Source organism: Lutjanus erythropterus, chromosome 10, assembly GCF_056507025.1.
Source record: "Lutjanus erythropterus isolate fLutEry1 chromosome 10, fLutEry1.hap2, whole genome shotgun sequence".
NCBI lineage: Eukaryota > Metazoa > Chordata > Actinopteri > Lutjaniformes > Lutjanidae > Lutjanus > Lutjanus erythropterus.
The window spans coordinates 15562937-15635025 of record NC_139326.1 but is presented as its reverse complement, the minus strand read 5'-3'; the positions used below and the strand labels follow the sequence as shown (position 1 = coordinate 15635025).

The 72089-nt window shown below is 39.4% G+C and overlaps 1 protein-coding gene across 1 annotated transcript; it reads right to left on the bottom strand.

Moving 5' to 3' along the window:
• Positions 1 to 20437: 20437 nt before the first annotated feature.
• Positions 20438 to 57682, bottom strand: cabp7a (calcium binding protein 7a). The gene is made up of 5 exons (XM_084728383.1): positions 56754 to 57682; positions 29847 to 29990; positions 28887 to 28999; positions 25981 to 26131; positions 20438 to 23579 (listed from the first exon to the last, which is right to left on the bottom strand). Exons 1-5 carry the CDS (start codon positions 56860 to 56862, stop codon positions 23449 to 23451), a joined length of 648 nt encoding a protein of 215 aa, XP_084584509.1. The 5' UTR covers positions 56863 to 57682; the 3' UTR covers positions 20438 to 23448.
• Between the last annotated feature and the right edge of the window lie 14407 nt (positions 57683 to 72089).

Genomic DNA, 72089 nt, shown 5'->3' with positions numbered 1-72089 from the left:
CTCACGCTCTTTTAGCAGCCTTTTGAAAATATGCTCCCTGCAACTTCTGATCAAGTTTTTTCTTCTTCATGTGTCCTCCACAATACAGCGGCGTGGCTAAACTCCGGCGAGTCTGTCATCACCTTAATTATGATTGGGTGCAGCTCAGAGGTAATCACAGAATGAGACTGACGAGGCTGTCCTAAGCAGCGGCGGCGGGAAGCAATATCCCAGACATCACAGCGACATGCTCATCCCTTATTTCAGTAATCCCTCACGGTGGAGAACTCGCCGGCCCTGCCAAGACGCCTGGAACCGTTTCCATCCTCTTAATCCCAGGTGGTTAAACAATGAGCTTTAACCCTCACAAACTATTGTCTTCATACATAAACTGTGAGGACAAGTCATTAATACACACTGAGGTTATTGTTTAAAGGGTTAGATCACTCAAGTCACAAAAAGCTTTTTCTCACTTAACAAATAAGGCTAGAAACATTTTTCTTGTCAACAAATCCAATAGGCCAAAACGAATAATTAATTCACTCTACAAACAAGCATTGCCTATTCAGCCAAAGCCTGAATTAACTGATATATTTGTATCTGTGTGTATATCTGTGTGACCACTGCTGTATGCAAAAACTTGTAAAAAAACTCATTAGGGAGCCACACTGTTGCACTGGGTGGCTCGTTCCTTCATTATAATGATGAACACAGGCACTGTAGTTAAGTCAGTACCACATACATGGCCATGCTGCTGTAAATACTCACTAGTGTATCAAATCCCTCAAAAGGCACTACTTACTCCTGTTTAAGTAATGTTTGCTAGCTTTGTTTTTAAATGATTTGTGTCTACAGTTGCAACTGTAGGGCTTGTGGATGAGTCAGAAAGCATTCAGAGACACACATTTTTGGTGATTTTTATGGTATTTGTTGAAACTTACAAAATACAAAATGTCACCAGATTAAAGACGTTCGCACACCATCAGCAATGTGTGCAGACTGTTGAAGCTTGATGTACACATCATGTGTATTTGTTTTTGATCTCTGAAAAAAATAACCAATATTGCTCAGCAAAGTCCTGTCATTGATGTAAAAGCTTGAACTGGCTGCATACAGATTGGAATTAATTGCAAAAAAAAGTGTCTGGTGTCTGACAGCCAACCCTTTTGTGGCATCAAGCCATGCAGAATTTTGGTTACACAAAGTTTTAAGATGTTTATACCACTAGAACTACTGTATTTACTGCCCAGATAACAGTCCATATAAACCAGTGTGCAGCAAGGTTGTTCATTGCTGTGAGCACTACAATTAATAACCTATTCATCTTTATTGTATTAATGTAGAAATACTGGAGACAGCCTGGGGAAGTAAAACAATCTGCTTGGATTGCCATTTCTTTGTTCTTTCTTTAAGGTTTATTGAATTCATTCTTGTTTTGTTTTTGTATCCAGTAGGATTTAGTATTGCCAGAATAACGCAAACCCCCAGAATATTTGTTCCTTTTGCTGTTTAATGGAGGTTTATCTCACTTTGTACAATATTTATGCATGTCTGCAGTATGTTTAAGATTAGGTAAAGATTCCCATATAGCAAAATTGGTCTGGTCCACCAGCCCACTTTCACTCTGCTCAAATACAGTGATGAATTTCAGACCACAGGTGGTGCAGATCTGCCACATAGCCACCTTTCCTCTATCCCCTCTTCTCCTCTCCTCTCACCCCCCTCTCTTCTTATCTCCCCCTGTCAGAACTGCATGTGTAGTAATGTGTAGACAAATCTATTAGTAAACACTAGGTCCAAATACATGTAAATGATATAAGTGAATAAAATAAAGATGAACCTTTTGCCAAAAAACAGACAAAGTCAGAAGAAAGACCCGCAACTTGTCTGGTTGAACACTACAGCCAGAACAGGTCATACAGGGCCATATGTGGCTACCAGATCTGGACCACCTGTGGCCCACAATTATCCCCGCCAGGTGACGTGATCATGAAATAAGTGTACTCTAGTTTATTGCTGTAAGTGGGCTAAGTAAAGATAGAAATAGATCAAGATTACAGAAAATAAAAACAATCAGAAAGTTGGCCCTGGATGTAAAACATAAGGAGCAGAATCATAGACATAAGTTCTAGGATAGTGGGCTACCCCTACACATCCCTTTAGTATTAATGTGTCATTTACCATGTTTTAATTGCGCAAACTAACTAGAGGTGAGCAAAAGGTTTCTTGTAATTTGGATGAACCTGACCTTTAACTGAATCTGCTAAGCTGATAGAAATACTCATTAAACCAGTAACACATCCACCACTTGGCCCACCTCTGCAGGCCCCACTCTTCCCCTGTAACCAGTTTCCATTAGCAACTGCAGGAAAACACTTCCAGGAGCATACTGCGAGCCTCAGTCGCGCAGGCCTGCAGGGAGTGTCAAACAGCGAGCCTGTTACTAAATTCTCCAGGACTCTGTTCAATCTCTCTCACTCATTTCCTCAGATATGGCTGGAGGAACAGGGCCTGGCATCTGCAAAAGGAATGGCGATATGATATTTGATGGGAACACATGTATAGCTCGATTATTTGACGCTGTTCCTATGACCCAACTGCTTCTCACTTGAATCCGAATGAGAAGAACTGCCTTTTAAGGGTACAGAATACATATTGGCCAATTACTGACTCTAAATGATATTGGGCCATGAAATTCAAATCTCATTCATAAGCCACTTACTGTATATTGTCTCCACCTTCACAGCCAGCAGGCTCCGCAGCAAATGTGACATCACACTGGCAGGCAGGGAATATTGAAAGTCAGACTGAAATTGGTAGCTGGATATTTTCAATTTGGGTCTGATTACCTGGGTGAGGGGGAATGGCAGCACAATTCACTTCTCCCGGTGGTTTAAATGGCCACTCACCATACAGTACCGATGAATATTTTATCAGGAGCGACAGTATTAAATCTGCAGAGCTTGGCGACACAGGAGAATGTATGCCTTCAGAGCAAATCACATAAAAGCTGTTATATTCAGTTTATGGGTGTTTTTTTTTTTTTTTTTGCTATAATTTCAGAGTGTTTTGAACAGAGCCATTTGCATGTTAGCTGAATTTGCTCTTCACATGAAAGGGAGGTTTGGTTCACCCTGGGAGCTGGAATTCTAATGTTTTCAAAAAGCTCAGGCTGGGTTCACTATACTTTCTGCTAGGCCTATATACTGGAAAAGAAAAAGCACAGTACACCCCTCCTCTATTGTACACCTGTTGTTTTCTGTCCTTACTTATACCTTAAACCTTGACTGAATCCTTTAGCTATGTTTTCAGAAACTGGAGACAAAATTTTAATGGTCCCTGAATTTGACAAAGTTCTGGATTTTTGCAGGCATTTGTAATCTGGTGACATGCGCAAAAAAGACTTTATATAAATCGCAGAAATATAAATGATACAAAATATGATCTCCATTAACATCTGTCAAACATACATATGAAAGCCTCAATACTAACTGATGTGAACAAACCAGGTTGAGCTCAAAGGTCCATTTACTTTGTCACACATGCTGTACTAAATGTCAGGAATGAAGCCCAAGCGCCAATAAATTTGTCTTGACAAAGTGGTGGCACTTTGTATAAATACATGGTACATTTATTAAAATGAACATGGGAGACAAACAGCAAAATAAATGGTCTGCACATTTTGTCGGTCAAATGCATTGACATCCGGATTTCCATTTAAAAGCTGTTTATTAGTCTGGTTAAGTCAATTTTATTTATGGCCTGAAATCACAAATGTGCCTTTGGGCTTTACGATCAATACGGCATCCTCTATTTGTAGAGCTGAGGTTCTGAAGTATCGCCCAAAGAACAGTGGCGACCCTCTTAAAGATTCTGTGCAACCCTGTTGATCACTTTTTAATAACTGCATTTTCAATAATACATCAACTGCCTACTGTATCAAACTGCACCCCCCTAACAAGAGTCAGTCACAATACACAGTCATCAAAACTGACGGTAATATCCCTCCTTCTGGGTAGACAGACATACAATACTGTAGATGTCATATCTATAGGATAAGAAGAATAAGAATGCATAAGAATACAATGGAGAAGGTGAATTGCAAACATACATGGAGACTGTGCATCAGGGAAAATTCTTCTGCCCATCTAGATCCTGTCAAAACAGATAAGACGAGATCTCCATGAATCTTTTCTGTTATGAAGACAAAGCTAAGACCACTGTCAATTAAGGGCTGTGGCTGTATGAATGAATATTTACCTGTTAAGAGTAGTGTGGCTCCTTTGAGTGGCACTTGTCGTGCGAGGGGAGAGCAAGTGACAGACTGACAGTGACCCTGGTGCTCATAGCAGAGCAGAAACTTATCAGTAAATTGTCAGTTTGGCAGTAAATGTACAGTTCAGGGCTAACCTTCCACAACTGCTGGAAAGGTTAAGGGGGCAACGTTACCTTTCCAAGGTTTGATCGTACCCCTTTCAGAAGCTTCATAATTCAGCCTTGAACTGCAGTGTCTTTTTGGAAAAGTGGTAAAATAAACTCATGATGTTAAATCCAACACCTAATGTGTTCTGTAGTTTGTTATCCATTTTTTCATATTGAAAACAGTTGTTGTTAGGCATCCACTGGCAGACCCAGTCTGTAGTCCAATCAGATGCTGTGTTCCTGACTTATTGTATATGGCAGCGCTGATCCATAGATGTACAAATAGATGCATTTGCTGATCTAAGACACAATGAGATTGGATCTTCAAAATAAAAATTGTGGTGATGACAGTAATGAGCTGCAGTAGGCATCACGTCACCGTGGTATTACAGTAATGTGATTCTCATCACACCCCTACTGTCAATATAGTCACTTCAGTTTTCTTCACAGTGGGGTCAATTTCATATGGTCTTTCAAAGTCTGACCTGTCATGAGACATGCAGCTCTGTTGATCAATATGTATTGTTACTCTGCTTTAGCTGAGACCCATTACATTATTATTGATTTTAATATATGTACCAAGGACTCCCTGGAAAGCAGCATTGATGTTCAGTGGATTATCTGCATGAAATACAGCAAATTGAGTGAAAACACCAATATAGTACATATTGATGAGGACTTTTTGATTTACACCCTATAGAGCTTGGTTTTGCTCAAGGTTTCTGCCTGTTAAAAGGAGTTTTTCCTCGCTACTGTTGGCTTAGTGCTTGCTCTTGGTGGGAACCGTTGGATCTCTAAGAGAAAAAAGAATTAAAAGTTCCCTAAGATAACTTCTGCTGTGATTTGGCACTACACACATAAAATTAGCTTGACTTTTCTCTGCGTATTGGACCCAATCAAGCTGCCAGTTTCAATTACGCTGTCAATCTATGTCAAAGGAGTTGGTTGTCCAAGTGTATGGATATAAATTACAAAATAAACATGCTCTGGTAGGGTTGCACAGCCTTTTCAAGAAGAGCTCCCACGACTTAAAAACCATTTTAAGGCAAAAAAGAAACATCTTACTCCGGTCTGGCTACAGCTGTCTCCTCCTCTGCACAGAAAAATCTAGCCAGGACTCTTGCCAGCAAACATAGTCTCTCCATCCAGCATTAGAAGTTATAAATCCCCCCTCTATTGTAGATTAAATTTAACTACACCATAAAAGCCATCCATCTGCCTGTCAGATCCCTTGGCCTTGGTGATTTCTACAAGTACTGTAACAATTAATGTGTGGGGAAACAAGGCTTATCTGAGACGCAGCTAAATCAAAGAGTAGTGGTCAAGGACACTGAATAGAGCAGATGATCTGTTAGATACTCCCTTAGCTGGCGTGGCTATGACCCTTAAGTCATTAAGGACATTTACAACAATGTGTTCACCAAAATGAAAAGCTGCAGGAGGTAAGTTCATGAAGTGCAGAAGAGAAAAGCATCGCATCCACTGTTTGTCCAAATGAAATTCTGGTATTGGCCACTGGCAACAAAACTGATGGATGACAAGTAAGACACTGCCTAAAAATCTGCAACCAAGCATTTCATCCAAAGAAACCTGGGCTTGTGTCCCTTTTGGCTTCAACAGTCATAAAATCCCAATCTCGCCACATTTGTAAACACAAACATGCTGTGGTGACTTTACTCACATTACATTACATGATCTAGACACTGCTCTAAATTGTTGCCTACAGTAATCTTATGCTTTCATTCAGTTTCACAACTATGACATTGCCCATATTGCAGCTTTAAAGTCATTTGTTGCCTCTATTGCCAAGAGATTTAATTCGAGACATGTCAGTTACTCAAGGTTAGTGATACAACAAGCGCTTTGACCCGCAGTGAGTAAAGTTCAGCTTATAAACGAACATATGACAAAAACATGGTACTTGAGCAGGTGAGTGTTACAGTTTATCCATTTGCAGTATCTCATGATCAAAGGGTCTGTCATCGAGTGAGCAGGTGGGGGTTAACCATTTCTCTCAAGGACACTTTGGCTTGACACTTGATGGATCTGCGGTAACCTTGGCTGCTGCAGGGGCTGAGCACATGAAACGTCTTTCTTTCATCACCATGAGAAATATCATTATGGTTCAGACAGGCACTCAGAAAGAAACTGAAGCCTCTTGTTGAGGAGCTTGACTGTAGAGATGTGTTTTTTTTGTGCAGTGTCTTCATGTAGTTTTCCTCTGTTTTAGACAGCAGACCAAGCAGAAAAATGCAACAGTGTAACAAAACAAAATAAGAATATATTTTATAGCAAGACTATGGTAAATTATTAGCTAACATTAGCCAATTTAATGCAATAGTCAGAATTTTTTGAATTGGGGTTGTATGAGTTGCCTGCAGCAGATGGCGGCCAACACTCCCACAGTTTGGGCTTGTATCAGAAGTTCTGGTGTAGGAATGAACTACTGTAGAAGGGATCAGCAGCAAAACATATTTTAACCACTTAAAAAAACTAAATAAGTTTAGGTGTATGCTTTATTTAGAATATTTTCATTGCTTTATCTTGTCATCAAACAGCCATTTCCAACAGGAAACCAAATAAGGACCTATAAAGTCACTGCTCACAATCACTGCACATGCTCCTCTGACAGACATGTAGACAATGGCGTGGGAGACCAGCAGCAGTCCAAGGTATGGCAACTGTTGGCTTGGTTGCTGAACATTCTTGTGGGGTTTGATGGCGAAGCCCAGCTGTGTTATATGTTGAATGTCCATCACTGTGTGAGCTTCCACCTCCTGCCTGGATGTAGCAAGAATCAAACAGTCAGTGATATAGGTCAGGATTCACAAAACTCTCTCTGTGATGTTCGGCCACACTGACTGCTTGTACCTGTGCATGACGCCTGAACTGCTGCTGCGTACACAGAGAGAGACTGAGGTAAGGAGGGAGCGGGAAAGAGAAAATACAAAGAATGCACCCAACATTTTCATGTCTGTGACATTCTATACATATAAACATTTTACATAAAAAATCCTTGAGTGTGGCTGCAGCCGCGCGTGACACGTGACGTATGAGTGGCCCTCACACAGGCTGTGTGGCCACACTAACCTCTCTGTATTGGTGCCGAAATAAAAACCAGTAGGTTCTGCCATTCATAACACACACTTGAGCAAGGACTCTGGCAAGACCCTGAGTGGTGCCAGCTCTACTGCCACACATTTGGAGGGGCCAGACAGTATCTGAACAGGAGGCAGCACTGATAGCTTTGCGCCTCCACTGCGAAGTGCAGATACTTACTGTGGCATAGCAGAAAGGGGAAATGAAAGTATGTGTCGGTCGGATCTATGGACTTCATCCAGTCACCTGGTTGGATGCATTTCAGAAGTTGGCGAACCTTTTGGTGGAGTGCAGCTATTTCTTCCTCCTAAGCTGCCCCCTCTCTCTTTCAGTGGTCCTGGCAGTGCAGCTAACAATAGCATGGTAAAGTCTGTGGGCATGCTGCTGGCAATGCTGCTGGGATGTTGGGGCTGGAGGAGAGGACTGGGTTGCAATCAATCATGGCTTGAATGTCAAGCCCGAGGAGCAAAATAGTTGAAGTAAGAAACACTTACTTACACACTTACTTAAACACTTACACAAGTACTTGTCTTTCAGGGAGGACCCTCCCAGTCAGAGATCCTTGTGTCCAAAGTGGGTGACATGGTGAACACCTGAAATATGCTTTTGCCTACTGTAAATAAAGATTAAATAAATAAATAATAAAAAAAAATAAATAAACATGGTAGATTTTTCATTGCTTTGCTAATAACCTAAAAATACTTAAAAACCAAGAAAAACATCAAAAGATCTCTAAGATTGTCATTTGTAGCGTTATATGACAGAAGGAGCAAATGAAGGTCAAGGTCAGAGTTATGATCACTTACTGATAAGGCATCACATAATCTAGTTTCTAAATGTCAGTATTTGTGGCATCCGCCGTTAATCTATGAAATTTAAACGTATTTAAGAGGTCAAAAATCATTTTTGATTTCATTTTGTGAATCTAAGTTCTCAAACCTCACATGCACGTTGCATATTCTCTATGAAGTTGGAAGTCTTCAATTAAATCTCCTGCCATTTGTGGCTTTTGATTAATGCTTTCTTTGTTCTCAAAAGAAAAATTTGACGATAAGACTATATGACTATGAAAGCTCATTTGGGCCCTTCTATTAAAAAGCAGAGCAGCAGAGTTCCACTTCGAAGCTGGTTTGAAGCAGTTGCGGGCCCGCCAGCCGTTTCATTCAGGCAGGACTCTGATATTTTGTTTGAGGTGCGTTCTGACAAAAGCATTTAAGCCTTTGGTCTGTGAGATTACAGGAAGATAAGAAGAGTTACGCTAATTGATCGGTGGAATGTGAACATGTGGTGTGTGCAAATGCACAAAAGTTATAATTAATTCTGGGATAATAATTAATTCAGGAAAAATGACTCATTACCCACAACTCTCCAATACGTACTCTCATGTGAACTCTATTTTATGCGAGATCTGGTGTGTTTGTGTTTTTGTCGAGGGCAGCAACAGCAGAAGTGAAAGCCGCTGAGCTTCTGAGAATTCTCCACAGGCGCTTATGGGAAAACATGTTTTAGCTGTGATAGTTAGCCGGATGATCGAGCTGCCTCCAAGCTGACAAACGGTTGAGGGAAAACATGGCTGTGAGTGATGCCAAGCCTTTGAATAAAAAAAGACCTAATAACTACTCTCCAGCCCGACAATTCTTCATGTGAAGCCCAGCACATCAAAGAGATAAAAAGCTGAAAGTATTTGACAATCAAATATAGAGATAAAAAATGTATAAAAGGAAGAGGGCACAACTTCCATCTCATATAGCTGCATTTATCTCCACATTTTTCATGAAATATTTATTGTGTAGTGTTAAACTGTATAGATTCCAAAGTTATAGTTTGTTTATTTTAGTCTGAAATTAGGCCAAATGTATTCTGACCATAAAAAATGTCAGTTAAAAATGATATATTGATATGTGCTGCCTATTAACCTCTTTAAAGCCTCCACTTAATGTACCCTAACTCATCTCATGCATATTCTTAATGCTCTGCTTCGTATTTCCTACCCACGGGCCACTGGTAGACTCCTGGGGAGAGAGCAGCTTCAATTCAATTAAAACTGGAAGTTCGGTGACTCCTGATCCAATCAGGCTCTTGGCTCCTGTCCATGACCATGACGTGAATGATAATGCCACTGAAGACAATCGCAGAGACAGACAGAAACATGACACACTGGAATCTGGCAGGCAGGCAGGACGATGATGGAAAGTTATAGCACTGACATGAATTAAACAGTGAGAGCAAGAATATGTCTATAAGTCATTGCAACGTGATTGCCGGATGGCTACAGACTGCAATGATGACGTTTCAGTTTGAATGCTAGAGGGAAAGGTTGGGGAGGAAAAGAGTTTCCCCCAGTGCTGCACTGTGTGCCGCACTGCTCCACCAGGCTGATGGGGAAAAGAAATGCAACATTACCTGACAGCAATGAGAAAATAGCACAGATATGATGGACATTTCAGCATTTGTGAATAGTGTGAAATGTAGACAGAAAACCCCCCTACAAAAACGCACAACAGTAACAGGAAATGACAACAAGTGCAGATCAATAATCTCTGTGTAATCGGTAAATACCTTGTGTGATTGCCTGTCAGGTTGCTGTTGTTGTTGAGTGGTTGCTGTTGGGTTTCAGTTAGGTCTAGCGTGGAGGACAGCCCTAGAATTATCCAGGGTTGTGGTTTAAATGAGTACTTCAGGGGTGCCTGCTGGCTCAGTTGTCTACTTAGCATGGATTATTTTTAGGTTCAAAGACTTGAGTTAGGTGTGCTGATGTGTGTCTGTTACTGTGAAGAGAAAATGTCCTTACAATAACACTACATGCTCACCTGAAGTAATCTAGTATGAGTGTTAGGCTAATAGGCCTCACAGTTTGTCTACACATTTCATTTCTTTTTTTAGATATTTCATCTTACACCCCTCTGACTTAACAAACACACTTAGTATTTTATCACTACAGCTGTCCACACAGGCTACAAAATGATTTGAATTTCACTTGCACTTTAGACAGCCATGAGCTGGTGTTGCAAACAGTCTATTTTCTCCTCAGCATCTTGATAAACTATTGCTGCATTTTATACTCCAGCCCAGAGACAAAATCATCTCACTCTTTTCAGCTGTATAGAAGGGGTGGTGTTGACTTATTGTTTGAGAGACGGGGATTTTAAGGATATATGTATACAAGTGAGGTTGAGCAATAACCAATGTGCATTTTTCAATCTGTGGAGGAAACATACAGAACACACAGAGCCTTGTATGTGTAGTGACTGTAATCCTTCAGTACCTTATGTTCCCACCTTCCTGCAGCACCGCTGCCTGACACCTCTGCAGCACAGAGCCACTGAGCCTCAGAAACTGCAGTAGTGGGATATTATCCATCCCTGCAGAGGGACCTGACTGGGTTGATGGCCACAGGCAGGCAGAGGGGTCACGTCTCGAAATGTTCACATCCAGGCTCCCTTCTTCTGAGGCATTACAATCTGCTCATGAAATTGACTAACCATGGCCCTTTGCTTGCTGTGACTTTAAGCTTTCAATTAAAACGTTCGTAAAGGTGAAATGATTAGGCTTTTAGCTGACAGATGGATCTGATTAGTTACAAGCACCTTTCAACCTTTTGTGTAAATGGAAAGTTACACTACTTTATCAACAAGCACTGAGCTTACAACCATTTTTGCCATAAAACACAACTTTGTTTATTTCCAGCTACATAAACTCTTTTTGTGTAGTTTTAATACATATTTCCAATTTGTTAAAGCCTTTACATAAGGTACATCACAGGTGTTTTCACTTATTTAGGCTGATTAGACGTCTTCTCAGGACTGTGTGGGTGTGAACAGGCTGTTCTTGATTGACATTCTCCTTCACTCCCCTGTTAATTTGTAGCACCTGTTAGACTGGGGCAGCTTTCACTTTTATTGCTCTTTTGAAGTTCACACACAATACTTGGAAAAGCCATTTGTGAGGTCTTAATTTTCCCTTGTCAGAACGGTTTTCCCCAATATTTTTTTGTTTCTGTACTGAATGGCCTCCAAAAAGCCTGATTTCCAAATTCCATTACAACCACTGAAGCTAAAAACTGCTACCTAGGCAGTACAAAGTCAGCCAAAAGTTTCACAACTGAAGCCAAAATACAGTACAAACTGGACATAAACATGACTGTGGCACATCTATAGAGGCATACACAAAATACTGCCCTTTAGTATTACTATACAGTATTTTTAGTTCATAAATTAAATACTTTGAACCAACAGAAGTGACTAAGAGAAAACAGCTTTGGCAGTCTGACCATAGATGTAACATATAAACCGAGATAAGGCATTTCCGCTTATAGCCTTGCTTCCAGTTTTCCCCAGTGGTCACTCATGTATAGTCTGACTCACCGGATGTATTCTGGGGGTATAAGCCTGGCATTGGATGCTTGTTTCAGCAGCAATAGCTATCTGTGTTTACAAAGTCCCTGAGAAATAACAACAATATCCAAGCACACAACCTACATGCTGAAAATGGCAAAGTAACACCTGGGTTGCTAATGGTACAAACTTAAACAAGCTAGCAGCCGTGACCTTTTGCTGCCTTTCTCCATCGCTGAGCACGCCAGAGCACGCCGGACAACTACTCATGGTATTGCAGCAAAAAAAAAATCCCCAGTGGCCCAAAAAGCATTTTCCCCATAAGTCACCATTATAACAGTGATGTCTTTTAAACCATTGGCAGAACACCTCAAACTGTTAACAAGGTCAATTACAACTCTTTCTTTTATGACTTTTTTGATCTACAGAGGTTTTATATCTGTAAAACTTTCCTATAGCCAAGATAAAATTTGTCATCACCACAGTGTAAAGTCCATGGGCCAAGCAGGAACTCGCGAGTGGGGGAAAGGTAGGAAACATTCAGTGGACCACATATCAAGGAAGTAAACCTGGAAACTATAAAACTTTTTTGAAGGTTGGGCCAGGCAAGGAGCTCTTATTGGACTGAATGGGAAACATCTTTGCAGCAAATGTACCACCAAAACAAACTACCCATGACTCTATTTTGGACGAGCATCATCGCTGCATCCTGGGTGTTGTACTGCCCAGTAACTTAATTTAGATTGGTTTAACCCTCATCCTACCAACACATTTAACACTACTGACTGGTGTCCCTGGGGACTACTATAGAAAAAAGACAGTCAGCTTATTTCTTGTCAAAACTGTATTTATGTCATGAAAAATATGGAAACAGACAGAGCACATGAGGAAATCTGTGTTCTGCGTCTCTCTCTTTTGAAATGGCTGTCATGACTGAGTGCCCCTACCCCCCTGATAGCGTGCACTGATTAATTAATTAATACCCATGGAAAACATGAGCCCCATCACTAATATAGTGCTATATATGAAAACTGCACTGGTGGAATTGAGTGCTTTTGCTGGGGTCCCCCAGGCATTTTTAAAAAGCACTAATTAAAACAGAAACATAAAACAATTACATGAAGTCATTAGCAACAAATTGGCTGAAAAAGTCATGAAAAATTAAAATGATAGAATAAAGCACCTGTGAGGGGGGAAAAGTATACCTCTGGGGTTTGCGGGCACCCCAGTTGGAAGGATTAAGGTTTAAGGAATCCAGAGCATTTTTCCCTATCCCAGTTTATCCAGATCTTTCCCTTAATCTTAGGCAATCACAGGAAATGTGCATTTCTACCATTAGACAGTATAAGCAACCAACACATGTATTTTAAGAAGAGTATTGCATTATTATTAAATATCATTCAGCAACTTAAATAGAAATTAATGTGATAATTAGACTTCATATGTCCTCCTCTTGACCTCCCAATAACCGCACTGCTCGGGGAGGTAAAACCACTACAAAACTCCATGCTGTCTGACACAGCAGCCCTGCAAAGGCAGAGAATGTGTACAGAAGTTTTTTGTGTTTTGTTGAATTTTTTAAACACTCATTACTTATGTAGTAGTGGCCTCCGTGTGTCCCCCACGTACCGAACTTAAACTTGACCAAATGCAGGTCTAAACTAACTGTTCTGTGGGTGTGCAAACTCATTTAATTATTTTGTATTTTTCTTAAACAAACAAAAAAAAAATTTGCCAGATAGGACATTTTCAGATCCAGTTGCAAACCCTTCACTAAAGCTCATTACAGCTGAAAAACAAAAATACCAAAGCTCTCCCTCCTGTCAAAAAACACACATAAAACAAATAATAATAATAAAAAAAAAAACCCTAATAAATAATGAAAAGAGAAAATAAATGTTGAAACTTCTGGCAGCTGCAGCCGGCCTGACAGCAGTACCGAGCGCTCCATCTGCTCCCATCAAGTCCAGCACTGATGGCATCAAATGGGTCCCCAGATCCTCACTCACATAAGCAAACTGGCCTTGACCCAGGGGTCGGCTTGAATGACATCTCTTCCTGGCAGGAAATATAACATTGTTTGATTTCCTGGAAGTCTGATGATTACTCTTCATCTCCGGAGCTGTGAATGTGCTGGACGCTGCACAGGGTGGGAGGAGGGTGGCAGCCTGAGCTGGACAGACATGTTCCAGTGATTGGTGATTTCTAAGTGGAAAGTGGCTGGAGATGAGCTGCTTTCACGTTTGGCAGTGTGGAAGCCTACTGGAGCTTGTTTGTTAGCATGCTGGTTATTGATTTGCTAAAAAGGTGGATGTTCTTGTGTTTCTTGGGAGGACAGTCTCCTTTTGTTTCTCTGTGTGGAGCTGTCCTAAAAATTCCCAAATTAAGAAAATCCTACAGTTTGAGGCCTGTTTATTTGGTTGTCACTTTGACGGAGTCAGTTGAGGGTTATTCTTGTATAAAGTTATGTTTTGGGCTCAGGGTTAAGATCTACATTCTTCTTTGTAGACTTGTAGGATAATATTTAGTCATAGAGTAGAGTTAATTTTATCAGACATAGGATTAGGTGTTTAAAGAAGCTTGGATTCATAGGTTTATTTCAGTACAAAGATGCATTTCACCTGGGCATAGCACAAATGTTACAGTGGTGTGTTTGAAGGTGTATTCCAGAGATGGGGACTCTGCAACTTGGCTTGGATTTGAGATTTGAGGCTCGTGAACAATAGTTCTTTTGGTGCATTAACATTAAGAATATTATGAGCTCACTCTCATTACCCCCTTTATTTTATTATTGTAATGTGTAACCTCACAGATCTGATGTGCAGCCACAGATTACTGTAAACTGCAGCAAAAACATTTGGCAAGCACACCTGCAGCTGCTGTGCCCTTTGTATCGACTGTCCAAACTTAAAGATGGCTAGCAACAGACTGTGCGTCGGGAAGTGTGTCTGTGTATGTGTGTGTTCAGCACAGCATCTGAATTTTCTTTGTTACTTCCCTCCAGCCTCCTCTTTTCCCTCTTTCCTCTGTACATTCATGAAGCAGATTCATAAAGCCCCAGCATTAGTCTGAATTTTTCACTCAAATTCAAACATTGTGAAGTCTCACAGATGTGCATTCCCTTCAATTTGTGCTGCCCTGGGAGAATTTGCATTTAGTCTTGCTTATCCAGAGACTGTGCAATCGTGCTGCCTTGAAAGTTTGCCCTGTGTGCTTTCTGAGCAGTAGGCAGTGGTTTGTGCAGAGGTATAAAAATCTTCTGGTTGACCCTGACTAAAGATATTTAGTTTTGACCAAGCATTTGGACATCTGAAAATTTTTTGTCAGGATTTGTTGGCTGATCAACAAAGAATGTTCAGCCCATAGGGCAAAAACTGTGCCTTTGCTGAAGTCCAACTTTTTACAGCATTGTGTCAAACCACTGCAGCATTTTGTGTTCAAACTCACAGAGGACGTTTTGGGCAGAACTGTCTCATCTCCCTCCCTTTCTAACTTTTGGATAATAAGAACAGTTTCATGGCTGAGAGACAAAGTTTGGTGGCTTCAGTACAGAGATCTGAATCCATTTGTTGCCCATAATAGCTTAGATCAATGCAATTGATCGCCCTGAACTCCCCTAAATGGTTTTGTGTTCTGCACATTTGTTTACTATTAATTACCATGGGTGATATAATGACTTGAAAAAGCTTGTTTAAACCATTCTAAAACTCTGCCCTCATTGAAATTTTGAGATTGAAAGAATAAATCATTAATAAGCTCAGATCCCTGTTTTCATCTATGAAGGCTAAACAGACTCATCAGTAATGGATGAGAAATGTCTCCATTTTTCTGCCGCTGCTGTGAGAACCAGTCCTTTTAATCACTCACTCTCCATGGGAAATCATCGCGTGGCCTGATGTGACTGCTAATGTCCCCATTGAAAACAATGTGATGTGATGCTGCAATACGCGCCGATACAAATTACAGTACTGCTGTTTTGGAAAGCTTCCTGCATGTATAGATCACAAACTAGCAATCTGTATGCAAGTCTGGGCAGCCCAAATTGATGGTGACTGGCAAACACTACAGACGGTCTCTTGGCGATGAACTTAGTCGGATAGTGCAAATGTGTTCAGCACCTTATTGGAAAATGATAATCATACATTGTGCTCAGATGCCCAGGAGAGTGGGGACGATTGAATGAACTGTCTGAAACAAGACGGTGCAGCGTTTAATTGGTTTCATGAGATCAAGCTCTATTTTGGACCATAACTTAGTACACATTGGATCGCACTTTTATTTTACAGTGATAAGACAGTAAACCATACTTTGTATCAACATGTTCTTTATTAGACAGTAGTTATACCCTAATTAGTATAGACACCATACCCCCAACAGTACACCAATAAGACATGCAAGCTACATTATGTATCACATTACACAAAAACTACAAATTTGTTCTTCACTTGACAGTAGTAGACCCTTTATTAGACTTTATAAGAGGGTAATTTGGGTCATATCACAACAGACCCGCCTTGCAAACCAAAGTGTATTATTTCCCACTGTTTCCCACTGCACACAAACACACATTATGCACCTGACTGGCAAACAATCAAGCAATTAGCAACATAACATTCAGCGTATTCCTGCTTGAATATTGTTGCCCCTCCATGTGAACATTTGCTTATCCATCCTAATATGCTTTTTATGGATTTGGAGATCCCCAGAACAAACTTTTATATGCTCTCTAATTCGCTCCCTTCCATAAATAAATTTGATTACCCGTAGTACTGCACCATATCGGCTTAGCTCTAGTGCTTATTTAGGTATGGTAGAGAGAAAAACATGCTCAATTGCCCATTTTGTTTGTGCAGCTGTGATGAGATTAACAAAACTTCCTCTAAGGGTTCACATAGCTCTTAGGTATTATCTTGACTGTTTTTGCAACATGTTCTCATGTCCTTTCTCTGCCACCCATTGGGATCACGCCATCTCTGCATTTCAAGTCGTATTAAGAACCGTGTCCAACCTCAGCTTGTTCTTTTGAAGCAGCATCAAGATATTTTTTTCTTTTAAATGAAAAGCCTTTAAGCTTTGCCAAGGAGGGAGATCGTCCCTGGGTGCTCAGAGGCACTGGTGATATGTAGAACTTCACTGAAAGCCCTTTACGGACTGATGCAATAGAGCTCTTTCTGAACCCTGCAGTTGAGTAATAAAGTTACCGTGAGTCACTGATCCCACAGAGGAATCTGGGATAAATCTGGCTTCTCTACTGAAAAAAAACCCACAAGACTTTTGACTTTAGCACTCCACCATCACCACGTAGAAACGGACAAGTGCCTCTTCTCCTTCTTCTTCCATTATGATTTATGCACTGTAAATCATTTTAAGATGGTTCAACTTAAAAAAAAAAATGCAAATTCTCTTGCTGCCTTAAAAATGTGAATTGACTGAACATAAGTTGAATAATCAAAGTCGTTTAATGAGTTTTTGAAAAAGCAAATCCAATTGAATTAAGTTAATTGAATGTGTGAAGACATTAAAATTCAATCAGTTGAAGATGTTTGATTAAATCAGCTGTCAACCATCTGTGGGCTTGGGAATTGCAGAATTAGCATTCTTTTCATTTTCTGAAAAGGCATAACCATGATTTATCTTAACAATTAATGTGATAAACCAGTTAATACATCTTAAGATAAACACAGCAAGTTCCCACATGTCTGTTTTCTTTAAACGACAAAGCAGAGGGGTCTGACGAGAGATTTAAATCCCAGATAACTGCATGCTGGGAACTATGCTAATATGCTGATCATGTCTTTCAAAACTTAATTTATTGAGTTGCGTGAACTCACAGCAGTACATTCATTTTACTCAGGTTTTATGTCAGAACAACTAATTTTTATAAGTTTTGGTGCTCTATAAATAACTAGAAATTGATTTAACTTGAGTGTTTTAAAACATAATGTTTTTGCTAATTTGATGAGAAAAAGATTAGTTGATTCCACTGAATTTCCGTCTGATGATTTACAGCGTGTGTTCAAGCAGAATTTAATTTTCTGATCTCCATTGATCATCAGGTCACCGTAATGGTTTGCTGGTCATTGCTCGCTGAGCTGTTTTTTTTTTTTTTTGTCTTCCTGTTTTGTGTCTCCAAGGTTTTTTACACAGCACACAAAAAAGATGAATGTCATGCCAGTTATTTCCTTTTGATTACCAGTGTTCACCTTGAGGCATTCAGCAACTGATTAATGTCGAGACAAAAGAAATGAAATATTTTTCCTATTTCCTCTCCCTCTGGGAATGACAAAACCGTTACTCATTCTGGCAAGGGCTTGTGCTGCCATTTGGAACCTCGTAGAGCATATCAAGCTGGAAAAATTGGGTAAAGAGCACAGAATAATCATTATTAGTTCTCTGTTCTCCAACAGCGACGTCCTTACAATGGATCCATGCATGACAAAGCTGCTATACAAGTGTCTCTCCTGCTGTTTCAGTTTTCTTTACAACAAAGAATTATTTACTCTTTTTTTTCTGAAAGGCACCTCTTGAGTAGATCAACTCTAGAATATTTACTTCTGTACACTTTTCCTTGAGGGACAGGAAACCTATAGTTCAATACATGTGTGATGTGTACATCTCAGCATGCTTCAGAGGTTCTTTTTTTAGCTCTTTCTATTTGAGGCATCAATAACCTGCAACATCAATCATCATACTGCTGTCTGATTCCACGGGAACGTTACAGTTGCTGACTTTCTCAATGTGAATGTGAGTCCCTTTTTTAATTTAATATGCAGAACTGGCACTTGAGAGATCTGAATGTCTTGTGTGGCAAAGACATCAGAATGCAAATATGCAGAAGCTTTGTAATATAGAAGATTGGAATAGATCATGTAGAAATGACCTGAGATGAAAATTTTCATTTAGGAGCACAATTTGAGATTCAATAAGTTTTTGGAAATTAGTTGTACCTAACTTAACCTGACTGAGCCACATCTACTGATTAGTCGAAGCGTGTTAGGCCCATAAAAATCCAAGGTGACTCTGCCGTTTCAAACCCTTTCAAATGGCTTCCTTCCAGAAAGTTGGTGGAAAGAAAAATCACTTTTCTCATGTGATATGTTTATGATGGAGTTTCATGCAGTTTGTTTCAGAGACTTTGCAGAACGGCATGCATAGCCAAAAAACACCCCAGCAATCATCAGTGTATATGAGTATAATACCATAGACAATAAGGGATCATTATAAATTGAATAGTTTTTACAGATCATTCATACTTTATGTAGGGTTACTACTCTTCACAATTTTCTCAAAAAAAGAGAAAACCATGAGGGAGTTGGGTTTGCCTTTTTGAGAGCCTATACAGCAAATAGCGCCTTTTTTAGTTTTAAGTTGAACATGTACTTGAATTGGCTCTTTCTCCACTCAACATATTGAGTTTCTCTCACCTTGGCAGCATCCAGGACCCTGGCCTGGGCACCTCTCTAGCTACCCGTCCACTGCTGGACCCTCCGGTTTCCAAGCCAGGTCCCCGCAGACTGAGCTACTGCTGCCCCTATGCCATCTTTTAATGAGGTGATATCCATGCAAATTGTTCCACTGCACTTTTACTGCAAATGGACATTTGTGTTTTAATGGACAAATGGACATGTTAACTCATTAGTAAAAGGCTCATTATTTTTTACTGGTGTGACCATCAATGATTCAGTGGTGGAATATACCAGTAACACCCACTTGAATGCTTGTATCAAGTGTTGTATCTACTCAAAATTATGTAATAAGCATCACTCCATTGCACAAAATGTTCAAACCTCTATCAATGATTCCACAATTACATCAAAGGGAGCATTCACCACTTATTGGCTGGTTTGCACTCAGTTTTTGGGACACAAACTGTCTGCCTCCTGGCAATGTGAGACACTCCTAATCTCCTTTCACCACCTACTTGCATTTTCTGCAGCTCAAAGACAGAACATGGTGCTACAGGCAAGAGACCAGCATCACAAGATGCAAGCTAGAAAGGCTGAAATGCTTCCCTCTTCTTTGGTTGAAAAAGCAAATGCACATGCAATGTTTCTTTCTGATTATTTGTACGCTGATGTATGGCTGCCTAACAAGATTTTTCTCTTGGATTTCAGCTAATGGCCATTACAGTCTACTGTAGCTCAAGGGAATGGCACAACTGTAGGAAATACCTTGAATGGTTAATGCACTTTTTGCACTGATATTGATGACAAAAGTCTGTCTACATAACTATGGTAGACAGTTTTATTCAGTAGATCTAAAGCAGCATTTTTGTACTGCTGCAAAATGTCTCTCAGTCTCCGTTACACTGCCAGAAAAAAACAGTCTGACCATCGCTAGTGGACATAAGAGAGATGAGAGGTGATTTTGTTGGGATAAATGTGACAGATGGGGTCCAAAACACTGAGCTAAGCCAAAGGGCATCTTAAAATGGAATAAAGCAATCCATGGATTCAGCGAATCCATCACTTTCTATGGATTTCAATCTGAAATGTCAGGATGTCAATCAATACAGCGAAACTGACCCTCAACATTTCATAGAGACATCTCGAGCCCCCTGATTGAGGATTTGACAAATCGAAAATGACTTCATGGACACATAACATGGTCATTTTATGGTTTTATTCATGTGAAATACCATTCCACAGACATAGAAGAAGAACATCAGGTGGAGTCAATGAACAGATATCACATGGTCAATAAACATTTTTGCAAGATCCAAAGACAAGTATCAAAGTACAGTACAATGGAAATAGAACATTCAGTAGACTATCAACATGTTCATACAGTTTTTTCATCTGTAAAAAGAAAATAAATATTGTTTTGTATATTTTGCTCTGGTGATAAATTATAAACCCATGATTGGTGTATTTTTATGTATATGCACAATGCCAAAGTGTCTCAAAGAATAAGGCAACAAATCAAATTATTATTATAAGTTTATTCCCCATGAAAATGCTCCCTCAGTCATGATATAATAGAAAACTAATGAGACAGTATCATTTGTCAGTCAGTTAATATTCTAGTCCATCACATTCTTATCACAAAAATAGATACATCTATGGTAAAGTAATTCTTTATGCACATCTATGGTAAATTCTTTATGCCTCAACTATATCTGGAAATGGATGAACAATCATGGCGGTGAGTTGCTGTTGTGCGCTGCAGCACATCTTAAAGTGCAAAATGGAAACAAAGGTATTTGTTAATAAATGGGTTTTTTTTCTCTTTTTTTTTCTGCGTGTGTTCCCCACAGAGTTGACACTTCTGACAAATTGCCCGGGTGCATCAGATAATCGTTATCCTGCCTGGCTCTGGGCGATAGGATAGTCTAATTTTGTTGCCTCTGTGAGGTACTGGCTCTTGTGTGAGATCCAAGTTTGGGGAGCAGCCAATAGCGATCCTAAAAGGGGATATTCATAAGATGTGAATTATTTAGATTTTTATATTGCAGTGTCTTATTTATGGGAGGGTGTAGAAGGGCTTTTTCCTAATCTTTTGACTTTCCAAACACGTCTCGGCCCTGTCAAAAAAATCAATTTTACTTTTAAATTTTACAGTACACTAATAAGATATAACAAGCCATACTTTGTATCAAAGAAGACAAAAACTAGAAATACGTTCCTTATTAGACAGTATTAGACCCTTATTAGGGGATAATTAGGAACACATTACAACAGAACTGCACTGTAAACTAAAGTGAAATGAGTCCCTAATTACACTCTAATAAAGTCTCATAATGATGTCTAAGAACATCTCTATTAACATATATATGTGGATATAACATATCTTTTTGTGTAATTTGATATAAATTATGGGTTGTAAAGTCTTATTAGTGTAGTATTAAATAAAGTGTGACCACCTTTTTTTCCTAGTTTCACATGAGATTGAATATCTGATGTCTGGTTCTGGTTTCTCTTTCTAATTCAAATATTAATTTCATTGTTATCTGGCCCAGTCCTGTTGTCACAGATCCTTCCAAAGCTTTGGTTGAAGTTGGTTTATATTTACAATACACATTGACAGTGACAGACTGTACCCAGATGCATGCACGACAATCTAAACTACATCCAGTCAGATTCATGTGGTGCTTCACAGATATTAATGTTTTATTGCAACAGTTTACACCATTTGGCCCACTCAAACATCAATGGACTGGGCAGCTTCTGAATTCCAAGTTTCCACTCATCTGTCTGATCTTTGTATCTCACTGAATAAAGAGGGTTTTCCCCCGTTTGAACATCAGAGCCGGTGTCTCTGAAGTATTGCCAAACCCTTAATTTGAAAAGTGCTATAGAAAATTTTCTCTGACCTCAACAGTTAGTAGGTCCATCGGTGCTAACATTTCTGAAGTTTCATATCTGTTCATTATTTTACACACATTTATTGCTCCGTAGCAACGCGTCCCGACAGAAAAGAACTAAATAAGAAAAGAGAGAACGAAAATCACTCTTGCACTTTTGTATCAGCGCTACCAAACGGATCAGTTTTGATGCATATTCTTCATGTGGTTGAGCGGCACACATCTTGAAGTTGTTTGCCCTTCGGTGGCAGTGAGAGATGATCATCAGGCGCCTGGCGTGGCAAAAGGTCCATAGCTTAGCAATCCCGAAACTAATTTTCACGAGCATGTACTAAAGCAGCCCTTCTTTTTCATGCAGCTGTATGCTTTACTTTTTGTTGTGATTGCTGATACCCCGCATCACGCACAGTTGCTCACAGTTGTCATTAAGTAATCAAAAACAGCTCTGTTACACAGTCATAATGATTAATACATTGATAAGAACTTTTACAAATGTGTCAAGACAACTGTTTAAATCCATGCATTTCATGCATAGATGATGGTCATCCTCTGAGGCCTGCAAAGCCCCGTCGTGGAGACAGAGAGAGTCAAGTGTTTACTGCATGTCCAGCCAGTTACCTGTCCATCCAGACCTCAGCACCTTCCTCCCGAGAGCTGTTAACCTGCTTCACCCTGTTCAGACTGAAGCCTTGCAGCCTGTGAATGAATGAAACTATCCACACAATCACATACACCTTCCTGAAAGAGCCTTTTATCTCTTCCTTACCAAGCTATTGTTATTCCCAAGTGGTTTTTTTGAACAATGTTGCACCACATACAAAATCTCCACGACGCTGTGCACTCCAGACCTCACACATAACACAGCCCCAGGAATACATTTTCTGTTCCAACAATATTTCACAGACTTCTTTCTACTCTAAACTGCATGGTGCACTGGACAAATACAAAACTGGACAGTCACTACACTTCTCTCTATAGCTGCCACCATACTGAATGCAACACTGCTTGAATAGCTAATGAATACTAAATGTTGTATTATGAAGAGTGATATGTATAGTCAGCTGTGCACAGCAAACACACCACTGTCTCTTTGTATATGAGGTCCTTGAAGCTGGTCTTTGACTCCAAGAATTTGTGCACATGAAGTGTCCATGGTGACTCATATATTCTGCAGTCATACTGCATGTTAGCCAGTTTTACAGCTGTGTGATTGTCTGTATTTGTTTTTTTTTTTTTTTAGCTCAATCTCCTCAGTCTTTTATCTGTAAGGCAGCCTTTAGGTGGTGGTCAAGGCTGAAAATGCTGCAGCTCCTATTTCATGCCGCTCCGCAGCACCTGATTGGCCGCGATGAGCATGACGCTGATGATGAAAGCAATGGCGAAGGCGCATATCAGGCTCTTGCGCACACACGTTTGCTTGACTTGCTGCGTCGGGCTGGAACCTGGACGAGAGGGGAAGAGAGAAAAAAATGACCCACAGCTTCATTAAATCAGGTGTTATTTATTGCTTGAGAGATATCTGATAGTAATTTCCGAATGAAAGAGCTCATCACAAAACCTTACAATTACATGAACACAATTATAAGGGATGAACAGCGCCAAGAAGATTTGTTTTCACACCTGTACGCTGTGTAGCTGCATCTAGATTGAAATGTTGATTGGAGTTTTTTGGAACAACAAACAAATGGATTGGCACCTGACTGGCATATTAAAGGATGCTCATCAAAAACACCAACACTCCATGAAAAGGTGTAGTGTACCGGCAGAATCATCTGAAGTAAGAACAAAACAGAATATTCAAATAGAAATAATATCTGTTGTACCTTATTTTTTGTCCAAACAGAGGATATTTCAAACTGATTACAGCTGATCTTGCTTTTGATTTATCTTTATTTCCTAAAGAGGTCATTGCTGTTCTTGGAGAAAAACACTATATCCCAACAAACGTTTTTCTATCAGAAAAGAAAAGACTGTAAACAGTGGCAGTCTCCGGCTGTCTGAAGGGCAGGGGCAAAAAAAAAAAAAAAATATATATATATATATATATATATATATATATATATATATATATACTGTAATTGGCACCAGAGAGGACACTTTACTATGCTTTGTCCACTGGGAGGAGGGTACTTGACATGTTTTGTCCACTGGGAGGGCAAACTACAGGGCACCTTATCACATCATCTTGGGTACTGAGCCAGTCTTCAGGGCTTTTATCATGTTTCATCTACTACAGGGGCATCCAAGGCAGCGCTTTTGCTGTGGTGTTGTGAGTCCACCAGTGATTGTAATCTTTGTAAATCATGTGTAACGGCGCCAACAATTATTACACCTACACACTGGATAAATGGCCCACTGTAAATGAACTATTAAAAGAAAAATTCCATCCTTTCAGGGAACAGTTTGCGGTCTTCACTAAATCCCGGTTATTTTGTAATAAAGAGGTGTAATTTACTTTTTCACTGTGGACATTTTCCCTAAACGTGCTTCTACTTCAGTTGGGGAATTCCTGCATTTCTGACAATGACTTTCAAATGAGCTCCAGAGGACAGGGCTTCTCCATGCAGAGTCTGCGTAGGCGGATGGAGCTTTAGCAACTGTGTAGTAATTTTTTTTTTTTTTTCTTCAGGTGAGGAGAAACTGAGAGGGGAGAGGGAACAATGCCATTAGCTGTGCACAGTTGTTCAAATTACAAAACAGCTCCCTAAGAGGGCACAGCATTTCATACACCGCTGATAACTGGCTGGAGTACATTATGATCTATTGAGGCTGCTCATGGGAGAAATTGGTATCCTGCTGTTTCAAAAACACAGTTCTCCCCGTATGATTGCTGGTTTTTAGCCTAAAATGGTGAGAATAGAAAGAAGCTCTGACTGTGGGAAATTTGAAAGAGTGAATCTGTATTGTGTTAATTGAAAATATGTTATTACTAATTGTCACTGGAGTGTGGTAAAAGACTACAAATGATGTTCTTTTCACTATGATTAGACACACTCTACTCAGTACAGTGCAACTGAGGAATGTTGATCAGGTTTGCTCCACCCCTCACAATTTAAAAGCGATCATGACTTCCATAAATAATATGCGAAGATATATGGTGGCTTGTAATGGCCATATAATCTTTCAAACACACCAACTACAGTATATCAACTCATGTAGTTTTAAGGAGATCCGTCTTGTAGGACAAATGCTGCTTCCATCTTAAAGGGCAATTTCATCCAGATCACAAAATCTCACTTACCTCCAGTGGTATCTAGCCATGCAAATCATTTTGGGTCTTTTTTTTGCTAATAATGAAAGTAAAGCAAATGTATTTGTATTGCTCAAAGGTTAGATAAAATTACATTTAGGAAAACCGGTCTGGTGCAATTAAGATCTGGCATACGTGTTGCTGGTTCTCACAAGGTCATATACTGGATGTCATTTTGGCAACTGACATATATGTCTTTTTGGCAAATGACGTATTCTGTCATTATGGTATTAATGATATGTGTTGAAAGAGGCCGAAGAGAAACATGTCTCCCTCTAGATAATGTAGGAAAAAGCTGTTCACAGCCAGACCTCTAGAGAACTAGGACATTATTTAGAGAGAGAAATGTTACTGCTGTCTTTTTTAATTTGACCACTCCAAATAAAATTACATTCAGAAATCTCATAGTTGAAAACACTGATGAATAAAACTGGAAATAACCCACTATCACTGTTGTAAGTGACCCTTTAATATGTAACGTGCACTTTAACAACATGGACATGAAAGCATTTCGTTTTGGCCAGTTAATGATCCTCTACAAAGTACATGATGAACAGCAGACGTCTGTTGAAGTATAGGAGGTTCTTCCTTACTGTCTATATCCACCTGGCAGTCCTCAGGGTTCTCTATGTGGTTCTCCTCAGTCATTATGATGTTCTCGATGTCTTTCATTGAAAGGTGATCGCAGAACGTGTCGTACAGAAGCCTCTTCAGCTCTTCAACTGTTAACTTCTGCATGTCACACTGGAGATACACACACATAACTGAACATTAATGTGGACACAATCTGGTGGACATGATACCACAAACACACACGCAGGCCTACAGTAAATGCAACGTCACACATGCATAAGAGTATGTGCGCGCACAGATGACACACAGGGAAAACATGAACAATAACAGCAGAAATAACAGCATACGAACAAATACATTGAAATGTTTTTATGCGGTCTAAATTTAAGCTTCTGACTGAAGTTGGCATCCAATCAAAATAAAGACACCGACCCAGCTGAATTTCCTATTGGACAATTTAGCAGTGTGGTCAGTTGCCTACTGGACAATTGAGTTCAAACTAATTTTTGAGTCAAAGTCACAGTCTGGTGGAAAATGTGATTTTGTTTGAATTTTGTTAGTTCACCTGCAGTGTTGAGGTTAAAAATGATAATATTCGATTACCTTTAATAGATGACTAATATGGTGGAAAAACCAAAAGTAATCTCAGATCTGACCAACTGTAACTGAAATACTCTAGCTAAAATGAAACCTATTTGTTTTGGTGTGTTTTGAAAAATAGGCCTCCTAATGAGTTATGCAGTGATGGAAGAAGTATTGAGATCATTTACAGTGCCAAGCAATACCACACTATTAAAATATTCATGACAAGTTAAGGCTCATTTATGTCCCCTTTCTGTGAGGGAGGAGGGTGTAATAACGTAGCCTACCTCTTAAGACAGAGGCAAAAGCACTGCAGCAAAAAAATCCCTGTGGCCCAAAAAGGATTTTCCCCATAAGCCACCATTATAATAGACATCAATGAAACTGTTGACAGGACACGTCGAACTGCAAACAAGGTCATTTGTGACTCTTTCTTTTGTGAATTTGAATCTATTGAGGTTTTATATTTGTAAAGATTTCCTAGAACTGAGAAAAGAGATTTAAAATCTGTGACGTCATCACAATATGAGCCGAGTGGGACCTTGCAGGCGGGGGTAAGGGGGGAAACACTCCTGCACTAATGCACTGTATAACCATGAAGCTAATGCAGAAGCTAGAAAATTATTTTGGAGTCTGCACCAGGCAAGCAACTCTCAGTGGTCTGAATAGGCATCATCATTGTGTACTGTATCAAATACATCGCTTCAACATTTAGTTCTGTAGTAGCGTCTCACTTGAACGACTGGCTACACTGATACACCACCCCCATGATGACCTTCATTTTATCCTTATCTATTTCAGAAAACATGCACAAATAAATGCAAAACGAGTTCAGACAGAAAACTGTTCATCATATTATTATTTATAAACACTTGGTGAGCATATCCAGCTACTTGTAAGCCGTCTTCTAGTAAATCATACTGTGTAACCTATAGGCAATAAAAATAGCTTTGAGATAGATGCTAAGTGTTGCTGCCCTCTAGTGGTCAGGAGTATTAATAACTCTGTTTAGTGGTAATGGATGCTATTATAGATAAAAATTTGGAGATTTTCACTAAAATAGTATAAAATAACTACTCTAAAATAATATAGCTATGTGTGCATTAATAATATAATTAAAGCAGATATTTCAAAATAACACAAAAATAACTGACTGAGTATAACTGAGCCTTAGTAGTCTTACATTCAAAATCTTTCCTGAATAAAAATACATAAGTATTATCAACAAAATGTACTGATATCAAAGGTAAAAGTACACATGATAGAGTCTGGGTCCTGGCAGTGTCATACTATTCTAATGTTTATTATATAATTGGATTATGCATTAGTGTGTGGGCAGCATTTCACTCGTGTAGTTCGCAGGTGGAGCTAATTTTAACTCCTTTACATATTGTTGGGGAGTCATTCTAAATCAATCCAGTGTATTTTATAAGCTGATCACGTGTTTTGTATGTAAAATTGTATTTCTTTAAGCAACTATAACTCTCAGATAAATTCAGAGGAGTAAAAAATATAATGTATAAAGTAGGAGAAAATATTTTCAGCTTGATTACAATGCACCACTGGCATTATAGAAAATGTGAGTTAAATGAAATAAGGATCTGTGAATGACTAAGACCAATTTTTTCCAAACCAGGATGTGCACTTGTTTGGATAGCTCTTCTTTGTTACTCATTTTCAGCTCCACCAGAGACGAGCTCACCACTGTGACCGGAGGCTCTGTGCAATCAATCCAGCAGCACATGCTTGATACTATTAATGTTATGTGAAGCTTTGCAGCCTTTGCAAGAGTCCCTTGGGTTTCTTGACTCTCCCAGCAGGTGTCTTTGCTTATGATCCTTTTTTTTGCGTATACTGACTGCACCAAGAATTCCCATAAATCCCCGCTCTCTCACTCGACTTGACAGCCACTTCAGCACTGTTATCACCTACCAAGTACAACAAAGGCGGCTTTGACATGAGCTCCATCCCATTAATTCCATCCCACTGTCAAAGTGAGCAGCTGATTATCTAATGAGGTGTCTGTAAATAAATTAATATCTATTTTACATAAAAATTGACTTTAATGTTCTAAGTAATAAGGCTGTCGCCACACACAAAGGGGTGGAGATATCAACTCCAAGTCTTGATGAAGGACACAGTTCTTAGGGGAATCCAAACCTCTCCGAGATTAAAATCCTCCCATTAACGACCCGGTGGAAGTGGCAATTAAAAATGGTTTTCCTTTAAAGTCGTACAGCGGCAGAGTCTAAATGTTTCTGCGCTCAGAGGTTTGCTACAGCTGGAACTCTGCTGTCTATCCTCTCTCTAATAGGCAGGAAATGAGTGACTTAATAATGAGCACCTTCCAAAAAACGGAGTCAAAGTCAGTGCCGTTGAACTTATCTGGCAACCCAGCTGCCGTCAGCTTCGGGCCCAGAAGAGTGACAAACTCTTCAAAGTCCACCTGCCCATCGCCTGCGGAAAAAAAGAACAATTTGTGTTTATTGTATTTACAATCTAGTACAATCCAGTGTTACGGGCAAATAGAGAAAAATCTGCTTCTGTGCTTTATTAAAGGAGCAATCTGGAATAACTGTGCATCCATTTAAATGATTACTGCAGTCCAAATAGAGAGCTGGAGCCACTGATGGTATATTAAATAGCTTGAAATCCTATTTAATGTACAGTCAACAGTTGAAGCGAGTTGTTTCGCCCTGTCCCATCCTCCACCGACTTGAGGAAGCTCAGGTAGGTTGCAGGAACACTGCAGGAGCGCAAGATGAGTGCAACGTGTCAAAGAAGTATTTCAGCTTAGCATGTTTCCTTAATCTTCGATGATCTGTCATGGCCACTTTTTGATTTTTTACAGTATATATCTTACAGATTTCTCCTTTAAGTCTGTCATCCTGAAAACAAAAGCCCACTGCTCTGAAAACGCACTCTGGAATCGGAGTTCAGTGACTGTCTGCCAGACTTCACTAACATATTGCTCAATTTAACCATTACAAACGTCTCCTCCTTCTATAAGATTATTAATGATTTCTTATGACCCATAAACAGACAGGAACAGATTTGGTGAACATTCTGCATTAATTTTAACTCTAATTAACGTGAAATGGGCTAAATTATGGACCAGAGTTGAAAGACACTGTGGCTGTAGCACTGTTATCAGAGAAGCAATTATTTCAAATTAGCATGTTACTGTAATTTCTGTCATATTTCTTTCATTCATATCATGGTAATTAAAAAACATATATCAGTAAATACAGATATCTCCTTTGAAAGAATAAAATCCAAGCTGTGTGTGCTGTGTGTGCCTCACCGTCCATGTCTAATCTCTGGATAATGACCTCCAGCTCCACCTCGTTTGGCATGTAGCCCAGGGAGCGCATGGCCATCCCCAGCTCCTGCTTTGAGATGAACCCATTCCCATCACGGTCAAACACTTTGAAGGCCTCACGGATCTCTGCAGAGAAGACACACACACAAACACACACACACACACACACACACACACACACACACACGAGCTGAAGTCTTGCGGTAGAGCAGGATATGAAAGTGGGAAATGTTCCACGCACCAAAGACACATTTGTTATGCCGCATCAATGCTTGAGTCATAGTTATATGGGGGTTGGCAGCTCAGGAGAACAAATTCCACCAGTGAGATGACAAAAAAGAGCCTAAATTAAAAAAAAAAAAAGAAGACTTGAACAAAGAGCTGAGATCAGGACAAATTGTCAACATTTTTAAAGGGCAGAATCCTCTGACTTCCCTGTTTTTAAAAATTTATGGGGATGAATCAAACCTGTGAAGTCATACTCTCCTGGTTATCAAAACGTAAAAAAGCTTTAATGCCAAAAATAAACCAGCAAGAATATATTCTGCTGTCATACGAGGTGGGAAAGGTATTTGGGTGGTTGCATTTCAAAGATTTCCACATGTTCAGTAATTTCTTAGAAAGACAAATGAATGAAAAAGGTTGGAGTGAGATACCCACTACTTGAAACAATAACTGCCAGCTCAAGATGATTGCTGAACCCCGATGTGTAAGAGCTGACATTAAAATCAAATCAAATAATAATGTGAAGAGATCACTCATACTGTCATCTACTGATGAAATTACTTTAAAATAACTTCACTGCACAAAATATGCTGTGTATATAACAAAATGGTAACCATGTGGATGGAGATGAATATTTATTGTAACTGGTAAAGAACGCACACTCAAAACAAACATGTTCACCTTAAATAATTACTCAGTTTTTGCTCTAAGTCCCACTGGCTGTCAAAAAATGTCTTTTCAGTACATAGTTGGTCATTTTTATGTGTATGCATAAAACATATCAGTTGTGCTATACATTCTTGGTAACTGGTTGTCCCCGGAACAGAAAAGAAAAGAAACAGAAGGTTTGTCATTGTTATTGACATTTATCAATGCTCTGTGGACTTCTTCATCTAAAAATAAAGCACACTTTTTGCAGAGTTTTTGAACTTGTCAGCCTTTCCGGTGATGTTACTTAGAACATTCAGAACAGAGTGCAGTTTTGTTCTCCCTGGAACAATCACAACTTTCTTTTGCAATTTTCACTTGCTCCTGCAATTTCATTGCAAAAAAGCCTAAAATTATTGCAACATGCATCGCAATTTTTCAGAAAAGCTGCTGTGAAATCAAGCATTTTAGGTCACAACAATCCCCAAAACAGCCTGCAAAATCCTGCATGGACTGACTAAGTACTAAAAGCTACTATTATTTTACTGATGCTTGCCAGGTGTGGACTAAACTTCAATTTATTTTGTAGTTTGAACCTTGCCTGTGTCTGTGGAAGAGTCCTGCTTCTTTCTTTTGGATGATTTTGTACTTTTGTTGGATTTGGAATCCATGTGATGTTGCTGGTAATAATAGTGGTAAATGAAAGCCTCCAAGTCCACGTAGGATTATTCTGTTCTGGGTTTAGAGCATCAGAGGTTGATGTGGGCTGATCAGTGGTTTAGCTTTCATCCATAAAATACATTTTGAGTAGCTGCTACCTGCTCTGTCTCTATTCCCTTGTCTAAACCACAAATGTCATGTCAGCATGACTCTCATGTGACAACAGCATCCCTGATACTAACGTTTCTGTTGATATAGGCTCCATATTATCTGCACATTGCAAAGCATCCAGCAGCAAATGAGCGGCCAAAATTTCTGTGCAGTTTGCAGTTTTCCTTCAATATATGTGAATATTCCTGATCTATGTTTTCATCAACATAATGCATATGATTGTGGTACAACCGCTGCATTGCATGTATGTGAACAGTGGACATAGTTGAGCAAAAGACATGAAGAAAAAAGCCAAAAGAAAAGGAAAAAAACTTTAGGAGTGAAGTTGTTTAGTGGCAGTAAAGGTTCAGTTTGCCCATGAAAACACTACAGAAGAAAATTCAAGAAGTTTCCTTGTCTTGCTTTCCAGCTGCTAGGTAAAGTGAAGGGAGTCTGTGGGAGCAGAGTGAGCTAATCCTAAACTGTGGAGTAGACACTGCTCTGACTCAGTTACAAAATGTAATGCATTTTTAATGCATTTTTACTGGCTGCAATATAGAGCCACGATCACTACAGGAAATCTCTGAGCTGTTAATTCCTCAGTTGAGACACACTGCATGTTTCCCCTCATTCTCAACCTGTTTATTCTTCATGGGAGACTGAATCCGTTCATTTATATGCAATAACATCCACAAAATCACCTATAATTTTAGACTCATCCCGTCTTCACGTCACACAGCTGATTAGCACACAAAAGAGCAGGGCAGGAGATGAATTTTAAGATAGATATGATGTAAATCCTCAGAAAAATCTCATGAAATATCTGTAATCTCTCTAATCTGGCGTTTCCATGAAAACTTATTACAAAGACTGAATATGTCTTGTACATGACTGTTCAGTGATGCTTTTTAAGGTTTCTGATTCCACCAGAGGTGTGACTGAGCATTATAGATGAGCTCAGAGTAAAGCATTTGTAAATCAATTATACACTCATAGAAATAAGAGTTCCAAAATGGTTCCTCTTGAAGGGCTGAGGTTCTATTCAGAACTACTGGCTGACTGAAGGTTCCATTCAGAACCCCTTTCAACCAAAAAGCCTTTTTCAAAGATTTTTCTTTAAGCATTGCTGAAATCCTTGAGGAACTTTTTCATCAAGGATTTGTCAAGAAAATTTTAAGTAGAACCCTCCAAGTGGGTTCTAGATAAAACTTTTGGAATATAAAAGTGTTCTTGGTAGAACTCCTGTGGTGGATTCTAAATATAACCATTGGAATATAAAAGGTTCTCTGTAGAACCCCAGGGTGCATTATAGATAAAAACCTCAGGGGGAATGAAGTTCTAAGTAGAACCATCTGGATGGTTTCTTGTTGGCACCCAGAAGGTGGAACAGTTCTTGATAGTACCCCCAGAGAGGATTCTGGGTGGAACCATTACATCATTGAAAGACTGTCTGTAGAACCTCTAGCAGGGAGTTTTTGGGAAACCTTTCATTAATGACTCTGCATATTATCCAGATTTATAAAAGGTTCTACCAGGAACCAAAAAGGGTTCTTCCAGTCAGCACCTTTATTTCTAAGAGTGTAGAGTGGAATGAACAATGAAAACAGGAAACTGAATGATGTCACTAAATAATGCACAACTTGTTCCTCTGACTGACAATAACAGCCTTCAAGGTGGGTGAAATAAAAATTCAAATGTGAATTTAAATGACTTCCCCTTCTCAGTTTACAGCCAATTAGCTGTTGTTAAGTTACTGAAGTGAAGTAATATAAACAAACTTTATCAATGCAGTGCAAAGCCCAAGGTCTTGTAAATGGGAATTGCTGCTCCGGTGATTTGTGTCAGAGCAGCGACGAATGGCCAAGCCTGGGGCCAAAACTCATGCCGTGACAGCCTGTGACAAATATTTCAGTCGGAAAAACAAAACATGAAATATCGACGATGGTGGGGAATACTGTGTGTCACTGTGCGTATAAATGCAGTAGCGTGGCTTCAGGAAATAGTTTGTCGTAATCAAGCACACGTCCACAGAATAGAAACTTTGCCACAGGGACAAAGGTCCTTGGCAATCATGTATTACAATGGATTACATCTGGGCATGCAATTTATAAAACCATGCAGAGGGACATTCAGCTATTCTTCAACTGATTTTCCCTGCAAAATGTCTTGCAGGAGGTAGTTTGAATCATTGAGCGCCTCCAGCTGTGTTTCCTTCCCCGTTCCGTGGGTGTGATCGTATTGTTTATAGAATAACAATACCACTGTATCCACCTGAGGTCCCTGCTCCACTCCATCTGTTGACTTTAGAAAGAGGGGCTTTCCAGCACACACTTGCTGCAAAAACAACATGTTGCAGCCAGGCAGGAGGCAACCACACTCTTAAATAAGGTGCCAAGACAATTTTAGCAAATACTCTGTCTCCCCTGAAAGCTTTATTTATTGATCAGAGGCCAAGGTGAGCGAAACATCCCGACTGGTGAGTGATGCGTAGTATATTACAAACCCAAAGAAAAAAAAAGTTTGTATTGTGTAATGAAATAGGGCCGCAATTTGTTGTGGGTGGATTTTATACTCTGTCACAAACCATTTATGGGATACAAATGCCTCAGTGCTGCATGGGCCAGAAATATAATGAATGGCTTATCAAGTCCAGTGAGATATACAAGCGTAAAAGTGGAATATGTATAGCTATTATGAGTATATTTTCAAAACCACTTGGCTCTGCTTGAAACCAGGACAAACAGAGTGCTACTAGAATGAAGTAACAAATCTCCAAAGTAAAGCAGACCATACATAATCCCCACTTTCATTTATCAAAAGAGCTGACTAATCATCCTCTAAAAGAATTAATTTTCTTTTTGACCACACGCCATCCAGATAGAGTGCTATCTCTTTGAGAGTTTATCTATCTAAATTGTCCTCAGGAGAGACAACTATATTCTCCCATTTTCACTTCACTCTGTGAGCTTGAATTGGGCCAAATTCACATGTATGCCACAGTGAGTCTTGTAATTGAGAAACTGCTTCTGTCAGAATCCACAATGTTCACTCTCCCTCGCTGTGAATAAATGTTCTGGCAAAAAAAGAAAAGAAAACGAACCTGAGTAGCTCTGATGTTGGTGTATGATGACCTGAATTATTTCGAATTATTATGCCCAATCAAAGAGAGGCTCTTGGCAAAAATGAACAAGTGCTTAGTCATGTAGCCTTGAAATAAATTAATCTAAATACGAGGAACGCATAATTAAAGCGACAGTGGGTCAGTAGCGACCAATCCATTTTGATGTTACCAGAGGTTAAAAAAAACTTTACAAATTGTATCATAGCATACAGCTGTTTCACATCAAACATTTAACAATACCTATTGGAAATAACATCATCATGTTCTCATTGCTCACTGATTTGATGATTGTGATGATATACTTTGTTGTCCGAATAGGGGATTGTAAGACTGTGTTGTATTAACAATGAGAGAATTAAAAGAAAAGTACTGATCACATGCTCACAATATATCATCAAGAAAATCCATTCACAAATGATTATTGTTGATGAGACTCAGGCTTTCTGAGGGGCAGGAGAGAAAAAATAAAAAGGGCACCATGCAGCTGTAGAGCACTTCTTTGCATTTTCTCCGATGGAAAGGAACCCTAGACGCATTGTCTTGGACACTGGGACACCCTGGAAGGTCCCTCTGAGTCTGCCAGCGGTTTTCAGGATTTGTTTTTTTCTTTATTGATTGTGGTAACTTTAAAGCTGCAATAAGTTTGTGGTGCTGCAAGACTAAACCAACACTGACATTTCACCACCTAATAGAGTATTTTATGAGGAACATGGTTGCCTATTTAAACATCCAACAGACACGGAGCATCATTAACATTCATTTGGGGTCACATTTCTGCCCACCTGACAAATATTGGTCTCACCCTCAATCACCTTTTAGTTTTGGTCTCTCTTTTGGTGATTTATCTTAATCTTTTGTCACTAAATGCTTTACAGTGTTAAGCAGCTACTTGCTAACTTTGTGTTGAAGCAGCAGAAAGTAACTACGTACATTTACTCAAGTACTGTACTTAAAGCTACTACAAGGAGGTTTTTTTTTTTACTGATTTATTCAGATAATTTTATTTTTGTGGTTATGGCAGTCCATAGGGGCCCTCTAAAATCATTAAAATACAGATGTGCAGAAGCATGTGTCCATTTCAAAGTACTTTATACATCAATTCCACTACATTTCACGTGAAATATTGTACTTTTTATGCCACTACATTTATCCATCAGCTTTAGTTACTTTTCAGATTAAAATGATTGAACAGAACTATGAAAAAGTAATGTCTAAAAAAGTATGGTTGTTAAAATTAGCTCCATCTCAAACACTTACAGCATTAGTAATAATGTTATAATAATTAGATAATATGACACAGCAAAATACTTTTTCCATCATCGTTATTTAGGGCTGAGCAGGGAGTGTCGAGAGGGTTTTTACAGCTTTTCTGCTGGAAACAGCTGCCTGCTGCAGCTGGATACTGGTGTTGATGACAATGGAGTACTGCAGAGTCAGGTTATAATTCTCTGTAGGTTTGTCACTATGAGCAGCCACTTTCCCAATACACAGCCATTTAATTCGTTGTTGATACAGAATATTGATTAGAGCATCTTTAAGTCTCAAAGTTTTGTATCTTCAGTGGGAGTCAAAAATGGCAAACCAGTCAAGTGCATAACATTTACCATCATACTTTGTTTTTCAACAACCTTCCTGTTGTAAAGAGTCATCACCACATTACATTTTGGGGTATTCATACCCAAAAGACACCTTCATATTTCTGGCAGGAGTTTTTGTAATTCTTCTTTCGTTTTGAATTACCGGTTCACAAGAGGTAAAAACTGTCTTTGACAAACATGGAAAATGACTCTGTTTCACACATCTTTGCTGATTCTTGTTTGAATTGGCATAAAAGCATACCATATAATGAACCTGCCATTTCATTTAAAGTAGACTGGCGACCATTTTAGATTTTTCCACGTCGCTGCAGATTTTATTATAGCTTCTGGCCTCTATAAATTCCAGCTACACTTCCTTTCAACTTCAATTACATTTTACTTTATTGCCTTATTAATATACACGTGTTTTTTTTTTCTCGATTTAGAAGCTGCTGTTGTTGCATCTTCCGTTCAGTCCCTGGGACTACATCTCCACCAGGGAGGCGTGAATATTTTTGTTGAAAGCGCGTGGTATTTGCTTTGATGTAGAGAGGTGCTTGTTGGCCTTCAAAGATGCGATGCCATGCCGTCCCCTGTGGTGTGATCTGACAGAGGATGAAAAGCCCAAGTTAAGATCGCGAGCTGTGAGAGCCAAGCATCTGAAGCTGAACTCCCACAAGAGAAAGGTGCAGTGTGCTCCCAGCACACTGCTCTCCCCGTGCACTGTTGTATATCAATGAAGTGCACTGGATCCTTGCTGCAGCACAGAGACTCTGAATGGTCTGTGAACTGTATGCAGCACTAGACAAATCCGGCAGGAATCACTTGGAAAAGGAGCTGATTCATACAGACAAATAGAAAATGCTTGGATCCGTGACAAGATTGAAACATCAATGACAAGAGGCATGACATTCACTTTCTATGTGGTGTTTTCTTTTAGACTCTAGACAATACAGCAATAAAATGTATATTTAATAATAATTAAAGTTTAAAGTTTAAAAATATGTTAAAGGTATACTTCAGATCATGTGAAGTAGTATGAGGTATGAGGATGTGGAAGTATATCTCATAATTCACCATATGACCATATTAAATCTTTTGGATGCAACCCTAACCCATGTATTGCATTAGAAAATAAAACATTTAACCCACCCCCACTTATGGACTTCTGTCAAAATACAGATACAGTAACAGATCATTTTGTCAGTTAAACAGATACAGATACAAATAATGATGTCTCTGTGTACCTCTACCGTCCACAGCAGTGTGTTGCTTAGCTTCCATACTGGTGGCCCTATCTTCTCTTAACTGGGGTTGTGCAGAATCGCATCTACTGTAGGTGATAAACGTCAAGAACCTCATACAACCCCACTTCAAATAATCCAGACTATTCCTTTAAGAATGCCATCATCTTTTGACTGCATACATATAATAAAGAAAAAAGTAATCAAAAAGAAATGGGTGGAATTAACTCTCCTCGTCCTTGCTGAACAGAAACACGTCACATGGGAAATATTTATTCGGATTTTCAAGGCATGCCTGGAGCAAAGCTTTACCCCTTTTCAGGCTAAATTTAGCACCAGTGAAAACTTTTGCTAATTACACACGGTGCACTTTGAGCAGAACAAGCTAATGCCGAGGCTTTTGTAGCGGTGAAGTGTCGGTGAATGTAATCCAGGGCCTGTTTTTCAGAGCCAGAGATCCTCTTCGCCTCAGTCAGACCTGCATCTGCTTAGGGCTGCTTTGGATCGGTAATTGCAGCACACCCACTCTTTATGTAAGACCTTATCAGTGTGAGAAAAACACAGCTTTGCTTTGTGTGTGTGTGTGTGTGTGTGTGTGTGTGTGTGTGTGTGTGTGTGTGTGTGAACCTCAGGCGACTATTTTTAAACACCCATAGCAACCTTAATCCATCTTTAGCTGGATATGGGCTGACTTGGGCACCCGGAAGATTTGAATATTACCATAACAGGCTTCTAATAAGGCTCTGGAGTATTTTAAAGGGGGTATATGGCAGAGTTTAAGTCGTCTGTGTCTTAAGGAAAAATCCCGTCTCTGGGTTTGGATAGAAACTCCACCCTCCATTATGAAATTTGAAGCGCTTTAACCTCACCAATGTAAAACTGACATGACCACAGGGAGGAACTGGAAGAGGGAGAAAAAAGTTGGAAAGGTCGAGGTGCTTTATCCTCAGTAAGAAAAAAATCCCCAAGCCAGCTTCCTAAACCCCACTTGACCTTGAATGATTGAAGTCAGTGAAAAGGCCATGAAATTTTAGCCCGTCTCTGTTGCTTCTCTTGCTTTTTCTTTCCCAGCAAGGAAAGGGAATCATTGATCTGTCTCCATTTTTTCCCTCCCCTCGCTCTTATGTTTTCTCAAAGCTGCAAGTTTTCATCATCACAGCCGATATCAAGCTGAGCCGCAGTATCCACAAGGCAAAAACCCGTGAGAAGCACCTCAAACAAAGGTCATGACGTTGAACAATCAAAAGCTCAGCAATGCATTACGGCTTATCCACCACTCCCTCATCAGTTCCACCACGTTAACGGTACACGCTCGCTTATGGATGCCGTTTCTCTACTGCTGAATTTGGTTATTGTCTGGTGTAGACTTTGCAGTGTTGCTCATCAAAGGGAGGAAATATTACACCGGGGGAAAAGCACTTCACCTTCCAGAACTCATCACAGTTAATTTCACAGGTAATAAAGTCTGCTGGATTCACTCCTTCGTGGCAATCGATCAAAATGGAAAGAAATGATTTAACTTTAACCTACCAGACAGTCATAATTGCAGCGTTTCATGATATTCTCTGCTAATCTGCACCACATGTTTTCCATGAAAACACAACTCAGGTTACAGCAACTGATCAACTGAGGATTTAGACAAGGCTGTGGCTGTTGACATGATCTGGATGTCAGAGATGTTCAAACTACACCGAGTGGTCACTACTGAGGAAGTTTCTTGCTAAGAGTTCGATGAGACGACTGATATCACTCGCACAAGGTGTGGACTTTTGGTCTTTAGACCCGACTTGACAAAATTAAAACACCAACACCAATGATTCGTGGCTTCACTTGAACTTGTGCCTTTTGACTTGAAAATACTTGATATTCTCCCTCAAGCCCAAAGATTTAAAAGTATGCTATTTAAAGTGTGCAACAAACAAATTCATTTTCCTTTATTTCCCAAATCAACTGACATGAACTCTATTCATTCCCAGCAACTCAACACTTAATTCCCCAGATTCATTTTGTTTTCACATACAGGTCAAAAACTTGCACACTTGTTCAACATTTTAAGTCAAGGCTCTGTCATTAGAACTGAATTACATTTGGTGAAGACTGCATTATCATTTAAGACCTTAAATTCAAAGATTAGGACTTCAGTCTTGACTCGAGACTTCAGTGCAAAGACTTGCAAAACAAAGACGTGGTCCCTCATCTGCTCATTGCTAATCTGTACAGTAACAATGAAGCTACAGCAAGCAGTTGGTTAGCTTAATTTAGCTAGTTGAGAAAGCAGCAAAGGGTTAAAAAATCAAATCAAATTACCAGCATCTCTGAGGCTTATGAATTAAACATTTTACAACGATGAATTGTCAGTTTTAGGCTTTGATTTTTGTACAGATTAAATAAGCAACATGTTAGCTTCAGAGGTGCTGGTAGATGCATTTTGTTGGGTCAGGTTAGCTGTTTCCCTTTGTTTCAATTATTTATGCTAACATAACCAGAAGCCTGTACTGTCAAGCTGAAGGTCAGCGAGGTAATATCAGGTTTAATCCCAGGTTATCAGGGTTACAATGGTGGTTCTTGCCTGGCTACATTGCCATGGTAACTTATTCTACATGCCTCATATGCTCCGGACAGGTTATGCTCAAGGTTGTCTGACTCACCAGATGTAGACTGTGGGTATAAGCCTACCACTGGTCATCTGTTTCAAGTGCTGAGGTGAAATCCACTATCTGCATTTGAAAGTCCCCAATCGCTACAGGAAACAACAATAACCTCAGAGCTAGCAGCCTACCCACTGAAAATGGCAAATTAGCACCTGGTCCCTAATGGAACAAACATAAACAAGCTAGCAGCTGTTACCTTTTCTTTTGCAGTGATTTAGACATTCTAATGCCAGCACTCGCCTCCTGACATGCAACTGTTCCACCAAAACAAAGTCTACCTCCAACACTAATTTGCAGGGGCTCCATCGCCGCATCCAGGCTTACTGCCACCCACCACAACTGTGATTGGTTTAGAACAAACATACAAACAGGCCAGTGTTTTCTCCCTTATATCAGAATGGTAATGTGCAATGTCAGACTCCTTCTCCAATACTGTCCACTGTGGAAATAGGTCTGGCTATGCAAGGCTATATTCAAGATAACAGATCAATGCGTATAAAAGCTCTGCTTACTGACCAATCAAGTCTCTTGAAAAATGGAATCTCTTGTAGAAGACCTCATGGAGCTCAGTGTGCAGATTATGAGAGGGTCAGGGGGGCATGCGGGTTCAGAAACTGGCAAAGCCATTTCATCATGCTGTAATGATAATATCATTCTACAACAGAGACAGATTGAAGCACAAAATCCTTGCACTTGTGCCTACAAGATATGACACTAAGCGTACTTACTGCTTTAAATTCTGTTTTTATACGTATCTTTTATTTGCCCCCAAGTCAGCTTGACACCGCCAGGGCTCCAGCTGAAATAATAAGGCTAAAGCTGTCATACACATAGGAATACACACATATAAACTTTTGCCCCAATTTTTGGGCAGTCATATTATAAGACTTAACAGAGTTGCTAGAGTTGCAGAGTTCTGCATTTGGCGTCTTTTAGCCTGGATTATAGGTTAGACTCCGCATTCTGCTACCAGTAGACAAGCTTATGTTTGCAATTGGTCATATGATGCAAACACCATCCCTTTTTTATGAATGTGCTCATGACTAGACTGAGAAACTCTGGACTGACTTCGTTGATAACCACGGCCATGTGACCGCTTAATGCAATTGCTTTTGTCATACTTGGTGAAAACAGGTAACGAAAAGCTATCTTGGGTATGTTGAACTTGCTTCATAAGCCTCAGCTGCCAGCTGTGGCTTTACATTTACAGATATCAGAGTGGTATCAATCTACTCAACAAACTCTCCTCTATGTATTTCCCAAAATGTCCAACTTTTGCAATAAGGTTCTCTTAACTTATAAAGACAGTAACTTTTTAAGTGATTATTTCCAGCATACCATTAAGTTTATATAATTTTTTGCCAATAATATCACCACGAACACCACGACATTTCCACAAAACGACATATATTTTTAAAAGCGATTTTACTTGCCATACAGTATAACCTGTTGCTCAACAGCTGTGGCGCTAGGTCACTTCGCCCTCTGAGAAACAGCTCATTTGTGCTCACATCTTTATCACCTTCTATGTCAAGTAGAGCTTTTTCATATGGCGCCTGTCTCATCCAGGCAGGTGACAAAACCAACAGAGCCATTTTGAAACCCATTCCTGGCTGCCTGTCTATCTATCTGTCTCTCTGTCTGGCAGATTTGGAAAGACGACCCTCCATCATGCAGGTAGAGCGGGAGCGGTTGAGGATTGTCGGTGTGACGGGCAGACACACAAAGTGAGATTTATTGTTCTCAGCTTGATTATATACAAGCAGGAAGCTTTTATGGGTGCAGCACATCTGTAATGTCATGAACTATGTCCTTTTCCAAAATGGATGAAGTTCATCTTCCTGTCCTGCTTGTGTTTCTTTTCTTCACCCAAGTGTGTACCTTTTTTTCTTTGTTATTTTTTTAAATGATTATCAGGAGTGCTCTGAGGCTTTTCAAGCACTTAAACAGAACAAACTGATATTTCACTACAGACAGGGTTGGATCAGATCAAATTCCATGGCAGTTTTTGTGATTAGTAACATAATCCATTGGATTACAAAAAATATAACCTTATTTTACAACCTTATTATTTATTATTTTTTTTAATATTGCTGCCTCCTGTTTTCAGTGTTTGTTTATACGAGTTGGAAAGTGCCTGAATCTGAATCTGCATTCTGAAATCTGTATTTCTGCAGATGCACAGAAAGATCATGGAATAGTATATGTTAGTAGACAGGCCCTGAGACAGTAGTCTGGATTTTAGAAAGACATAATTAATTAGCAAAAACAGCTTTCTTAAACTTAAGTTTTTGGGAAATTTTATTGGGCCTTTGGTAGCTTGGGGCCTAAGGCGATTGCAGACCTTTGCTTAATGGTACGTCCCTCCTGGCAGCCACAAAAGTTTGAGCTCTACAAATATCCTTTTCTTTTTCTCTTTAAACATCTCAAAACATTTTCAATATCCATCATTAAGTGTTGCTCAAATCAAAGTACTCTTACATATATACATATGTTATATATAACTTGTAAATTACATATAGGTTCCCATTAATAAAACTGCCAACCTTAGAGAGGTAAATTATTTTATACATTAGAACCTATTCAGTTATATAAAATGTTTGTAATGAAAAATGAATAATTACTAAAATATTTAGCATATCATATTTGCAGTTAAAATGTAGTCAAGTAACGCTTGATTAATCTAATTACACATTTCTCAAATGTAATTTGGGTTGTTATAATTACTTATTTTCTGTAATCTGATTACATAATTCTTATTACATGTAATCTGTTACTACCCAGCCCTGATTAGAGGACACCTTCTCTGCACACTCATGTAACATTATCTCATCCTCCTGCATCAGTGGTTTATAGAATAAAAAAGTCACAATTCCAACATAACTCACTTTCTGACAATGAACGAACATGTCACAGGCTTTACAGGCATTTAACTGAGGAGTAATTTAACAATTACAGCAGTCAGCGCTGTTGATGCCACATTTCTTTCTTCTTTGTAAATCATTAACAAAAGCCGCCTGAATTATAAACTGACGTTTGCCAGACTTGTAATATTGTCAAAGGGATTTGAAAGGCATAAAGTGGAAATGTAATGGTGTTGGCAGTGGAAAAACACTCCAATTATTAGCTTGATTCAGTTTTTTGTTTCAATATTGTTTCACGGATAGAATGCTTTGATGAAAAACGTTTTTTTTTTTCTGTGAGTAGGTATGAAAAGCTCTCATCCAAGCAAAAGCAAAGAAATTGTTTGTTTAGGGGATCCAATTTGAGGGTAAAATTAGGTGTTTTTTTCTGTAAGAGAACAATAATTGAACTAATTCTAGCTTCCTGGGAGAGAGCCTTGCTAATAGCAGTCAATGGCTGAAGTGAGCAGGAGAGAAGTGAAGTGGTTTAAACATCTGGATTGTTTGCACACTCCACACTCCTGAAAATGAGCCAGCATATCCACTACCATCATGATTGGTCATTTTGTTGTGTTGTTGTCCAGAGCTTCTTAGCAGCATATGCTATAAAATGGTCTCGGTTGACCCCTTGGAAGTACACCCCCACAGCACCCACTGATTCCTCACCAGCAATACGTTATGTGCATAATTTGTCTTGCCAAGCAGATGCCGGTGTCTTTAAATATCTTCATTTGTATTCATGTAAGTATTTCCAAAGGAAGGGAAGTCAACCCTCCACCTCAGGGCGAAGGAATGAGTCAATGTTTTCTGCTGCAGCTACAGTAGGAGTGGAGCAGAAACATCAAGATCGCCTCACAGGCAGTTTATGCCATTAGGAACGCAGTGGTGTCAGAGTTTTTTTGAGCAGCTGTCAGTCAAAGCGATTCGCAAAGTCCCAAGAACTCTGCCAAGAGAATGACTGAAAATGTTAAAAAGGAAGCCCCAATAGCGTGTGTTAATTTTTTACTACTGAGAGTGAACTATTTTCAAAAACAAAATGCAGCGTGGAAGTCAGAGTATCTTCAGAAAATATTCTTAAATGCATATTTATGACTCAAGGAGACACATGAGGAGAAAAAAAAATCCTCCCAGTTAGTCTTAGTCTATAAGCCAAGAGCGCTGACATTCGTCATCCAAATATACAGACTTTACCTACTTGAATTTCACTGGTTATGAAAGCAGGAATGTTACGTTGAACATGAAGCCTTCCTAAAACGGTTTACTTTGACACTTTGCCCCCTTGCTGGACTGATTAATTTATTTCATTTATGTAAAATTCTCCTATGTTATTGTAAAGGGAGAATCATAATTGTGTATTATGGGGTTATGGAGTCTACACACCTCTGTATGTTAATGTAAATGTAATGTTCAGTGTAATTGAGCAGCTTGGCTTGCTTGTATTTTCTCTTCAATGCAGGTAGAGACTGTTGAGGGTGAAACAAGACCAAGGGCTCTATCTCTCTATAAACTCTATAAACCTGGCAGAAAGTGGCATGCAGTGCAGTTGTTATTTTCATGCCCAGCACCCACACTATGTAAGTGAGGTCTGGTCATGGTGAATTGTTGGTGCATTGCTATCTCAAAGCAGCAGAACGCAATTGTGACATTGACCAACAAAAACCTGGTCTAAAGTCAATAGCGTAGTATTTTCCTGCTATTTAAAAGACCCATTAGACATTCATCAGATAGTATGATGATAACATGTATGATAAAAATGTTTCTACATTGTCGGGGTCACAACACGCAAACACTGTAGCAAATAAATCCAATAGCTGTTGACATATTTCAGTCTGGACCAAAGTGGTGGCCTGACAGTGCAGACAGCCAGTGCCACTAGCATTACTAAAAATGTGTTGTCCTTTTCAGCAACACACATCTAACAGAGTAATATCCACTGCAAACCCTCAGCACATTGCAATTGTAACTTCCTATCAGAGTGAATGAAACACCGTAAACTCGCTGATTGCATGGCGATGGTCTGTCATTCGGTAATAAGACGAGGCAGACACTCCCACCATTGCTTATATCACAAAGTAAATGAAAGAACATAGACACGGTTGCTATGAATGCTGACTGAACCTTCAGTGACTTTGGTCCCATTATTCCAGTCACTTCCTGTTTGCAACATTCCAACTTCCTGTCTGTGAGGGGAGTGACAGCCCAATCTGTGTTTGATCAGGAGACAAGGAAAGCCCTCACTCTGCCACGAGGGGGAACAAATGGAGAGATAACTTTGCAGGCTGCATTGATTTGGATTACCACAGACAGTTACTCGTGAGTTTCAAATGCTCCTTGAGAGAATCGTCCCTGCTGGGCCTCGGCGACAGATTTGACTGAGGATACGCTTTCATGTTTCTTCGACAGTGATTAAAGGGAAGGCTTTCATGGCCAAACAAACCAAGTGGAACTGGAACTGAGTGTGGACAAAAAAAACACATTAAACATGGTCATGGGTATGAAACATGAGGGTGGTGTACATCAACATTGTAATCTGAGGAATATTTGATTTTCTGGTTGCTGTATCAAATATGATGTGCATCAAATATGGCTGCTATGCCCAGAATCATGATGCATTTTTGGTGAAACAGTTCCAAAACTGTTTTATTATGTGACTTAAAGTACAACAACTACTACACCTTTGTAAGAAAAACACACAGGGAACTATTAACTATTTAACCAGAGTCAGAACTACCACGTACGCAACTAATGCAGCTGCATCAGGCCCTGCGGCCAAGTAGAGCCCGTGTGCATGAGCCTCCAATCATTCACTGAACAGATACGGGCCCTAATCTTCACAAGTCAATATACAATGCACAGTGACTGCCACTTCTTACCACATAATTCTTCAATGTGGCGTAGATGGTATTTACAGCGCTTTTTCAATCAAGACGCCTACTTCATGGTGCCACATACTTGATGTCATTCACCAAATAAATAACATTACAATAAGACAAACTAAGCTTTACATATACAAGCTTAAAATTTATTGACTCATACGTCTATGTCACATGTCTAAATTAAGTTCAAATAAGGATTAATGGAAGATTTCATGCTCAGAAATGAGTAAGAAAAGTGTGACCACGTGGAGTGCTGCTGGGTTATTGCAGTTATGGACATGTGCAATACCACTGCGAAGGAAAATAAACAGAAAGTTAGCGAGTGAAATGTCAAGAGAAATATACAAACACAAATGTAAGTTTGAGAAACCAGAGTTGAAAGACGCAGCAGAGAAACAAAAAGCATGTTCCCATGAATATATTAAGGAGAGTGCACCTATGATGTAAGTCGAACTTATTTATTATTTTACTTGACAAATAATCAACTGCCACACTTATGTTTTTTTGGTTTATTTGCTAATGACAACATGTACACATTAAGATTGTTATCAATGTGAAAGTGCACCGAGTTTACAGTATTTTTGTCTGTTTTAAGGTGCGTCGTCACCTATTGTAGTTTGCTGTATTTTAATCCATGTGAAGGTGTGCCGTCAACTGTTGCAGCTTATTGAATTTTCATCCGCGTTAATGTGCACTGTCACCTGTTAGTTTTCATCTGTGTGCAGGTACGCTGTCGCCTGTTAACCTGTATGTTTTTCATCCATATAAAGGTGCTCTGTCATCAGTTAGCTTTTATATGTGAGAAGTTGCGCTGACAGCGATGATGCTTTAATCTGTTATGATGCTCCAACACCAGATTTTGTCAGATAGACTAGTTTATCACTATCCTGGCCTCGCTGTTATGACTCCTCCTCTATATCACAGCAGTGCATTTCGCTGTTGATGGTCGTTTTAAAGCTGCATGCTTTCACATCTTTCATTCACTGATATTGTGTTATACTATGTCTGGTTGTGACTAGCTTGATAATCTTGCATTAGGGCCCGGTGCTAACTCATTACGCCACTGTATTTAACCATTAGAGCCCATCTGGTTTTCTAGCACTTTATCATGTTGTCCTCACTGGAAGGTACCCAGAAGCCACTTCATCACATGTTTTCCAGCAGAAGGGCACCCTTGAGGACACTTTTACCACGTTGTCTTGGACATCGGGCCACCCTAGAGGGTACTTAATCATGTTCTTATCGTGTTTTATTTACCGTAGGAGCTTCCAAGAGGGTACTTTTGCTGCATTTTTTTTTCAAAAGTCTCTACCCCTACCCACCAATGCTGTCATGTAGATAAATTAATTCTCCTCTCTGCTTCTCTCCTTCTCATTTTATTTATTTTCTGTGCTGCATGTTAGACAGTAATTTTGTATTATTTTGCCTCCAAAAAAGATAACTATGGACTTAGTGGTTACAATATTTAGCTGTTTGTTATGAATTAATTTGTATTTAATGTTCCCTAATAAACTGCAGCTATTATTTTCTTGGTTTTAAGCATAAAATTTAGTTATTAGACAGCAGTTGAATTATCTTTTTTGTTCAGCTTTGTCTAACGGTTTGCTCATGCATGTCAAATGGATTAACTTACCTTAATGCTGGAATTTATTGACTATTTATGAACAAATTCTGTTTTTACTCATGGTCCCAAATGAATAACGTTGTCTTACGGTTTTTGGGACAACTCTCTTGAGAATCTGTCAGTACAAATGTGCCTAACTCATTAAATAAATACTAAATAAAAGTACTAATACCACACTGTGAAAATACTCTTACATAAGTTTTATATTTAAAACCTGACTTAGGTAAATGTATCTAAGTATCATCAACAAAATGGACTGAGAGTATGAAAAATAAAAGTGCTCTTCATTCAGTAAAATGATCCCTATCAATGTGTTATCACACATGATGTTTTTGGATTAATATTACTGCTGCATTAATGTGTACACTGCATTTCATTGTAGTCAATGTTTAAGGTTGAGCTCATTTGACCTATTTTATATACCGCTGGGTGGTTTCATCATCATCATCATCATCATAATTTATTTCTTTAGTTGAATCAACAGGAATCTGATAGACTGCATGAAGAATTTGATTCTATAAATTCATCATAAGTTTGCAGCATCACTGTCCTCTGAGCACATCGTTTGTCTACAATGTCAACTTTTCATGAGAAAAATAGCTCTTTCATTTTTGTTCAGTTTTCTACTAATGCAGGAGGGTTTTTGAAATAATTCTGCTTAAAAGCAAGAGAGTTTTCTCAACCCATTAAGGAACACATTCACATTCACCTCATTTGGAGATACATGGTTGTCACTGGACAAGAAGGTTATAAATTGTAATCTAACTAAACCTTTTAGACAAATGTAGTGGAGTAACAGGAACAACATTTTTAGAGTAGCAGTATCAGTTTCTATAAATGTAAACGCTAAAGTAAAATAAAAGTATCTCGCATTTGCATTTGAAAGCAAACTATACAGGATTTTACAAAAGACAATGCATAGACTCATACAAAAATAAATCCTCTCAATTATCACCCACGATACATCACAAGTGTGTGGTGGCGCCTGCATTCATAGAGACCCCACCCTCCGCCCCTACCTTCTTATTTTGTCATTATTTTGCTGTGCTGGGGACACTTTACCAACCCAAAATGTGGCTGTCCCTCCTGGGAATGAGACTTAACAAGTAATATCTTTATTGTGTATTTACAAACAGCAACTGACAAATCTACCTTTCAGTACTGTACTTAGGTAAATGTACTTCCACCACTGGGTAGAGTACACCTCCCCTCAAGCAATCTTCACAGTTTCTTTCTATGGACATAAGACACAGTGAATAAACCAAAAGCAGACACAGGAATATCATTCTATTCGAGTAAATTATAAGTTTTCTATGCGAGTCGACAACTCTAAAAATAACAAAAGTGCAAAACTATGAAAGGAAAGTCAGAGCAGATCTGAACTGGAACGATGAAACATGCACTGATCACAACCTTGTCGGAAAGATGCAAATATTTCTGCACCTGTCTTGTCTTCTGCTTGTGTCGACAGGAAACTACTGGTGTCTGTTTACATGAGCCTCACTATGGGACCTGTTACAAATGCTTTAAGCTCAGCCCAGGGACTATTTTGAAGCTGCTTCCAATAGGGCTGTTGTTAGGTAGTGTGGAAATGGGCTACCCACTTAATTCCACCTGCAGTGATATTGACACTGAGCTGTGTGTGTGTGTTTGTGTGTGTGTGTGTGTGTGTGTGTGTGTGTGTGTGTGTCCTTTAGTAGTGGAGGAGGTCTCAACTATATTGAGCTCCTGTAATATGACCAACTGTTTTTTCGTCCCTCTTGTGTAGGAGGGGAAATGGAGAATATGGAGTCCAATTCAATTTATGCTCGCATCATTGTACATTAAGGTACTTGCTACCACCCCCCATCTTCTACCACACACACACACACACACACACACACACACACACACACACACACACACACACAGGCTTATAGAGCATCAGAAGAATGGTGTTTTGTTCCAATTATAGCTTTGACAGCCTTTTCCATCGCAAAGTATGGTGCCATTGGTCCAATCCCTGGGGTGTCCAGGCCAGTAATTGAAAATCAAGTCCTTGGCTATGCGTGCCAATAGGGCTTGAGCTTCCTGTCCCTATACATGCGCTCGCACACACATATTCACTAATGTGCAATTTCGTTTGGTGACAAAGCCCTGTCTCCCTGACGGCCGATGGCTGATGTATGTGACACTTCAGACTTCCAGCCAATTCTGGTCTGTCTCTCCAGAGATGGGAGTGGTGACGAGACACCGAGGCTGACGTACGCGCAGCGTGTCTCTCATCTGATAGACATGTACTCCAGATAGTTCAATGCATATTGTAATATATAACTTATTGACCTTTAAAGTATTGCAATCCAGGAACCACAATAACATTAACCTTGCGTGGTGTTGAAAGTGGCTTTACTTCCTACAGACCAACCAAATTGTCACCTTTAAATATGATTTTTGCTGTCTTCTGACCTTTATCAAATCCACTATACAGAAAAGTTTGAAAAGTATATGTCACATATACTGGCCTTGCACATTTTGTAACAAAATGTGGAAAATGCAAAAAAGCATTGTCTTCACATTAAAACAGGAAATATTTCCTGTTTTATGTTATACAGAAAAAAATGAATATAGTCATGAACAAAGAAGTGTGCAGGATGTCATCATGCATAGTGACATCACTCATTTTACTTATGTCAGTATGATCCCAGAGAGGTCTGAGTCCCTGTTATAAAACTTCAATAACAAAACTCCAATAGATTTTTGGAGAGACTTCACAGGAGAGTTTTGCATCAATCAGATACAGATCATATAAAAATTTATTGAATTTTGCCATGTTTTTAAGGCCGTGAGCAGAAATAATTATTCTCAAACATCCTGTTTCAAATATTGTCTATAAGCAATTCTTATGAAATTAGTTAATATTATTAAGTATCAAACTAATAAACCAGGGGAGCTGAAAAATGCAATCAGCACAGAAGTGCCTAAAACTGAAGTTCCTTGAATAGCTGTTTGAGGCTGGCTCCAGTCAGTCACCAAGTTTACAGCAGAAATAAAGGAGAACATGTTTAAAGCCAGGTACAAAAAAGAGTTCTCTAGAGGTAATTTCCCCTTTCATGACAATTTTTATAACTCACTCGTTTAAATAATATTAATGCTTAAAGTTATGCATAATTAAGAGCGTGCCCAATTTCAGTAAAAGGTCTGATACCAGTCATCTGTATGATACTGCTTGCACGGTCCACCTCTTTGACCATTTTCAGTTTGTTGAGAGTTAGACAGAGTCAGGGACTGCCAAGATGGTGACACCAGAGCCACCGCACTGAGCTTCACAATGGCTCTTTATGAATGTTGTCATCACTTTGTCCATGTTTTATGCAGACTTTGATTTGACCATGCATATTTTTTTAGTGTAACCACTAACGTGTCATGATGAGTGCCCATCAAGGTCATAACAAGAAAATCCATCATCAGTGCAGGTCATGGTGGTTGTTTTGGTGACACCGCATCAACACTAGAAAAAATGGAGAAGAACAACATTGATGCATGTGGTTGGAGTGAAACCAGACTGATATTCAAACAAAACTAGACGACTCCTATTGTAACTGAGCCACTTTCAAGGGTCTTGTTACAGGCCAGAGCCACCACAGTGTGGGTTTCAAAATGGGTATTCAAAAACTTATATGTGAGGTGACTGCATCCACTATTTATTATGCTGACTACCACTTCTTATAGAGGGCCTGGGCCCCAACAGACAACTTTTCAGCCCCCTAGTGTTTCCTATAGTGGCATTATTATTGCACCACTGTCGCAAAAAAGTGTTGTATCAAATCTTTCTTTGTCGTTTTGAGCTCAACCATACCTTATTCTGTTGCACCTAAATACAGTTTAGCTCTCAACTGCGAAGGACACCACTACAGGAAACACTATCCAGCAGAGAAACGCACTTCAACACAGAGCTTAGTTCTGTAAAGAAATGATCAACACCACTTTGGAAATAAGTAGGTCTGCCTCCGGAAAGTCAAAGCTTTGAATCATTAGTAAGAGATTGCTCTGTTGACTGAGATTCCTCAAGTCAAGCATTCATTTTTTTTTCTTATTATAAGCCAGTGTGCATTATAATAACAGGATAAAAGACTTAGAAGCTGACAAAAATGCACAGGGAGAACATTTCAGCAAGGAATTCTAAATAAGGGAAATCATAAATATATTTTTATAACAACTGGTGCATTTATCTAAAAAATCCTCATGACAACATGTGCTGGTTATTAACTGATGAGAGACTGAGAAACAAGTGGTTGGAAAACAAGTCTTGTCTCTTGTTTTTTAGCTGCGTCATAGCACACAAAGCAATGCAACAACATGTCTGGCTGTGAACTTTACAAACCGAGTCTCTAAATCACAACAAACCATAAAACAAACTGTGATGGACGCAGAGAAGAGTGATAGAAATGGAGCGCAGGTGATGAGCTGTTGAGTGCACAGGGCAGGTAACAGGTTTGCTTGTTTTTGCCAACAACAGACCTAAATTTTTATTATAATTAACATTATGGAAAGGATAACTACAGTGAGAGACCTTTTTTAAAAAAGAGACAGATATGTTTTTTTTTTCACCAAAAACAGCTGTTTGATTGCTCTCACCAAACAAACCAGTGGTGTTAAAACATTAGTCTCACTGGTAAAACAGACTCATGTAGGTTTATATAGGAGTTTCGTCTGGCGCATTAAACTAAAGAAAAAGAATGAATCATTGTTTTTTTTGTTGTTGTTTTTTTTTTTTATTGTATGGCCAAATCTGGTTTTACAAAAGAAAATTCCTAGTTGGGGACAGTCCTCATAATAAATGAGAAGAAAGAAGCATGTTCACTGAAGAGATGCATTGAAGTTGTCACAATTTAATATTGAATTTGCAAACAGATTTTAGCCATTCCATTATATGCATTGCACAGTAAAAATATAGTTTGAGTTATTACGTTATTACTTTGCACAAACAACTAACCGCAGGGCTTGACATCAGAGTGGATGGAGTAGTGAAGTCAGAGGGGAAACATTCTGAGAAAAAGCCTGATTTTCTAGAAATGCAATCAATCAATCAATTAACATTCATTCATTCATTTTCTGTAACCACTTATTCCATAAGGGTCGCGGGCTGCTGGAGCCTATCCCAGCTGACACTGGGCGAGAGGCGGCGTTAATCAATTAACATTTACTTCATAATTATAAGTTTGAAAAAAAGTTGTCTATTTTCACTTTAAAATTTAGGAAGTTAATAAATCACAGCAGAAATCCAAAAAAAGGAGTTAAATGAATCACAACTGCATGGGAGGAACATGTGTTATGATCCCAGCTGCTTGTAACGTCATCCTCCTTCTTTGAGCAGCTGAAAATATGATAAGAGTAAAGGCAGGATTGTTTCCAAGTGGTAGAAATTGAGTTTTTAAAGCACATATCTTGGCACATAGTAAAGTATTCATGTAGCCACTCTCTCTGGCACTTTTAATCAACAAACCAATCAGCTCTGTCACATTTATTTTTCTCCCATTTTGTGCTATCTGGCAGGAAAAGCTGTGAATCTCAGTTACACAACAACAACAACACTCAATCACCTCAGCGACACTGCCGCCTTTAAAGTGTGCTGCCTCTTTCACAACCTGTAAGACATCCCTCACGCGGGATCACTAATGCTCTACAGCAGCTGAAAGAGGCTCTGTCACTGCTGTTAACTGTGCATTACCCCAGGCTCTCCTATTCTCCCCACAAAGCATCCCATTGCTGCTCTAGTCAAACTGCCACTATAAGTTGAGCTGTAAACCCCAAACGGCTCACTTAGTCTTGCGACAGAGCGACTGCAGCACGGCAGTAGTCAAGTGGATTTGACTAATTAAGTCAAAATGAAGTGTTGTCTGTTTATCGCACCCGAAGCTTGACCGTAAATGAAAGTAGGAGGGTGAGAAGGAAACTGAGATTCCTCAGTCTCAACAACCAAAAGCTTCTTGTGGAGTCGATAAAAAATGAGTGAAATATGAGACACCCATCTTTTTTTTTCTGTGCTGCTGCTGTGCGCAAAATATACTCTGTCATGCAAGGTCTCTGTGTACACTGGAAATCACATCTGACAATAAAGCGCTGAGTGATGTAATGCTTTAATCATGGGCAAGACATCATGCAAAGATCATTTTTGGCACTGACATGTTGACACTTCTCTTTTATCACATGCAGGCTCAGTTTGTTGGGTGTCAAAGTGAAACAGAATAAAATACAGGAGGCACAATAGCATGTTAAAACAGCCTGCACTCATTCTTGCAGTGGCGGACTCAGCCTGTCTGAGGGGCAGGGGGTGAAAAAAATAAGGGCAAAAATAAAGCTGTATGCAGTGGGGCACTAGCAAATGATGCACTTTGTCACATTCTTTCCTCAGAAGGAGCACTTTAGAGGACAGTTTATCACATTTTATCAACTGCAAGGACACTTTAAAGGGCACTTTATCACATTTTGTCTACTGGAAGGACACTCCAGGGGACTGCAGGGACAGTCTAGAGGAGGCTTTATCATGTTTTGTCCAGTAGGATGGCATGTGTGGGCACTTAACTGTTTTCTCCACTGGAAGGGCACCATAGAGGGCACTTTATTGCATTGTTTTCCACTGGAAGAGCAGATTATGGACACTTTTTCACATTTATTCCCCTGGAAGGCCATACTAATGGGCACATTACAACATTTTGTCCACTGGAAGGAAACTCTAGAAGACACTTTTTTCCAGGAAGTTCATTGAAAACCTTTTGAGAGTCAAACCCAATTCACATTTGGCTTCTTCCACTCAGCTTTTCTAACTAATATCAACCTCAGTTCTCAATAGCATTTCCCTGCCAAACTTGTGTGTGTGTTTTTACGCGTCTTGCAGATGCAAACCTCTGTGTGTGTGCATACGAGACAAAGACAGAGTGTGTGGCTGTGTGGTTTCAAATGTATCCAGGTTCAATTAACGGTTCATTTTTTATTTCTCCCTGGGAAACCCTGCACCAGCGCCCACTGACAAGACTCCTCACAAGACCCAGCTTGCCTGTAATTGACACATAGGCTTTTCAGTCATCACTTTTAAAGCATGTGCGCACACTGATGTCTCTGAATCTGTCCAGCAAATCTCTTAAAAAATGTCTCTGCTTTGTTTCCTTAACAATGCGTGCTTTATTATTAAGGCAGCAAAGAATGAGAGGTGGACTGAACACATCATTCAGCAGGGATACGTCAGCTACCTTCCAGCGTCACTGCATACACCGGATACATGGCAACAGCGCAAGAACTTAGTGTCACCACACACACACACTTTGGGACTGTAACAATGTCCCAGGGGCTGATGCATGATAATGTGCAGATGTCGCAGGTTCACATCACAAAGTGCTGCAGGCATGAATATTCTCAAGATACTAAAAAAAACAAATAGCTCAGGATAGTCATGTGTCAGCATGCTTGGTGAGGGACTTATTTTGCTGTTTGGTGTAGAGCTGCAATGATTTATTAATTTGTTTTCAACTGTAAAATTAATGGCCAACTATTTTGATAATCAATTAAATTGTTTGATAATTTTTTTAAGAGAAAGACCTTAAATGTGGATATTTTATTGTTATTTCTTTACTCCTCTATGAGAATAACCTGATTATCTTTGGTTTGTGGATAGGGTTGTAAATTTTGTCCATTTCCCTACCTTCTGATATTCGAAAATGCTAACAATTTATCAATGAATCATTAATAATTAATGCAATGCATTTTTCCACTTTTTTCTCTCATTTTCATTTTTGGTCTTTTTATTTCTCTCTTTTGTTTTTTTATGTTTTAGGTTGAAATGGCTCAGCCAGACAGAACAATGTCAAATGGAATACAATTCCTGCCATTACTATGCTACTGATTAAATATTAATACATTTTTATTCAGTTAAATTCTCAACAATGATTGGTAGATTAATAATTGATCATTAACATTCCTAGATAGATATTTGCGGACATTACCTTGGGATTTAGGAGATACTGATCAACATTTTTCACCATTTTCTGACATTTTATTGATCAAACTAATAAATTCATCAAGAAAACAATCATATTTGAAAAGAATCATAGTTGAGACCGCTTCTTTTAAGGATATACCCTGGATGATGGTTTAATTATTTAGTAGCTGGACCAACTGACCATTAAAAAATGTGTGTGGTCAGATCTCATTGGCCATAAAAATCAGGCTTCCATGAACCAAATTTTCAACAACTTCTGTCCAAATGTGTCCTAATTCTCTGATTTCATGCTGTGAATATTTTTTAGTTTCTTGACTCCTCTCTGAAAGTAAAATTAATATCTTTGGGTTGTGGACAAAAGAAGACATTTGAGGATGTCACCTTTTGCCTTTGGAATCAATGATTTACTTTTTTTTGTCCTTTTTTTGGCATTTTATAGACAAATAGCAAATCACTTTATCTGGAAAATAATCTACAGATCGATCATCAATTAAAATAATTGATAGTTGGATCCACTGCGGTGCTGTAGGAGTTGTATGTGTATGTTGATGAAGAAAAATTATTTGCAGACAACTTTTGGATGTTGGTTCAATTATTTAACAGCTTTAGTAGAAAGATTTCACAATAAATATGTGGGGGGAAAAGATGGAATATCAAACACTTCTGGATCATCTGACTATCAGAAAGTCTGTTGCTGGACTTACTCTAATGGAACAATCTTGCTTGAACCAAATTTCCACCCAGCAGCTTCTAGTTAGAGCCAATGCATCATCTCTGTCCTCAATAAACACCACTTTATGTCAGAATGGGTGCAGGGATGCCTTCTTTTATCACACCAGATCAGCACCACACTGAGTGCATATGCAACCAACCCTCTGAATGAGCTCAAATCTATATTTGCAATCAGGGAAAGAAAATTGAAACAAGATAGCTGATCTCTGAGTAACACTGATCATAAAGTGTGTGATTATTTTTGCATATTCTGTTTCATTTATCAAGATCAGAACAAGTGGATTTTTAAAGATAAATCCCAAACACTCAAACAGGCTTCTTTTGAAGCTGAAAATCATTTCAAATCTCTCTCATGAGCGCTGTCCAAGGTGCTGACGGCGCGTCTGTTTGGAAGGAGCAGATCACACGGCCACATACACACCACCACTGTTATGAATAAACACCTCCACCTCCACGAACACCCTCAGCCCTCAGGTACACGCACGAACAGGTAGAGAAGATCTTACCTTCAACTTCGTCTTCGGGCAGGTTCACTGGGGCGCTGTAGGAGAGGATGTCGGGAATGGTGCAGATCCCCCGGTACATCAACGTGGAGGTGACTGGGTGCATCGGCATGACTGCGACCTTTGGCTGCCACCTGCGCCCTCCTCATACAGAAACGTCTACTACACTACAGAGAGGACCCCAACTTCCCCCCGCGGTCACCGAGGGAACGGAGAAGCGAGTCCATGGATGGAGGGGAGGAGGGAGAGGGGTGAGGTGGGAGACAGTGGATTCCGCAGCGTGTCCGCCGATATCTCAGAGAAAAAAAATGTAGAGGGTGTCTTACCTCATTGCAATTTTATTTGCTTAAAAAATCCTGATTAATACACAAAGTCACTGACTGAGACAATGCGCACATAAATGCATCACCACCAGCCAAGAGAAGCTCCACATGTGAGCTAATCAGTGCAGGTTATTTGTCTCTCTCTTGTTGTAAACCGATCAGTCGATACGAAGGTTATCAATCCACTGATTTTGTGTGTTTAGTCCCAGCGTTTGGCAGATTCATGCATCCACTTGTTGGATACGTGCGCTCACTTGACGCACTCCGTCCTCAGCATCCAGCTACCTTCCCTTCAAATAATCCACAGTTAGACGACGCGGTACACTTAAAAAAAGACTTAAAATATGACTTTAAAAGACTGGTTAGGGAAAAGCCTTTGAAAAAAATCTGAATGTGTCTCTTGAAAGCGTGAAAAGATGTCCAGATCCTCAAAGACAATAACTGCCGGCTCGCTCTTAATTGGTCACGGGTACGACGGGGGCGCAGTGTGATCCAGTTGTTCCATCTTCAGTGGAGGAGCGAGGTTTTTTTTTCTCTGTGTGTGAAAGGAAGCTCTCTGTGTAGATCTGATATGTAGTCCTCTCTTTCTCTCTGCCTCCCGTCACTCTGTCTCTCTCATACGTCTGCACACACACTCTCTCTGTATGGGTGTAGGCAATCCCTCCCGAATAACACACAAACACACCCCTCCCTCCCTCCATCTCTGTCTTTTTGTTCATTAATTCTCCGATGTTCAGTCTAAAACCATAAAGTGTGATTGATGGCCATGTATGGTGGGTGAATGGTTGGGTTCCTCTTATAGTGCCGAAGCACTAAGACAATTTAATGGCTGATGACCATTATACAATTCAAGTTTTGCTCTGACGCAAAACTGCATCTATACTGCTTGTCTAGTTGGCTCGAATAATGTGACAAACACTGTAAAAATATTTGTTTAACTTAAAAAAAAAGTTAGTGTTCGAGGTGCCTTAAATTTTTAAATTGACTGAACTTGGAAAGACAAGATGAGAGAAGTTTGTAACAAGATATTAAGTTGAACCAACAACTCTTCAGTCATTTAATTTTTGTTAAGAATGGTCCCAACCAAATTTTCCGAGCTGGACAATAGTCTCAGTTTAAGCAATTTTTTTCAACCAGTCATTGCACATTTATTGTATTAAATTAATCAATTACATATAATAACAATTATATATTATTATAATATTTTTTTTTTTTGAGGCAGATGCAAGACGCATGTTTAATACTAACGACAAATAATGACTCTGAATATGTCAGGACAATCAGCAAGGAGGTGCTGTATTCCTTGTCAACCAACGTCTGATGTTAGAGGCTGTGTCCCACAGGACCACTAACTGAGCTAACTTGCGAATGGCGGCTACAACAATTAGCAGCAGTGTTTTCATCATTGTGAAAACAAGAAAACATGACTTCTCTTAAAGTGTATTAAAGACAAACTGCAGGTTTTCATCATACATGATTTCTTCCAACTTTAAAAAAGAAGGTCCTCGGGAGAAATTTAATTCTCAAATGATGCATGCTGGGAAATTTGCTAATATGCGGATTGTGTTTCTTTAGAAACTTAATTTAATAAGTTGATTGAGGTCTGCACGCTTCATTCATTCAACTTATCATTGCGAGTCAAAAGATTCAGCATTAGAACTCAAGTTTTATTTACTGAACAAATAAAACTTGTACATTTGCAGAATGTCACTGAGAAAGGATTAGTTGATTCCACTAAATTCCTGTATGATTTTTTACAGTGTACAATGGGTAAGCTTTTTACAGAGGGAGAGAGAAAGAGGAAAAAGAAGGGGAGAAGCAGACAGACAGACAGAGTTAAAATTCCCTCTAGATTTCTGTCTCATCATCTCCAATTGTATGCTTAGCTGCACCACTGTCTGTGCACAGCGACCCAGTTGAATGAACAGTTGTACTCTTCAATGGGCATGGTCGGCAAGGCAGTTAGGGGTTGAATGGAGCCTCTTGAATTTTTGATGTCCATGAGCTATCTTCTTCTTGGTAATTCCTTGACATGTATATCTCTCTGTTGGTAGGAGTCTGCATGTCAGATTGATGAAAATGTCTTTCTTTTTTTTCCCTTTCATTTCAAACAATTACAGGGCAAACCCGAGAGATTTTGCCCTGAGGAGAGATTTTGTGTTGTGGGGCCGCGATCCAGTGTTGATGTTTCTGTCATAATTTCAACGATGTTCTTTCTTCGCGGATAAAACGGTAGTCAAAACAGTTGAAACATAGAAAAAAGGTCTGCACACTGTAGCTGTAGAAATCTGAGTTTGAAACATCACTTGTGGATGTGTTAATAAATTGCCCTGAAGATGGCTACAGTGTGCAGACTTTTTTCATTGCTGTGTTCTACTGGTGCAATCAGTGTGGACTCAAACAGCGATGCATTATTTTAAACAATAGTTGACCATAAACTACAGTGATGTCCTGGATATATCCTGGCAAAGCATGTTATTTGACAGGTCTATGGAGAATGTTTTGGGGAACGAAGCAATAAAAGAGATTCATGATTATGCAAAGTGGTTATGGAAACATTCATAAAGTCGATTTACTGGCTCCACAGTAACCCTTGTTTATATACACACACATATATATATTGGCTTCACTTCATCATCGTTTGGGGAACTTACAGAGAATTATCATCTGAATCTGCAGCTCCTCTCAGCTTTATAGAGCCTCTGAGTTTCAGCTCGTGTTTAACTGTTCAGCCTGCATTTTTGGCTACAGCAGGCAGCTGCTTTAAGAGAAAATTGTCTAGAAATCCAATGTATTCTACCTGCTCAGCACTAGACAGCAAAGACACACAGTTAGGCACAAGCTGGTAAACACAAAGGAGCATTTAGATTGAGAGACAGATATTTCCCTCAGGAGTTGGTAGAGCCCAAAAAACAGAACTAAAAGAGAGTGAATACTGGACTTGCTTTCGCCAGGTGTCTCCAAATGACTGATAATGTTGCTCTGTAACTGCCGCATGTGAAAATGTTTGCCAAAAATTTCCCCCCCTGTGTTTACAACTTTGTATTGCAGGTCTTGATATTGTTATCTGAGCTGCTGAAGAGGTCATGGGGTCTCCAGGATTTCAAACAGCACATTAGGGTTAAGAGGATGCTTCCATTCTCCTCACGCTTGAACATGAATGCCACTGGAGAAGCAAAACCAAGCAGTGAAAATCACTAGAGGACAAAAAGCGTAACATATAAGAACACTCAGGAATGGTTGGTGTCCGGCTCAAAGAATTTGATTCTGATCAATTCTTATCTGTAAGGTATAAATTGGTTATATAACCCCTGAAGAAAACCTTTAAACTTCTCCAATATTCCACCTTTACTCGGTCACTGAGTTGCAACATTCCCCACACATGAAAACATCCAGTGTGCTGGCTGGCATTTTCTAATGCTCAACAGACCATTGGTCAGTCTGACAGTGTCAGCAGTGTCCAGCAACCGCTGGCTAGACACAAAAGGGCACCAGCAACTTTGTATCCTCGGGTGACATGTGGCACCTTTTATTTCCACAAAAAACAGTCTACCTAAAGCCCTCTCAATAGGAGGAAACTTTGAAGGTCAGACCACTTTCAGAATCCAATAGCTGCAGTGCTCAGACTCCAATGCGTCACAGGACTCTTTTGTCGGCAAAAATGTTTAATGATCACTCCTGTCAGGTTAAGGTCTCGTAGATTCTGGTTATACACGTTCACCTTCTGTGTGCGTGAGGAGTGAACTGGTGTTACGGCCAGCTGATCCTGCCACTGCAGTGCCTCCTCAATCTGTTGTTTGGTCACTAAATGCTGCTGTGAATGCAGACAAAAGGAAGAGTAAGAAGTGTAATGATATCAGAGGAGCAAAAGCAAGAATAGTGGAATAATTTATTAATAGTAGAATAATAGAAAAAAATCCAGCAATAAGCATTTTCTATTCATTCTGGAGTAAGTGTAAAAGTGAACTTTTAATATCCACATTAACTCAGCAGGTCTAACTCTGAATGAGCAGAAGTGGTTGTGAACATGTTCCTTTTGAGCTCCAAAATGTCCAGCAAATTACCCCAAACAGTTCAGCAGCATGATCCAAGCGTTCAGGAGCCAAATGATTGCACTGTGATTTCACAAGTCCAATATTTCCCTCATTAAGTCCTGGATTTTCCTCACTCACCATGCATCACCCTACAGCGGTCTGCCTTCATCGGCTCATAAGTTCCTCTTTCCAGGACTTGAAGTTGTGAATGCGAGCCTAAAACTCATTGTGTATTCAACTGCTTGTAGTCTCTGAATAATCACTAAAAAGCTATTTCTGCATTTATTATTGACTGAGAAGTGTAGAGCTACTAGTGCTGCAGAATGAATCATGTGAACCATTTTGTCAGCAATTTCAATAAAAGTCTATATTTTCTTGCAAAAGCAAGGCAATGAGACCAAGACTGTCTTTCCTGACTGGAAGACCTGTCAATCCAATTAACAAGGAACATTACTGAATAAAGCTGCAAGCCTTTTTTTGCGTTTTTATCTTTGACAAATTTGATTGTATGTCAGGACTGTGAGATTTCATTCTTGTCTTTACCTTAAACCTGCTGTAAGATAGGGTTGTTATGATACTATACCAGTATTGGAAATGTGTCCATTACAGCCTAAAATCCTGGATCTGATATCAATGAATGCACGAGCCTGTGTTGTGATCCAATATCATGTAATATATTAGCCCTGAATCGCATCCCATGGTCCATGTTTTCTTTAACCTGATCCAGGCCTTACAAGAATGATAGCAATAATATCACATTCATACAGGGTTAATAGTACAGCTCTTGACATATAATATTAAGGTATTTATTAAATATACTATTATCAGTACTCAATATCAGCCAATATGCAAAGTTCAGGTATCATACAGGGAAGGAAAAAGTAGTATCAGAAAATCTCTACTGTAAGCACAATACTGACATATTATCTCTTTATAATGTTATTGTGTGTTGTGTGTTCAGATCTATTTTGCTTTTGTTGTGGTCTCCACCAACTCCCAAGGAAAATGATGGTTCTTTAACTTGCAAAAATGCTCCACGTTCACGAGTTAGTCACTGACTTTGCTTGCAGTTTGGCGCTAAGCAGGTAGCGTTCCGTGTTTTTAAAACCCCCGTCTGCTGCAGGTAGAAACAAGGTTGACGAGAGTGGTGAGAGGGAATTAAAATATAGAGCTGAGGGGAAGTGCAGAGCTGTGAATTACACAAGTGATACCTTTCACACGGCACCTAGTCAATTCTTTTGTCGTCAATAAAAAATATTGATTGGTGCAGCTTTAATTATTGTAAAATAAGGCTGCTGAATATATCAGTGCTGTATTGATATTATGATATGAGACTAGATATCATCGTAGGTTTTAGATATCAGGATATCATGATACGGCATAAGTGTTGTCTTTTCCTGGTGATGTAATTTTGTAAACTGACTGTTCTTGCTGTTCTATTATTTATATTGCCCATTTCGTCCTTATATCCATGTTACTGAAGATTATTTAGCACAATTCTCATTGTGGTATTTTGTGAAAACATCAACTTGTCTCTACAGTATCATCACATTTGGTGAAAAATATCATTGGATTATGTCTAGCCCTATTATAAAATGAACATATCTGACTGCCAAAATGTTAGACTGTGAATCTTTGGTAGATTTCAAGTAGAAATTATTTATATTCATGTCTTAATTGAATGGTTTGTGTTGCTGAAGTAAATTTTCAGCTATGTGATAAATTCCACTACAGCTGCTTTGAGGAAGCTAACTGAGCACACTGTGTAAATATTAAAATCCTGAGCTATGTTGAGAGTAGCTAGAATGTCAACATTTTTTAAATCACGATCATGTGTTATAATTAAAAATGATGTGTCTTTTATTTTATTTCTTATAACACGCTTGCTGAAATGTTTGTCTGGATTAATATGACAGGGGTACATGACAGGGTTGTACCTTCACGCCTCTCCGATTTTTCTAATGACAACTTGGCTTGGCAGATTTTAAAACGGTTATTCTCAGCTCATCTGACAGTAAACAGAAAATACCTGAAATCCTCACCCTCTTGCTTCATATTTTCCCTCCCATCTCTTCCTCAGACAAGCAAAGAGACAGTCTTGATGAGACTGTAACAAGGACAAAGCACAGAGAAGAGCATTGGTACGCACACACGAGCTGCCTGATTGCATTGTTGCAGATTAAAGGGAAAAGGGAAAAAGAAGACTCCAATTTCACGTGAGGCTACCTGCCAGAAGTTATTACTTGTGGAGATTTACCATAGCTCAGAATAAATAACAACGCCAAATTGCCAGTATGACACAAACTAAATAAACAAAGCCATGTGTGAAAAATATGTGGACATTTTCCCCATCATTTCTCTGGAAAGAAAAGCTATAGAGTCCATAAGATGAGGGCTTGCTGTGATGCTGCCCCTGTGGTCAGATCCGTCTGCCCCTTTGGAACAAATAAACCTTTTCAATTCCGACTACGTCCTTGGCTATTGACCAGCACAGAGAAAAAGTATTGGAGTGAATAATGGCCCATACTGCGAGCCCATTGAGCTGCTCCAGGATTATAAGCATGGAGCCAGAGAGAGCTGGAGACTGAAGGGGATGGATGGAGGGAAAAGCTTTCCCTCTCTGTTTGGGAGGAACAGGAAAGACAGATGTGGTCATTTCACAACCCCATGAACAGACTTATGTCATTAAAGCCCTGCATAACAACTAGTTAATGTAGTTAAGTGATGCATTTACAGAACTTCTGCATGGCAAGAAGGATGTTTTGGGAGCCTGAAATGCTGACAAAAGTCTGCCATTATTGACATCCAAGCATTTTCTGTTGGGAGAACTGGCATCATCCCTCTTTTCAGATTAGGCCTCTCTTTTCTACAAAACATGGCTTGCCTGGTGCTGCCATTCTTAAAAGTTGTGGGAAGAGGAGTTCCAGTCTGTGAGGGAATTATGGATATGCCAGTGGGCGCCTGCGCTGAATCCGCCTCTGAATGAAGCTGCAGGATCAACATAAGCTGCACTGCAGGCCCAAACAAGTATTCCCTAGGTGTTTTGGCTTGTGTTTATAACCCACGTTACGCCCTCCTCTCTTTCCTTCCTCCTTTCCTTGCTGGGCAGCCCCAAGCTGGACCCCGTCGATGGTTTTCAGAGGATGTCGGGGCCTGTTTGAAGTACTGCTTTGCTATTTGGGGAGCTTCCGCCGGGAGGAGGTGTAGGAGGAAAAAAAAGATTGGATTTGGAAGCAAAATAAACCTCTTTATATGGAGGAAGAAATGAAACAGCAACCCCTGGTGGCAAACAGATGCATGCTGGTTCCTCCTGGTAGTAACAGGCTCTTGATCTTCCAACTAAAAATCATGCAAGCCTTTGTAAGAAGCCTGACACTTTGAGGGTATAAGATGCACTGTTGTGAGGGAAGGAAAAGAGGAGATTTCAGTCTTTGGAGTTTGAACAGAATGATATCCTTCAAATTAAGTCTGCTTTTATGCATTGATATTTTTATGTCTGGGAAAGTGCATTCTAGTATTGCATTCATGCAGCCTATGTAACACCTATATCATGTCAGTTGATTGATGCTTACATTTTCTGAAAAAATGAACAACCCGTTACTCATGAAAAATAAATGTTCAAAGGGATATACACCACTGACAAAACATCTGACCACACAGAAAGGAAGATTGGAAAAAATCTGGCATTAATGAGCATCATAAAAGCGTGTAGAAATTCAGCAAACAACGAATGAAAAGGTCAAAACAGAATGAAGAAATAATAAGCACAGTATCCCGAAAGATTAAATCCATGTTATCCGCTGGATGACTGTACAATCCACATACATTGCCAATATTCAGTGGCATTACAAAAGAGGTACTGTGACCTTTATGTAGAAAGGTCGAAAGTAAAGGTGACAGATGGATGCATGAAAGAGACCAGAGTTTGTGACCTGTCTCAGAAGTGCAATCAACATTCACATTTTCAATAACCGTATCCACAGTCTTTCACAAACCAATTCCACCACAGGATCTTTTCCATAGGCCCAGGAACTATTTCAGGATCTCAAAAAGTTTGCCTGCATTTTGACTGAAGAAATCATGCTGGGAATTTAGCTCCTGATTTTCAGATGCAGGGAGAAAAGAAAAATGAAAGCACATAAACTTACTTCCTGATTTAGTTCCTAGATCAGTTTATGATTGGGTCCATAATTCCTAGAACTATTCAGTCAAAGAGTTTAGTCTTTTAAAGTTTTGTTTTAGTTGCCTAACCTCAAGCACCCTAACCAAAGCTTGTTCATGATTTAAAAGGCAGAATCAGTACAATTTGTCCAAGCTGTCTACCAGAAAGATAGCAGGACAACAAATACAGATGTTTTTGATTTGTAAAGTGTTGCGCACAAAGCAAAATAATGAGAAAAATAAGGAAATATAAAGGTATTATGTTTATGAGTCTATATACTGTTTGAAGAAAATATTATGCACTATACCTGCAATAATAATAAAACAGTTTTAAAGTGCTTTACAATAAAACAGAACACTTTTAAAACAAGAAAAAAATAATACATTACTCATTATAAAACACAAGAAATTAAAACTATAAATTGCAAATACAAAATACTACACAGTGAAAAACAATCTTTAAAAAGTGGGCGTTTAAAGGGATTTAAAAGATGAAACAGAGTTTGCAGTCCTAATCTCTTCAAGCAGGTCAAACCACAGTCTCTAAGCCCTGCAACTGCAAAAGGCTCTATCACCTTTAAGTACACATCAGGACCTCGGAACAACCAGCAATGATACATTCGAGGATCTCAGGGAGCAGCAAGGGACAAGGAGCACTAAAAGATCTGCTCAATAACTTGGAGCCAGGCCTCTCAGGGCTTTGTAAGTAATCATTAAAATCAATTCTAAAAGCAAAGGGGACCAGTGTAAGGAAGCCAGGGTCAGTGAGACGTGGTCATGTTCCTTAGTCTGGCTCAGAGTCTTGGTGGCAGAGTTTTGGATGAGCTGGACACAGGAGAGGGATTTTTACTGACACCAGAGAGCAAGAAATTACATCTAAAGCAGCGGTTCTAAACCTTTTCGAGTCGCAACCTCCCAGAATAATCAGACTGGTGATCACAACCTCCCATCCCTGTCTGTCTGAGAATCCCGAACACAAAGACCGTTGCCTTGACTCTCACAAACTCACTCTATAAAATTTATCCTAAAGCAATTTCTATCACTGGTACAGGCAATGCAATATTAAAATAATCTTCCAGTCTAAAATATGACCATAAAGTGCAGGGCTGAGTAATCTGAGAGAAGTTTTCTGTTTTCTGTTCCAAAATGCAAATGTTTTTGTATTTTGTTATCGTTTGTGCCTGTTCAGAATATGGTGGTTAATGTTGGCAATTGTAATTTTTGTGCTGTTTTTTAGCCAGAATTTTTACCATTTGGGAGGATTGCTTCCTGGCCCTCTTTCCACGCTGTTTTCCACAATATTTTATTTTTATTTTTTTCTCCACAATCATCTGGTGACCCCAAGAAATGATCTTGTGACCCCCTTGCTAGCCCCAACCCCCTGGTTGAGAACCACTGATCCAAACGACTAGTCAGAGGGAATGAATAACAGACAGAAATGGTCTCATCCTTGAAATGTTTCTGAGATGATGGAAACGGGACTGAACCATCGATTTTCATTACTTAATCTTAACAAGGTTGCCTGACGCAGATATTGTAGAAAAAGACAATTTTCAAAACACTGGCACTGGATACAAGAAAACTGTTGAAACTGAGTCATCAGGTTTAGCAGAGTCATTAAATATTGACATTCTTCTTCTTGGCAGTAGAATTGGAAAATAAAACACTTGGGGCATCCAGTAATCACTGGTGTTATTGTATAAAGTGGGATTCAAGCAGGCCAACTCATTTCATTGCTCAGTGACATTTCTACTGGAATCTCATCGATTGTAAAATAAATACCGCTTAGGTTTCCAGTATTTGATCAACCTTTTATTAATTATTGGTTACTGGACAAATGGGCACCTGGTGCTTCAGCTGTGTTGAGGGCAAATGAGCTTTAGCGAAGTGCACCAGTGCTATGTGAGTAGTTTTAAATGCAAAGATAACACTGTGCATATATCACCCAGACCACTGCTCATTAAAAGTAGAAAACCCTGCACTGCCAGCCAGCACAGGGTTATCCCCCAGCCATTTTATGAAACTTAATGTTCCATTAAAAGTGCATCAATCAGATTTTAAATGATTTGAATGCCCATTAGTCCTTGCAGAGCCACAGTGCTGAGACCACTCCCAGTGTAATGATATTGAACAGACGCAGGGGACATCATCTTTTAAAAAGCTATCACACATTCGCCCCGTTTCTCCCACAAACCCTCACGATGTCAGACTGACCGTGTTACCAACAGCCAGAGGCGACTTGAGCAGCAGCGGAATAACCACTTGGGAGTAAGAGCAGAAAATTCTTGGTAGACTTTCCTGCCTTAAGCTCCTAGTTTGAGGGATATCAGATGAACACGAGCACCGCACTCACACTCCCCCCAGAATGTTAATGCCATCTCCAAAACATCAAAGTTGTGGAAACTAGGGTAAGAAAGCCGCGTCATGTTTACCTCCTGAGTGAGCTGCCGAGTGTTTACACACCTTTTCTACAGGAACCGTTACGACACATCAAAAACGCCCGAGTCTGTTTCCCTCTCATGACCCAGAAATGAAAGACAACACTGAAGGCACTGAAAAGAGAAACCACAAGGGAATCGAGCCTTTTGAAAAAAGTTAAGCAAACTCCAAGTTCACTTAGAATGAGGTGAAATCTGATTAGATAACCGTGACACTGGCGAAAATATTCTTTGTTATCTATTTTGTGTTCCTCAGGGTAGAAAACATCCCGGTGGAAGCCCTTAAACATGAAAACACTCAAGGATCTGGTGCATGTCATTTCATGCACAGATGTAGCTTCATGTTACTTTGAATATTTACATCCACTGTCAACCTGCAGGGAAAAGTATCATACAATTTGGCTCAGAATTTCTCAATAAAACATTCTTTGCTAACATCCTTAGGGACACATTGTAGACCTACAAATTATACTTTTGCTAACTTTTCCAAAGTGTTGCAAGTATCAGTCAACTATTGAATCACCTCCTCAAGACTCTCCTCTATATGGAAATGGGGGGGGGGGAATGCAAACGTCTCCCTGGTTTAAATCAATTATTCACAGTCATCTCCAGGGATGTGCAGGCCCTGGCAGTTTCCTAAGATTATTCGAAGTGTGTGCATGTGTGCGTGTTTGAGTATGTAGCAGTTCAAGCTAAACCCTTTAACATAATGTGAGTAACATTCAGGGTGAGGACTGTGTCCGGGCAAACCCTCCCTGCCGGCGCCGCCACCGCCGCCCATCTCCTCCATGACTGAACCCCACTGAGAAAATGGGCCTCTCAGACAGGTCTGCAGGAGCAGATAGGAAAAGGTTACAGTGTCTCCTTAGTGTGGAGTTTTACTGGCTATCCCACTGCTGAGAAGTTGTGAATGTTTTATAAAGAAAGAGCACGCACTGTTCTTCTGCAGCCTTTTGTGACTGGAACCGTTGCGTGTGCATGTGTGTCTGTGCCTGTTCATTTGTTCTATACCTTTTCATTTATTCTTTTCAGTTCCATCTTTCGTCTCCTATACATGTATCAAATAACCTGTCAGTTGGAGCAGAGATTATGTCCAACATGTTAATTGCTAAATTATGTCCATTATATTCTATATGGGTACACATTTAATATCTTCCTGGTGTTCAGGTAATGTGAGATGTTGAAAGAACCTTTTCAGTACTTTATTAACAAAAGAACAACAACAGTTTAAAGTTCTCATAAAGGCAAAATCAATGTTTTAATGTTTTCATCTCATATGTATCCTGATATATATCACATATACACCACACACATTAGCTCAATTATCCATTAGCTGCTTTAGTCTGCCTGTTTTACAAGAAACACATAACCAATAAGCACTCTGCTAACCCTTTCATCTGAACTTTAAGGCCTTTTAGCATATTTACTTCTAGAACTATGCTAGTACTAGCCTACTTGTTATTACAACTAAAAGTACTTCAAGATTTACTACCATTACCACTGGCAGACGACTCAATGTAGGCCTAATCCTAAAATTACAAAAGCTATTTTTACATTAGTCATAAAAGTAATTGCCTATTTAAAAATAAAAGGTTTTTGTTGGCAGATGCATTCAGAATAAGACAGAGACAAAAGACACAAAGACATTAAATAATATATCTGTTAACTGTCCTTGAAATGTGCCATGCCTTTTTTTCTCAGACATGTCCTTGAGGTAAATTTCAGGGTTAATTAGCTGCAGCATAGAATAGAGCTTGCAAATTAATTGATATTGATATGGCGAATAAAACACCCCAACATGAATAAATACCCAAGGGGAAAAGGGACTGAAGCACATTGATTGATTGATTTGCTGTCAAAGAAGGTCTCTTTTGTTACTGCGATGAAGACTCACTAGTGTTAAAATGTTAGTCTGTACAATTATAGGCTGCAAATCAATCAGTCTGCTCAGTCTCTTTTTTCCTCATTGAAATTTGCTCTCCTCAACTGGGAAGCACCCGATTCAGCTGCATGTTGCTGGAAGATATGCAGTGCTCTATTCTGACATGAATAAATATCCTTACAAGTGAATTTTACAATGCAATTTGAAGAGAATTAAAAGACAGCTGATCATTTCAAGTCGAGTAGCTTTTTCAAACAACCATTAGCATCACTTTCAGGGATATTTAGCCTTCATTCAAAGCTATAGTGTTACTTTCCAACATGAGGCAGCCACGTGTTTACTAGTCATGCCCATCTTTCTATATTTTTTTTCAGCACTTTGATGAGCTGTCTATCCTGAAACAGCATCTAACTAAAGGCTGAGGTAACTGCGTATTTAAAGACACAACAGGAACGTCTTTTTCTTTCTTTTTTCTTTCGTTTGCATTCTCTTGTTGTTGTGAAGTTCCCAGCAATGTGCAGTTTCATTCTGATCAACCTCTAACAGAATCACAAACTATAGCTTGAAGACCTATTTGGACTCCTCAGCTACTGCAAATCAAAAGAAATGGAGAAAACAAAACACAAAAAGTTTGACAAATACCAAACTGAGAAGGCTGCGCGTTGTCTTTTGACTCTGCAGACTCTTAATTAGACCAAGGTTATGTTAGCTTCCAGGCAGCGCTGTCAAAACTCCAGTCGGATCATAACATGCACTGTTTATAGTGTCTCTGCCATTTTAACTCTCAAGTCATTCCAAATCAGCCACTTCCCCCTGTCCTCATTAACCCCTTTCTCACCATTTCCACCACCTGACATTCCTGCCTACTCACTCACCTGCTTCCCATTTCCCCCCATCAGCCCAGTAGTATATACACCAGTTCATTTCCACTACAGCACTCCTATCTAGTTTGCATGCACCCTAGCTGTCCAGTCCTGTTTACTGTACCTGCCTTTTTCCCAGTTTAATAATATTTCACCTGCCCTCTGTGTGGTTAAGTTTGCCTTCTCTGACTGACCTCCTGGGTTTGACCCTTGCCTGGCTTTTGATTTTGACTTCAAAGACCTTTTACTCTACTCTGAATGTGTTGTGCTTTTGGGTTCAACTCATATCTGTGCCACAACCATTATGCACCCTTACCAATACCTTTTATAACAGTTTGCTGAAGCGCTGCAGTCAACCAAAGAAAATCTGGTTTGACTGAAATTCTACCTACTTTTCAACCACTTGACTGGTCAGTTGGTGGGGAAAAAATCTGCACGATATCTCGGGATTAACTAAATCAGCCACAGTGCACTGAGTGCATACTATCTGCTAGGCTAAATGGGCGCTAATCAAAGTTACACAATGTTGTAAAGCAAATTAATTTCTATAATTTGGCCATTTCCTTTTCACACACATCTAGTGTTACCTTCAGGGCTTGTCTATAAAGTAAATTTACATTACACACACACACACCAGTGACCAGAATCACAGAGCAGAACTAACACAGTTTGTGCTACAGTATAAATTTCCACATCCGCTCTTGTTATTTAGTTGCTTCAAATGACAGTTAACAGTGACTGTGCCTCAGTATTACAACATTAGTCCAATGTCACTCTAGTATGAGTGTAGCCACATTAGCAACAAGCTGGTGCCAAATTCAACAGGATGACCTACAAAATCAACAATGAAACAACATAAAACTCGGCCAAACTTACAGTCAGATCGCCTCAATCTATCATTGACCTTGAACAGTTACCAACCTTTGCTGAAAAAGAAGTCCTAAGTAAAATCCCTCTTCAGGTTGTCATCTAAACTTTTCATCCACTCACTGTTCTGTCCTTTGTGACTGGGGGCCAATGTAGCGATTTGTGCTAGTAAACTGACATAGCGTCAGTTGGTTTGGAGCCAAGTATATGTTCAGTAAATAGCCTGTCACTCAAAATAAAATACATCAAGTCTACATATGTCTCTGCCACCCCTGAAAACCATGAATCAAGAAGCACTTCTCTCCTTATTAAAGTAATACCAGTGACTGTCCGAGCAATGAGGGTTTGGTTGGACAGGAGCATATCGAGCAACCAATCAACCAACTGACCAGAGGGTGTCAGTCCTTGTCTATAGACTGTCTTTGACTCTGCAGACTCCAAATCAAACTAAGGTTATATAAGCTTCTTGTCAGCATGCTAACAAACATCTACCGTAAGAATATGATAGGTCAAGGCCAGGTGTGGGAAAAAGTGTAGTGCTTTTTTTAAAAATGTTTTGGCTGTTGTAGCAAGCTGGTCTGCTTGATTTAGCCTCTATGATCTCTATGCAAACCTAAGGTTGATCACAACAGTCTGTAAGGTCTGACAGCCAAATGCCTTTTGTTGAGTTTGTTTGTTTTCTCCTCCACTTCATCACACTGTGTTTCCTCCTGGACACCAAACAAACTTCCTGTGCCATGGTACTATTTTCTGTGTGACCCAGTAAGAGAT

Coding starts and splice junctions, on each gene's coding strand:
- cabp7a (XM_084728383.1), bottom strand. CDS start 56,862: ATGCCGATGCACCCAGTCACCTCCACGTTGATGTACCGGGGGATCTGC. Junction 29,000..29,846: donor CCAGAGATTAGACATGGACG/GTGAGGCACACA, acceptor TTTTTTCCGCAG/GCGATGGGCAGGTGGACTTT. Junction 23,580..25,980: donor CTGCCAGGTGGATATAGACA/GTAAGGAAGAAC, acceptor CCTCTCGTCCAG/GTTCCAGCCCGACGCAGCAA.